This window comes from Pinus tabuliformis, chromosome 7 (genome assembly GCF_031772625.1).
Source record: "Pinus tabuliformis cultivar Carrire ecotype Pingquan chromosome 7, CPIR1, whole genome shotgun sequence".
NCBI classification, from domain to species: domain Eukaryota; kingdom Viridiplantae; phylum Streptophyta; class Pinopsida; order Pinales; family Pinaceae; genus Pinus; species Pinus tabuliformis.
The window spans coordinates 132527787-132599875 of NC_142293.1; the positions used below are offsets into that span (position 1 = coordinate 132527787).

The window sequence follows — 72089 nt, forward strand, 5'->3', positions numbered from 1 at the left end:
ACTGCACTTTCAATTGCTGCAACAAACTTTGTTAGAAATGAATAATATTTGTATGAAAATGAGATTATAACCCTAATATTTCACTTTGAACTACGTAAAAAGCCATTAAAAGGTGTTTTTACCTCTCATTTACCATTTCATTTGCATTTGGTTTGTTGGAGCTCTGGAGGTGCCTCTTCTTCCTTGATTTTCACCAGCTGATTCTGGGAGATTCTGCGGACGATTTTCGGCGCCGTCTGGACCAGGTAGGAGCTAAACCCTAGCTCTTTCTTTTCATGGTTTCATTTTCCTGTTTCAGGCCTGTTTTTCAGTGTTTCTGAGCCCCAGGGGTTTTGCAAAAACGCCCTAGCTTCAGCGCAGGTTCCCCTTTCGAAACCTGCGCTGAAGGTCAAGCTGCCTTAAGGCAGCCTGACCCTCAGCGCAGGTGGGAGACTCTCTGCCTGCGCTGGGCTCAAAACTGAGTTTTGCAGGTCATTTTTTGATGATTTTTTCGCCAGTTTTTCATCAAAATCAGGAACTTACTCTTTCTCTTGCTTGCTTTGCAGGGAACTTTGAACAAAATGTCCCTTACGTGGCGAGAACGAGAACATGAAGAGGAGGACATGATTTCCCTCCATGACCCTGTCACGGTGAACGCGTTGCGGAACTGTGGCCTGCTGAAGTTCTTCCGTATCTCTAGCATGAGAGCACAGATTTCTTTGCTGCAGTACATGCTTGATGCTTGGGATCCTGTTAACCAAGTGTTCCAGATTAGGGGAAAGGCCATCCCCTTGACCATAGAGGACATGTACTTCTTGACTGGACTGTCAAGACGAGGTGCCCCCATTTCCTTGTCAGGTACGGCCCGGGGGACTGATTCCACCAGAGATTATGTCCGCCAGTATTGCAGGGAAGGTTTTCAGCCGAGCAGAGACGGCAAGATTGTTATCCGTGAGATCACTGATCAGGCTCTCAGGTCCATTCTGTTCACTATTGGTAGGATGGCCGGCAGTGCAGCTCTACATGTTGCCAACAGGTCTTATATGCAGCACGCCTTGGAGTGTCTCCAACCGAAAGTATTCAACTGGTGTGATGCAGTACTTGTTCAGATGAAAAGTCAATTGACCAAGGTAAAGGACGGGAAGCTGAAGAACTTTGGGTTTGGTTCTATTCTGACTGCCTTCGCCTTGGAGAAAATCCCACTGATGCAGCCTCAGTACATCATACTCGACTTGCCTTCTCCGACCGAGCCACGCATGCAGAGGTGGGTCGACCACATGTCTAGGCATGCTGGTCAACCTCAGATTACTTTTACTGAGGCCTTCTTTAGGTGGTTCGAGCGCCAGGAGATGGCGTTTTCCAAGTATCCATATGTGGGTATGGATTTCCAAGGCGATCCGGATTTGGTGCTACCATGGTGAACAGTGGGGCGCCATTGGTAAACTCCTTGACTATATTACTGTTTACTGTTCTTATTCATAATGTTGATGTGCTTTATTCTATCAAGACTTTTAATTGTACTCTTGGGTGCATGCAGATATTGGTCCTGTTTGTCCAGCAGTTCGTCCGAGATCGCCAGTTGCTGCCCCAGCAGTGGAGCCTGCTAGGAGAGTTGTTATTCGCGATCTTGACGATACTGAGACCCTTACAGCTGTGCAGGAGCAGGTTGAGAGCCTTACTCGCGGTCTTCCGGATGTACAGATTGACGAGTTACCTTTACAGCTGCAGCGGCATACTATTGGCGTGCCTAGACGATGGACTCGTCTCTTGCGCATGATTGCACAGGCCGTGACGTACTATCATGAGCACCACTAGGCTAGGGTGCCCCCTAGAATCTTTTTGAGTTTTTAGGTCATATGACCAATTTTGTCTTGGTTACAGAACATTATGTATGAACTATATAAACAACTTATATGTATTTTGATTTTTGGGTTTTATTCTGGTTGATTTATGTGATCCATATGTACAATCTTTAATGATGTGTCCTTTTTATAAATGCTGCAAATGTCTATCTAACACATAGTTTGCTAATGAGTCAGTTAATGTGTTTAAGTTTCTTGAAATATGTTGATATTGAATTGAATCAAATCGTCTTTCCAAGATCTTAACCCTTAGGAACATGCGATAAATAGCTGGATTACGAACATAATATATACCATTGAGTTGTAGTATTACGAGCTGTGAGTCTAGCCTGACAATTAGTCGGCGTATGCCACGTGTAATGGCATCAGAGAGTAGTTCTATCAACGCGCTATACTCAGCGATGTTATTCGTTGATTGCCCAAGACATACACCTCTGAAACTTACTAACTCGCCGCTTGGATCGAAAATGGCCCAGGCTGCGGAAGATAGGTTCCGCGAACTACGACTCGCTCCGTCGGCATATCCAACACATGTCTCCAGAAGGTTCGACATCTGTAACAAATGAAAAAGGTGGATCACTCGACCAGAACAAATACTTTAGCGAAAACAAAATACAACAAAAGCATGCAGGTTACTATTTAAGCATAGTAACGCTTGAGGTACAACCCGTTGCGGGGCTGCGCCAGTGGAATTCCATCGTAATCCATTAACTCGTAGGCTCCTTTTGCTAACACCCTTTTAACAATATAGGGGCCCATCCATAAGGACTTGAATTTACCTGCTCCCAACTTATCGGATTCTTGGTCATAAAGCAAGACCAAATCACCTTCTGAGAAGACACGGGGTTTGACACTTTTGTCAAATTGAGCCTTGACTCGTTTCTTATGGGCTTCGTTAGCCAAAGCGGCATCACGACGGGTTTCATCCAATTGGATTAATTCCAAGAAACGAGCCTCTTCCTCTGAAGTTCTGGGGAGAAGATCGATTGCGAGTTTAAGCGACGAAATTTCGCACTGGATTGGTAAGACTGCTTCCAGGCCATACACTAGTTGAAAAGGTGTGAACCCGGTTGCGTTCTTTACTGACGTTCGGTAAGCCCACAAGGCTGAGTACAGGATTAGGTGCCACCTTCTTTTATGAACCCCGATCATCCTTTGCAACATACGCTTCAGGACCTTGTTGATTGCCTCAACTTGTCCGTTGGCTTGCGGATAATATGGGGTAGAGCTGTCGTGAGATAGCCCTAGTTTGGCAGCTAATTCGACCATCATGTGATTGCGAAAATGCGACCCATGATCTGTGACTATAGCCTGTGGTACGCCGAACCTGGCGACTACATGATTGAAAAAGAAAAGGGCAGCTGTTTCACCAGTGTTATCCAATGTAGGCATCGCCTCGGCCCATTTGGTAAAATAGTCAACAGCGACTATAATATACCCATGCCCCCCGGTCGAGGTGGGGTTACATTACATGAAATCGATGCCCCACTTGGCGAAGGGCCCAACAGCAACAATCGGCTGTAAAGGTGCGGGCGGTCGTCTGGTTTTGCTATCAAAAATTTGACAAGCATGGCAACTTCTGACTGCGGTTATGCAATCTTTGAACATGGTTGGCCAGAAGTATCCTGCTCGTAAGATTTTTTGTGCTGTTGCATATCCAGACTGATGCCCCCCACACGCGCCTGAATGACACTCATTCAGGGCTTTTTCGGCCTCCTCATGGGTAAGGCACCTCCTCAGAACTGTATCGATACCACGACGGTAAAGTGTATTACCGACGATCATGTAGTCTTTTGCTTGGTATCGTATACGTTTTTGTTCGGAGCGAGAGGTGTTAGGCCTGAATTTTTGGGTTTGGAGATAAACTATGATATCTCCATACCATTCATCGCTTACAGATATCAGAAACAAACTTTCGTCCACGATTGACTCTTCCGATGTTTCATCGTTGGACAACGATGGGAGATCGCACAATAATTCCGCGAAAACTAGAGCTTTCTTTGATTTGGATTTCACAAATTCCAGATCAAACTCTTGAAGGATCGCTATCCATTTTGAATATTTGCCCCCCAGCAACTGTCGCGACAGTATATAAGTCATGGGGTTGCAATCTGACAAGATGGTAGTTTTCCGAAAGAGGACATAATGTCGAAACCTTTGAATCGCTTGAACAGCTGCAAGCGCTAGTTTTTCCACATAAGAATATTTACTTTCTGTATCATTTAAGTTTTTACTTAAATAATAGATAGGATGTTCAATTCCATCGACTTCTTGAACTAAAACCATTGCAATGGTCGTATCCGCTGCAGCCAGATACAGGTTAAAATCTCTTTGATAGTCCGGGGCGTACATTAATGATGCTTTTACTAGACAATCTTTCAGAGCATCAAAGGAAGCTTGCGCCACCTGGTCCCAGACAAAAGGTACATCCTTTTTCAAAAGACGAGTATAACCCTTAGCAAGTTCTGCGTAATTTGGAATGAACCTCCTCAGAAAGTTTGCTTTCCCTTGGAGTTTCTGAATCTGAAGCAAATTTGAAGGTGGAGGCAAATTAATTATTGCCTGAACCTTGCAGGGGTCGAGACGAATCCCATCTTTAGAGACTACAAAGCCAAGTAAACGACCAGAACCGACGCAAAACACACATTTGTGTGGATTGAGTCTTATCTTGTAGTGTCGGCAACGTAGAAATATCGCTCTTAAATGCTGCGGATGATCAGTCCGCTTTCGCGAATGAGCCGGAAGATCGTCGAGATAAGGTTGAACAATGTTCTTGATGTCATGGAAGGCATAATTCATTGCCCTCTGAAACGTCGCCCCTGCGTTCTTCAAACCAAAGGGTAATTTTCGATAAGCGGATGTGCCCCACGGACAAATAAATGCAGTCTTTGACTGGTCCTGTGGGCGGATATTTATTTGATTATACCCTGAAAATCCATCCATAAATGAAAAGATTTCACATCCGGCGCATTCATCAATTATCTGGTCGATGAAGGGTGTAGGGTAGTTGTCCTTCGGACAAGCTTGGTTTACATCCCTATAATCGACACACACTCTAATCGTCCCTTGTTTTTTCATAACAGGGACAATATTCGATACCCAATCGGTTAGAGGAACCGGGTAGATGAATCCAGCATGGAGAAGTTTTTCAACTTCTGCCTTAATGGCAGCGGCTTTCTTCGGGTGCACTTGCCGAAGCCGTTGTCTTACTGGTTTGACATCAGGATACATTTTAATTTCATGTTCAACGATACTCGAGTCAATGCCTGGCATTTCATCATATGACCAAGCAAAGACATCTCTGAATTCGCGAAAAAGAGCGTTATATATTTCCAGTTCTGAAGGGGAACAACCTTTGCCGACATAAATATTCTCTACAACATCTGTTTTAGTCGAGATATTTATGGCTATAGTCTCTTCAATATTGGATAGGTTTCGCTCGGAATCCACCGTGTTTACAGTATTTGTTAGGAACTCAAATACTGAAGGGTGATAAAGGTCATTTTGAGTATCTTCTTCGTATTCCGGAAGAAGGGAACGATGGTGGTGATTATTCCATGGTGCCCCCTCAATCATCATTGATTGTAAGATTCCTTCGTCAGTCCCATGTACTTTCGACCAAGGATCTAATGGGGATCCATATTCTCTAGACCTATCTACCCAAACGCTTGACGAGCGTTGATTTGGGTTCGCCTCCCATGCTTGAAACATTGATTGCTACAATATTTCTAAAGGGCTTGGGGGCAAAACCATTGAATGATCCATGTCGACCTTCGTGGAAGATATCATGTTGCAGGTTGCTACAAACGGTACATTTCCTATATAAATAGGAGGTGGTAGCGCGAAAGTTCCCATCAATGTGGGGTCTTTCAATAATCCTACTCCGATATCTTGAATTGAATGGTTGCTCTCATGGATCATGGGAATGCTTCCTGTAACTTGTGAACCATTAGGGAGGAAATTCTGTTGGTCGACGATCGTAATCCCTCCTTCAAACGGGAATGCGATCTTCCTAAAATAAGTCGACACGACAGCTGCCATGGCATAAATCCATGGTCTACCCAGTAGGATGTTATAGTCAAGATTTCCATCAATGACTTCTACATCAATTTCTACTGTTTTTCCTCCTAGTTCAACTTTCAAGTTATTAAGGATACCGTACGGGGTATAAGTCCTTCCGTCGAAAGCTTTTAATGTCGTCGAAGATCGCGACAAGGTTGGAGATCCTAAAGTTTTCCAGCAACTCATCGACATAATACATGTCGATGCTCCCTCATCAATTATTGTTCTGTGAACAGTTTTGTTAAGGGCTTTCACTTGAATAAGGAAAGCTAGTTGAGCTGGTAACTGAGGATCATATCCCTTGTGATCAAAGGATACAAGATTGGAATCCTTGGGATCAACCCCACCAATTGCCGATAACAACGCCTGCCTTTGGGTTGGACAATTTTGTAGCACTTCAAGAGTCGACATAGCGGATGGCGATTGGGCCAAATCTTCCACTATATTATAATGCTGCGCCGCTCTGGCACGAGGATTAAATGTCGACTTGTGTACTACACCCTTTGGCGGTTTTATTGTTAATTCAGGGATGGTGGGTGTTACAACTTCTGTCGAAGTTGTTGTCGAACTACTTGGTTGATCTTTACCTTTTTCGTTCGACAGCTGAGGATTCCCATAATCTTTGTTCCTTGTCGAAATCAAAGCATCATTCTGCTGTTTTGAAACCGACAACATAAGGACTTGCGACGGGGAAGCATTTCCACTATCAACCAGATTTTGACCTGGGTTGGGAAATGGATCAGTTAACACAGCTGAGGTTTGGGAACTTTTAAAGAACCTCTTTAACTCAGCTTTGAATGGGAAATTCTTTGTGTAATGATCCTCATCATCACATATTTGACATGGATAATTTTGTTTCCCTTTCCCAGGAGGGTTTGAAGAATTTTTCCGAGGAGATGATTCACCTTGTTTCTTCTTCTTCCCTTTGTTTTGTTTCTTCTTGCTTCCTGGTTGATTGGTTTCTTTGCCTTTATCTTCTGATACGGCATTTACTTCCGAAGCAAGAATTTCTTCTTTTGCATTTTGATCCGAATTCTTACGGGCTTTCTTTGACGAAGCCTTTATCGATTTCGCGTTTGTCGTGCCAATCACGCCATCACCGGCATGAGAGTCACTATTTGATTTAGGAGGGGGAGGAATTGAAAACTCTGGTCTAGGGGCGTCAGGTATTTTGTCATAGAGTGTGCCGGACTGAGTATAAACTAAGTCCAAATATTGTGCACGAGCAATCACTTGCTCCTCTGTTACGACTCCTCCCTTGGCCACATCTTCCGTAATAGCCGGAAGTAACGACTTTATAAACCATTCAGCTAATAGCTGATCGGGAACATATGTTTTCACCATCCTACGACGACGACGCCACTCATGTATATGATCAGATATATGGGTAGCAGTTGTCTGTTTGAAGTTGGTTAATATTTCTGTTCCCGTTTCATACCTTATCGGTAATTGAAAATGGGTTAAGAAGGTCGTGGCTAGGGAACTAAAATTGTCGAAAGAGGCTCTTGGCAATTCAATATACCATTTAGCCGCTGGACCTGTCAATGTCCTCTGAAAAAGGCGAAGCCTTATCGAATCGTCGTTAAGGGTGTTCGACGAACACCACAGATGAAAAGTCATCACGTGATTCGATGGGTCTTCACCTGGATTTCCATTGAATTTAGGAATGTCAGATGGAAGTTTATGAGGAATCGCTGGCCACCAAGGGGCATAAGCAATCGGATCGTTGGTTAAACGGTGTAAATCGGGTAACTCTAAAGTTGCCACGAATGGTAACTGTTGATTCAGGTTAGGCGAAGCGTAACCAGGGTACGATGGAATCGCTTGAGCAGTGGGCCTTTGCATACCAGCATAATGTAATTGATGTTGGTATGACTGATACGGTTGGTGGACTTGACCACTGTAAAGTGGTTGGTTTTGACCGTTTTGGATATACGGTTGACCACTGTTCGCAAAGATCTGCTGCTCAGAACCTTGGTACACTTGCTGGAACTGCGGTTGTTGGTACTGCACAAGCCACGGTTGTGACGCCATGTTTTGTTGTGCTATGCTAACCGTTGGACCGAGGTGTGGGGTAATTGTACCCGTTTGGACCTGTGTCGCCCCACCAGTTGGCGATTGTGGTTGTGACCCATGGTCAAGCGACTGTTGCATTACAACCTGAGAAACTGAGGTTGACATGCAACAGGTATCGCTTGAACTTGCGACACTGTTACAATAGCCGGTGTGGTTGGGATGTTCGTCACAGGTACACACTGTTGCATAGAATATACAACCCTTGGTTGTTGAGGTAGCATAGGTACCCAACTGCTTGATGCAACTCCAGTATAACCTGAATACCGTTGAGAACTGCCATATGGATATCCTCCCGGAGGAGGTAATGAAAGGGCATACTGCCCCCCATATGGTAGCGATCCGGAACTCAGAGGGATTGTTAGTCCTTGAGGACTAGATGGCCCAAATTGACCTCCATGAGGATCAATCTGTCGAGTTTCAACATAAGAATTACCTGGTATTACTCCGGATGAACAAACTGGAACAGACCATACTGTCGAAATAGTCCCTTGGTGGACTCCTTCTAGCGGTTGTGAGCTAGTTGGGACAGCTGGTATGCCGGCAAACATTGTCGGAGTGACGGCAGGGGCTTCTGCTGTCGATGTGTCATTTGACACAGTCCTAGATGATGACGGTTGTTCAGACATCTTAAGTCTATCCAATAGATTGCCTAGCGATTCTACAGGGACTTCCACTTGTGGTGGATTAACTTCTGATGAAGGAAATAGAGTGACCCGACTCCAAAATGAGTTGGAGTACTTGCTTGCGGATCCTCTGCAATTTCCTCTATCGCAATCAAACCCGGTGGAAGAGGGAGACCGTCAGGTCCGTAAAATATTTCTGGTGCCGAAGAAGTGGTTGCTTCGACAGCGACAGTTGTTTGAGGAACAAAACTCTCTGGACCGGTTACAGATGGAACTGGTTCAGTTATACAAGTATTTGCCCCCAGACTAGGATCAGTATTACTGTCCTTCTGTGGCTGTTGAACTTCTTCTATAGAGGCAGGGTTTCTAGAAATGTTTGGAGTAACCGGAACCTCAGATGTAGTTGGAACACCTGTTCTAACTTTTAAAGGAGATTTTGAACCGGTTAAACGAGTTCGCTTTGTCCGTACTGTTTTCGATTCCGGAGACAAAGACGGTTGACTCGTAAGCCTCCGCGAACGATGGGGTTTCAATTGACTTTCTTCCACGATTGCGGATTACTCGATCAACTAAAATATTAAAAGGGGAAATTTGTGTTTCCGAATTGAATGAATTTTATTAGACGCTTTTAGACACAACTTGCTTTTTCACTTTTTAAGAGTCGAGAAAAAGCTAAAGATGACTCTAGTCTCCTTCGATGTATTAACGAGCCCGAAGTGACAAATGCTCGGTTGGACTTTTTCAGTTATAGAGTTTGAAAAAGGCCAAAAGAAACTGCTCTGGAGATCTAGGCAGAGGGTGTGCCAAACCTTTCGCAAAACCACAGAATACGTTTTACAGTACGGGTGGTCGATCTTCGTTTCCTATGGATCAGTAGGGCGGCCGACACGGTTTCCTATGGATAAAAGATATATTCCTATAGGGGTCTCCCAATATATACGCGACGGTACGTGGGAGCACAAGTCCGTATTAGTGCCACCGACTCTCAGGAGGAATCACCCACCTTCGTCGAGATCGACGGTCACTACGTTTAACGACGCCGGAACACGTCTCTAGCTTAGACCTCTATGTGTTTGCGTTATGTTTCAAAGCGTTGTTAGGTTCATTCAATATATTTTAAGTTGATCTTTTTAAATTTTGCCTTTCAAGGTTCACCACGAGATGTTTTGATACAAATTCCTAAATGCAGTCTAAGATGAGAAGCAAGCTTTTTCAATCTTTTCGACTTATGAAAATCTTAACTACTGAGGGAAAAGAGAGACAAAATCTTTTCACACAGATCAAAGAGCACTCACTAATGCACTTTTTCCCAAATCAACAAGTAAACTTATATGCAAAATGCAAAATGCAGGTATTTCTTTTCTCTTTCTTAATGTTTGTGCGATACAAAAAGAAAGCTGTTGTATAACTTTGAATTCAATTTCAAGTGAAAGCAAACAAGCTTGTCCAAAATCAAAAGACACCTTAAGATTTACTTGTTTCGACACTAGAAATATATAAATTCAAACCATATGACGAAAGCAAAAGCTCAATCAGCTATGAACAACAAACAAACTAACTCTTAAGATCAAAACGACACTTTATCACAGGTCTAGATCTAAGAGGCCACAGCAAGACTAGTTCACTTTCGTTATGGGAAACTGCAAATGATGTAAGAAATACACAAAGAACAAATACAGTTTCTTTATACAACCGAGGCGGAATAGTGGCAAGGAAAGTTGGTTTCAGATAGGTACATTGACTGGTAACAGGCAGCAAAAACAAGGGTGAAAACAGGGCAAGAAACAGCAGGAAACCCCAGTAGCACAAGGCAAGACTGGTTCAGCGCAGGTGGTACACAGGCAGTTTGACCTTCAGCGCAGGTAGCCCCTTCGGGAACTGCGCTGAAATGCAGACAGCCTTCACACAGCCTGCACTGAAGAACGAAACTTTCGTTTCTCTTGGTTTCCGGGTCACAGATTGCTCAAAAATTCACAGTTTTTGGCCAAATCAGAAGCTATCAGTCAAGGACACACTAAGGGATGAAAAGGAGGATGAAAATCTATCACTAAGAGCTTATTTAGAGTCCTTGTGGATCAGCTCTTCAAATCATAAACTTGCCCAGAAACTGAGCTAGAGTAGTTGCCCTCTACTTTGCATTTGAAAGATCCAAATGCAGTTCGATTCGGTACTCCCTGTGTTTATGAAATGAATAGCAAAAACACAAACAACCAACAAGATACGATCCCCAGTGGAGTCGCCAATTTGTTGTTGGGAAAAGTATCCAATACGGAATGACCCTATCCCACTCTAAGGGTGATAGTACCTCAGCAACAACCGAATGCAAAGCTATTCAAGATTACTTCTTTATGAGATGTAAGAGAGAGGAGAAAGAGATCCACTAACCGTTATCTTCCGCTAATGATTGATCCAATCTTCCCTCTTTGCTGCTTGCTCCCAGCTCCTTGCTCTTTCACTGGCCCAGCTACACAAAGATCCTGCAAAAGCACAAGAAAGGGAAACTACAAGAAGCATACATCCATAATTGATTCAAGGATTAGAATAAATCAAATATACAAGAATCAATACGCCATTGAGACACATGCATATAGAAGAACCTCAAATGCTTTATTAATGGAAGAAGTAAAGTTCTGAGAGTGTTACAACCATAAGAGGCCCAATCCAGCAACACCTCCCAGCAGAAAGAAATCTCCTCTTCACCTCCTTCAAAGCAATCACCCAATAGTTCTATACTCAAACCAACAGCACTTCCTTACATTCACAAGATTCCAGCCTCCTCAGACCTCATGAGAGAGCTCTATATATAGGAGTTTTGGAGAAAGGATGAGTCAGCTTGAGCTTGGCATGGAGCTGACTAGTGTCCTCTCCCACTTCAGTTATTCTTCAGTTCTTGAGTCCACTTGGAGTTTCTTGCTTCCACTTGGAGATCTAGATCCTCTTACTCATCACAAGGCGAATTCCCTGATCCAAGTGTCATTTTAGAAGCTTCCTAGGCATTTGACACCTTGAGGAATGACTGTGCCACTTGGCCAATCTCGCCCAGCACAGGTAGCCTTCATTACTGTTGACATTCAGCGCAGGTACAGAGTGGAGCAGTTGACATTCAGCGCAGATGCTCAGTGGGGCAGTTGACATGATCCAGAATTAGCCTGTTTTTGAGTGTTTTCAGGTGGAGAACTGATATTTAGTGTTGTGGTTTGCTGACCTTGTTCCTCTAGGGGTAGGAACAACATGTTTAGGGACTTTGGATCCCTTAGATTATTGACATTTCATGCTTCATGCTGTAAGGCACAAAAATGTCTATAACATTTGAGTACAATGGAGTTCTGAATTTACTAGCAGCCTTTTCCAAAGCATCTGCAATTCCATTCTATAAGCTCTCATTCTCATATGCCTAGTTTGATAAACGCATTTAACTTGGAATCTCAAAAAATGTGAACCTTCTATGCCATTTTATCTCGTAATAGATTTAAACCAATAACAAGAGCTTCATACTTTGTTATGTTATTTTTACAATCGAACAACAATTTAAAAGAAGGAAATTGACTTATACAATCTAGTGAAAAAATCCACACACCTTCTCCTGAACCCTTCTCACATGTGGATCCATCAAATTATAATTTCCGAACCAGCCCTAAAGAAATCTGAACCTATTCTTGTTGAATATCAATTTCGTTTGCTATTGATGTTTCTCCCTCAAAAAAGAAGTCATTGAAAAAAATTTGTGATCCTAGCTCTGTGTCTACCGCATATATTGGATGATTATCTGGTTCCATTATGTTTCTCATCATATAGGCCATTTTAAATTCTCCGTATATCCTTTTCATTTCACCAAAAAATGGTATAGAAGCATAAGTCATGTCCATCTGTAAAGTTCCTCCCAATCTTTGTGCCCAAGATCAGGATAACAACATTCCAAATCTAGTAGGAATGTCTGCTACTACTATATCCATCAAACACTTTTAGCTGGGATCTGACCTAAGGTGAAAACTAAATACCTAATCATCCCTAAGAATTTTACTTCTCTGGAATCAAAGGAGAACAAATCTTTATAGGGTCTAGTAATTTGAAGTCCTAGATACTCCATGACTGATTTGAGCATGAGATTATGTGAGGCTCCGGAGTCTAACATTTTGTTAAGAAGAATCATATCATACACATTTAGACTTACATAAAAATGGGGCACATCATCATGTGCACTTGTGACATGTGGGCCAAATACAAATTCGGGAGCATCATCATCTAGGTTCAAAGAATCTTTTGAAACCATGTTGACTTGATCAAACTCTGAATCTTTAATCATGGTAGAAATGATTTTCCTATATTTCCCATTTCTTAAAAGTTTAGCAAAAGGAATGGACACTTTCAACTTACTAATTTCAGGCTCCAAATTAAAAGTTGACTATAATTTTTCTTCATCTTTGGTCTACTTTCTTGCTTCTTTCGGATTGTCCTTCTTTGGCAGTTCTAGCCTCTTCAGTATATATTTTCTGGGTTTAGCTTATTGTTCAGTTGTTGTCTTTTGTGGTAGACCTTTCATAGAAACATTCCAATTTCTGAGGTTGTACTATCTTTGAAAACCTGATACCGCATTATTGTATCCCTGCTGATAGACAACTGAATCGCAGAGATGAGCACTGTCTTTTTCTCTTGAGCATCTAGTAGAAAGTTCATGTTCTTCTTTTGTGGCAAAAACTTGGGTCTCCTCGTCATCGAAGCACTCAATCTAATGGTCTTCTCATACAAATATCATATCATACATATTACACAAAAAAAATATCATACCATGAAGTTATATTGTCATACAAATACACATTCATTTTCAAACTTCATTGAATATGTTGGGCATATGTTTACTTATCCTTTAAGTTTCAATATACATTATAAATAGTATAATTTTTAATTTTAAAAGGTAAAATTATATATAAACATTTATTTTTTAAATAGTTAGTTGAGTATTTTAAACTTTTTCATAAAATTTAATTTGTGTATTACCATATTTTGTCACAATTGTCTCTCTTGTTAATATTTATATAATTAGCATAGATCTATTTTAACTCTGAATTTGCCAAACACCGAGAGGGATTAAATCCCTCAAGATACAAATATATTTTAAGTGCAAAACTTAAAGAAAGTTTTGCACCTCAATAGATTTGATTCCTCGCAACTCTTCATAGATATGAAGTTAAGATGAACCTATGTTGGTTTTGAACAACACACTAATAAAATTATTTAACTATAAGAATTTTTTTATTTTCACTTGTTTTCTATAATATATAGAATTATTTTTTTATTAATATTTTTTTTAAATGGTACATATATAATTGTCTTTGTTATTGATATTTTTTAAAATGCTACATGCCAACTTTATATTAAACATTGAAGGAATTACAAATCTCTATCATAAATTGAATTAGAAAGAAACTAGTAATTGAATAAGAACTCTCTCTCTATCCAATGATAAAATATTTGTTTTTCTATTAATATATTTTTGTTCTAAATGTTACATGTCAACTAAAGAATGAATTACACATAATGTAGTATCAATAATATTATTTTTACATGTTATGTAGCCAAGAAATTACACATCCCTCTCATACTAAAAAGTAAATTATTATTTTTTTATTTTTAATTATTTTAGCTCTCTATATAAAGTTTGATGTAAAATTAAGGTGGAAATTGAAGTATTACTATTGGATGACCCCATGACTTGTGGGGACCAAACCTCCCCACCTAAGCATTGGACAACCACATGACCTGTGGGGACCAAACCTCCCCACCTAACCATTGGACCACATCCCCGAGACTAAATTGAAGTATATTATTTATGGTAGACATTTGTTCTTTTGTTAATAGTATTTTTTAATTTGTTAATGTAATTATTATTTTTTTATTTTTAATGTAACAACACATACAACATTTCCCTCATACTAGACTGTAGAGCACCTCTTACCTCTCGATCTACCAAGCACCATCAAGAGGGATCAAATCTCTCAACATACAAATTCAAAACTTGAGGAAAGGTTTGCACCTGAATATATTAAATTCCTCTCATCTCTTCATAGATATGAATTTAAGATAGAACTATGTTGGTTTTGAGCAACACACTAACAAAATTTTTAACTGTAATGATAAACCCATATGATTATGAAAATGGTTACTTAATGTAGGGTTATGGGGTTACAGAGTTACAAAATGAAGGTAAAATGATGGAAATGAAGGTGAAATCACAGTGAAAGTGGATGCCCAATGTACCCCCCAACTGACGATTTTGCATTTCCACATGCAACTATTGCATTGATTGCCTTAATCATAAGTTGACATTCTTGAAATGTTTTGCTTCTATATGAGCTTTGTCTTTGTATTGACTCTCTTTTAACTTTGCATAATCATATCATTTGAAAATTTTATTCCTTTTGCAAAGTGTACTTTGAAATACATTTGATTGCAACATATATTTTTTATGGTTGGTTCTTGTGTGACAACCAAAATTTATGAGTATTAGTTCTTGTGTAACAATACTTTTCTTATTTTTGCTGGATCAAAATACTTGAAAACATGAATCTTTTCAAGTCTCATAGTGATTTCGAGCCATTTGATGTTCTCATCAATTGATCATTGCAAAACATATAAACTTTTTGAATAAAAAATGCAATAATAGTTGATTGGGAAAAATATGTTGGTTGGGATGAAATGAAATGTGACATGTGGCATGAAATATGAACATCCCTTCCCCTCAACTTAAGGTGTTTTTAGTTTCTGGCAAATGAAAAAGGGAATATGAATGTGATGAGGGATTTTCTAAAATCACAATTTTAGCATTTAAGGAATTACATGATTAAAGATTAGAAATTTGCATATCTTCACTTACTTGAAAAGTGAACAAGCTATGTGTCAGGTCAATTTACTAAGTAAACTAACGCAGGTGTTTTACTTGTCAATCCAGGTTTGTAGACTTGGAAGCACACCCAAAGTATATGGATTCCAGGTAAAGTCAATTTTGGAAGGCAAGGCTCAAAGGTTAAGGGAAATGCATATTAAAAATAAATTCTAAGTTTAAAGAAACTAAAAAGCCTTTGATTCAAGATGCAGTAAGCGAAGGAAGAGGCTCCTAACTTAGGAGGTCTTGGTTGTCATTCTCCACAATATTGTCCTCAAGAAGAGAAACTAAAGAGCAGTAGTTTGTGATGTATAGAAAGCAAGAGAAGAGGCTCCTAACTTAGGAGTTCCTAGTTTTCCTTCCTCACAGTTCTACTCCAACAACATTACCATTGCATCAAATCATAAACTGGAATTCAAGAAATGCAAAAGGATGATTTTTAGTTTTGATTCATAATTTGATAAAAATATAATTTAACTTAAATCCTTGGTTCTCCTTTCATACACAAATTAGATTTTAAACCAAAATCATCCAAAAATCATACAAAAATCATAACACATCTAAGTAACTAAAACAAGAAATAATGAATCAAAAATATGCTAATTTATACAAAATTTAACCAAAGTGTACTTAACTTGGTATGGGGGCCCTCCAACCTTTCCTTGTACACCCGAAGAACTCTTTAGTTACAGCTAACATAATAAAGCATCCACAGCATGAACAACAAATAGAACAGTAGAAATGATTCTTCAAATTATCTCAAAGGTCTCCAATAATCTTAGTACAAAATTACACACACTTGAATGGTCCATAAACTCTATTTAAATAATAAAATCATAAAAAAACTGCTATAATGGCTATAACAGCCTTATCAATCCTAATCCATCCATATAGGTCGAACTCATCAAGTCTGGTTCATAAAATCAGGAAACATCCCACAAAATAATAAATCTACTCCTTTCTACACCATTAGTCTTACTATAGCAAGCAACATAAGAGATGATAGTGGTCTTTGTCGTTGCACCTATACTTTCCCCTCATAGCCACTGAATGCTTGAAGGGAAAGTGGCGTGGCACCCTTGGAACTTCAAGGGAATTTCTTGAAGGGAAAGACCAATTTGGAACCCTTGGCATCATAAATAAATTGTTAGGTGTGACACCCTTGGAACTTCAAGGGAAATTCTTGAAGGGCACGACCAAACTTGGTGCCCTTAGAATCATTAAAAATAAATAAATTAATAAATATAATCAAGATATGAAAACCAGGTAAATTCACATCAAGGGTAAATGATGTTAGAAATTGAGGTAATTAAATCAAGAATAAAACTTGGGTTAAGAGGATCATAGGAAGAAATAAAATATTTTACCTTAAAAACTCTACCTTTCCCATGTTGGAAAATATTAGGTAGATAATGTACTTTAATTAGGTAAAAAGGGGAAATAAGGACATAAATGTAAGGATAAATATTAATCCTAAAATAGTTAAACCTAATTAAGAGAAGAGGATGGTGAATTAAAATAAGATTAATAAATTAAATCTTAGAGAAATTTAGAGAAGCTCCATGTGGCAACAACCAACATAAGAATATCCATCTAAGAGAAAACGTGAATTAAATTAGGGAGTAGATAGGGGATCAAATATTGACTTATCAATTGACTTTAGTAATAAACACAAATTAAGGAGTAAAATTGGGGATCAAGAGACAACTAGGAGAAGAAATAGGAATCTTGTTGAGGTGAGGAAAAGAACAACACTTGGGAGTTGGTTCCTAGACCAAAAGATAAGAACGTCATAGGAACAAAATGGATTTTTAAAAATAAGTTGAATGAAAATGGAGAAGTGATTAGAAACAAGGCCAGACTTGTGTGTAAAGGGTATGCTCAACAAGAAGGAATAGACTTTGAAGAAACTTTTGCTCCCGTTGCTAGACTTGAGGCCATCCGAATGTTCCTTGCTCTCTCAAGCTTTCAGAAGTTTAAAGTATTTCAAATGGACGTGAAATCAACCTTTCTGAATGGAGACTTAGAAGAAGAAGTGTACATTGAGCAACCAGATGGTTTCATTCTTGGGAATGATCCAAATCTTGTATGCAAACTAAAAAAGGCTCTCTATGGTCTTAAACAGGCTCCAAGGGCTTGGTACTATCGTTTGGACAAATATCTTCATCAACAAGGATTCTCAAAAGGATCAGCAGATAGCAATCTTTATATAAAAATTGAAAATGACAAATTGCTAATACTTGTTGTGTATGTAGATGATATTATCTTTGGCAGCAATGAAGAAGCTATGAGTCAAAGCTTTGCCTTGGTGATGCAGAAAGAATTCGAAATGTCTTTGCTTGGAGAACTGACATACTTTCTTGGATTGCAAATCCAACAAAATGAAGGTGGTATCTTCTTGTCACAAACCAAGTACCTCAAGCAAATTCTGAAGAAGTATGGCATGGAAGATTTGAAACCAGTATGTATCCCTATGGTTATAGGATGCAGTCTCAATGCAAATGATGAATCAGCAGCAGTGCATCAACCAACCTATAGATCCATGATTGGAAGTCTACTTTATTTGACAGGTACCCAACCAGACATCATGCATGTAGTGGGAATAGTTGGAAGATTTTAGGAAAATCCTAAGGAAACCCATCTTCAGGCAGTAAAGAGAATTTTCAAGTATCTTCAAGGAACTCAAAATTATGGCTTATGGTATCCAAGAGATACATATCTCACTCTTCATGCTTATACAGATGCAGATTGGGCTGGAAGCATGGATGACAAAAAAAGCACAAGTGGTGGTGCATTCTTTATGGGTTCTAGATTAGTATCTTGATTCAGCAAGAAACAAAGTTCGATTGCTCTATCTACAGCTGAAGAAAAATATGTGGCTGTTGCATCTTGTTGCACATAGCTCCTTTGGATGATGCAAACCTTACAGGACTTTCAAATCACTTGTACACCACCTATCTCCATCTTATGTGATAATACAAGTGCTATCAGCGTTTCAAAGAATCCTGTCATGCATTCAAATACCAAGCACATACCGATCAAGTATCACTTTCTCCGGGAACAAGTGTTGGAACAAAAAGTCAAATTGGAGTATGTTCCCTCTAAGGAACAAGTTGTTGATATACTCACCAAGCCACTGCCCAGGGACACTTTTGAATACCTCAGACAGAAGCTGGGAGTAGTTGATGCATCATCTTGCTGTTAAACTTGTCTGTTTTAGAGAAAAAGTGGTGTACACGAGTTGCCTGATGAGGATCCGCGTACATACGCAGGTTTGTGCAGAGACAGTCGCGTATATGGAGGTTTGATGGATATCTGTAGGGACAGGCTCTGGTTGAAGTTAGTCTGATTTGGGTCTGACAGAGACCATCTGGCACAGGTTCAGGGGGAGCAGATAAACTTCTAATGATGCATTGTTGGCATTATCATAGAAGCTTTTGGTTCTAGTTCACAGTCGTTGTTGATTTCAGGTGGAACAATTGCAGAGGGAGAACAGAAGGAAATCATGGTTGTTGACCTGAATGGTTATTGATAGATGCTTTTGCTATCAATTATTGGTGACTTTCATAAGTCTTGCTCTAGATATTTCATCTCTATGTTATGTATCTCTTTTATGGTGTCAAGGTCATGTAACAGCCTATTTTGGTTTCCCCACTATGCCTGGGATAAAGATGTAATGTATTTGGTTGTCATATGTAAATTTCTGATGTATCCCCACTTGGTTGGATGGTTGATCCCCGCTTGGTTGGGTGATGGATGTATGTATTGAGTCTTTTGGTCATAGGAAGGTCTTTTATGATGTAGAAGTCATCGTTCTTCTTGAAGAACATCTTTTTGCACATCTTGCCTATAGTCAAGGGGAGCATGGTCAGCACAGCAGGGCAGAGATTTCAGCATATACTCAGGGGGAGCACAACCCTTTGCCCTTGATGACAAAGGGGGAGAATGACTTTGAGGATCTTGGGGTTGCCATCAAGTCCAAAGGGGGAGATTGTTGGCATTATGGCACAGGTTTGGAGCTATGGCACAGGTGTTGTCCTTGATGGCAACTCTATCTGGTGACAGATATCAGCTCAGGCTTTCAGAATGAAGGAAAAGACATATACGTAGGTTCATATAGACGAAGACGCGTATACACGCGGGTTAGTCATTACAAAGGCGCGTATGCGTATACACGCACTTTCACGCAAGGAAAAGCGCGTATATGTTGGAGAACTTACCTTTGGTCTGTGGTAGTTAGTCCTTGGTATTTTAACCTATGGTTTTGGACCATGGTATCTCGTCAGAAGTGCTGATCCCAAGTATTGGGTCCATGGTATTGTGTTATTATGGTTTTGGACCGTGGTATTGTGAAAGGTCTAAGACTATAAAAGAGGAAGGAGATCATTTGGAAAAGGATCATCTGAATTATTATTGAATATATGATAAAGTGCTAGATCTGGAATACTGGTAATTGGGTCATGGTGCAGATCTGGATCTGAATGAAGGAGGAACCTTAGCGCAAAAAGAAGGATAAGTACTATTGATGGGTCATAATCTTAAGGCTTGAATGATAGTATCTTTGTATGATTTTGATCTGTTCTGTGAGGCGCACACTTGATCTATAAATCTGATAATCTGGGGTAATTAGTATTTGACTGTTTGAAAGAGTAAATTATCCTTTATAGATCTGTACGTAGGTTCAGTGAAGCGAAGGCGCGTATACACGCAGGTTCAGTAAAGGAAAACTGCGTATACGCAGGTTTCTCCACTCACAAGAGCGTATGAACGCATGTTTCAGGTTGTTTAAGTAGTGTATATATATTTTATTGTGATCTAGCTGCCTCTGTTTGTTGCTGCAGTGTTCTGAGTTCAGAATTTGGTATATGGTTACTGTTACTGTGTTCTGGGTACAACTGTCAGAGAAGTGTTTATTGTGAATCAGTTTTGTTCAGTGGAAAGGAGATTGGTTGAAGCAGAAATCTTGATGATTGATTGATGTACATGGATCCAGTCTGAAACTTTATGAAACGTGGTCCCTGGAAGAAAGAGAAGGTTGTAGCCTTATGTAGGCCAGAACATACATACTAGTATCTTGGCTAGTGCAAGAGCTAAGGGGGTTGTAGCTCCCTTCCAGGATCAGCTGGAGAACGAGAGGGTTGTAGCTCTCTACAGGTTGCAGCCTGCGTACTGGTAAAGGACTGCACCAGTACATTGTAAAAGAAGTTTCTAATTAAAGGAAGATAGAGACGAATTGCAGCAGGTGGTTTTCACCCACATTGGGTTTCCACCTTATATCTTGTGTTCTTGTGTGGGATTGTCTTTCTGCTCTGTTTTATTGTTTCTGGTTACTGGTTATTTGATTTTGAAACACAGATTAACAATCAACATCAGAAAGATAAAGTAAATTAAAAGTTTGCATTGTATACGCGGGTTTCCTTCTGCATAGTTGCGTATATACACAGGTTTAATTAACTGAAGTAGCGTATATTATCTGGTTTTGAAAAGGAATATTTGACTTGATAATACTGATTCACCCCCCCTCTCAGTATTATTTCCAACAACTATAGGTGAGGTCGTGGTAAAAGAAGGTGTATTTACAGTGAGTGAAGATTGTGCAGAAATTTCAGAGGCAGCAACAGTGAGGGCAGCTAATTCAACAGATTGTTGAAGGTATGCATCATCTATATGGCTTATCAATGTAGAGGTCAAAGCTTCTAACTTGTCAAAAGTCTCCAAGAAAAATTTATCTAAATCAGGATGGATAATGACCCTTTTTTATTCAATGAGTTGAATAAACTCAGGGTCTAACACTGTTTCATGGATTGCATTCTCTTATTTAGTTCTAAACAACAAGATGTCAAATGACACATCAAAAGGTATTTCCTCTAAAGTTGAAAACTCCTCAAGGAGTGAATTTTCTTTAACTAATTGGCTACTACTTGCCTGAGTTTCTACCTTTTTAGGTTTTCTTAAAATCTTGTCTCGGTCATCAACTATGGTAGCAAGGTTTGGATCTAGATTTTCCCTAGTACAGTGAGTCTTCTTGGGAGCCAAAATTTTAACTTTTTTAACTGTTTTTTATGTACATTTCAAGAACAACTTCAAAAAATGATCTTAAGGGGCTTAAGATGAAATTTAAGGTTTCCTTAAAGTTTTATTAGACTTAGAATCGAGTCCCCTGTATGGTCGCCAATGATGTTATCACTCCAAAATATCTTTAGAAGTTGTTAAAGAAAGAAATGATAGAGGTAACCACAAACCAACTTTGGAGATCAGGATCTAGCCTTCCTAATCTCAGAGAGGGCTCTCTCTTTATGATTTAACCTTGTTTTAGTTAATTGATTTTAGGCTAGTTATGATTGTACTGGGGTTTTGATTTGAATTTGGGTGGTGGGATCACTTACTTAGATGAAAAAGGGTTGTCTTTTACCATTGGGCTATGGGGTCAAATGTCAGACAAACAGGACTGGATTACGTTCTAAAAACTGTGTCTACAGGGCAAGATAGGTGAGTTATTATAGATCTCAAAGGCTGGATGGTGAAGTGGTTTCTAATCGGATCCAGGGAGCAATTAAGGGTTCCTTAGGCTAGATTATGAAGAGAATGAAAGAGGTCAACCGGGATGGGAGAGCAATTAAGGGTTCTCAAATCTGGATATCAGAGGAAAACATATAAATGACTAAATGTGCAAAATAGAGTGTACTTACACAAGTTCTGAGTTATATTTCCAATTAATTCATTCAAATTTGGAAATAGATTTAAGTTTATGAAACACATAAGAAAGTAACAAAATCAGACAAAGAAGATACTTCACTGCAAATAGCTCATCTCATGAATCCTGTAATGCAATGTTTTTATTACTTGCTCTACTCTGTTGACTTGAAAATTGGTACAATCACCCTTAGGTTCAAGATCAAAATAACTCTACAAATGTATAGTAATCCACCCTCAATACTTCGAATTATGAAGTATTTATACAAAAAGGAATTTACAAAATATCTCAAACTGTATTGAGAACTAATCCAGGAAAAATAAATATCTTCATGCAAGAAGATAGAGACAACTATTGAACTGTTATTTGTTGTCCTTGTTATTTAGGTTCTGCTATCTTTTAAACTTTGATCTTTTGCCCTTTAAGCTGCTTGGTTGTTTGGTCTTCACGCTAGATGTTATATTTACTTATGACCTTTCATCTAATACACTTTCATCTACATTTCTTTATCTGCTTCCTCTGTTTAGTCTTTTAACTGTATGCTTTGTCACCTACTTTCATTTTTACCTTTTACTGTAAATCTTACTCACTCTTTCATGCTTCTGTGTTTTTAGTAAAAATGATTTTTACTAAAAGACACATGTAGAATACAAAATGTTTCTTGGAGAGTAGTTTGTAAGAATATTTTGTTGTGCTGGTGAAAATGATTTCATCTCTGTTTTAACATTTACTGTGTAAATTGTTTCCTTCTGCTCTATGATAATTGTCTTTTCCTTCTGAATAAAGCCTTTTGAATACATTTCCTTGCGAATCTTGGAGTAAATAGGTTTTGGAACTAGTATCAAAACTTGTATGTCCAATCTCTTGGCCTTGTTAATTACCTGCAAAATACAACAATTGTTAATAAGAACATAGGTTGGAAGGAGGTGATAATGGCTTCAGGGAATAGGGAAGTCTATGGAAAGAGTCCGGACTGTGTTCAAGAAGCAATCAGTGGTCAAATTTGGTTGCAGAGGCTTAGGGTGGCGCAAGAAGGTTTAGGCAGCTTTCACAGAGTGAATGAACGAAAAGAGTGAAAATGAGCATCTTCGGCCTTTTAACGGGTAACAGTTATATTTGGCACGGAATTTTATAAATGAATAGTGAGTGGTTTTGGCTTTTGGCAGGGAGGCAGTTTCAGGGGCCATCACACCGCTTTTGGCAGTCGGGCGGTATTTCTTTGAGAGCACGCAAGTTCACCTGGAACTACCACATAGCCAAAAAGGGCCTTTGAAAAATTGTCAATCTCGCATGCTCTCGTACATGTAAAGATCAGGAAAGGAATCAGCGCAATATTGATAAGCATCATCAGATCTGGGGGTGAAAGATCTAATGGCTATCGCGCAGTGAAGCTACACGGAGGGAAATAGGGCGGAGATTTGTGAGGCCCGGGGATTAATTACAACTTATTTGTAATTAATTAATGAATATGGTGCGGGTTAAAAATATAATGAGTGGGTTTAATACAGTGGGACCGGGGTTGTCTATAGTAGAGATTTGTTAACCGCACCAAGGGTGGTTGGTTAAAATATATAAAGCGAGATTATTGTATGAATAATGTAAGGGTTGAGTCTAAAAGGGTATCGGGTATGGTTTTTTGAATGGGGCCCGATACATTATTCAAACTTAGGATAAGAGGGTTTAGTGGGTTTTAAGCGAAAAATGTGAATTGGCGGAGTTAATTAAATAATGCGGGGGGGAGGAGACAAAACTTAGGATAAAGGGTCTTTATGGGTTTTTTATGGGTATTTAGGGAAATTAATAAGGGGAAAGTGACTTTTTCAAACGGGAATGGGTTTCACACTAGGGAAAAGGGGTTTTGGGTTGGGAAATGACCTTTGGAGGGTAATTTTCTAGGGAAATGTGTGAAACCAAAGGGCAAGGGTGAAAATGAAGGGAAAAGGGTATTTCATAAGAAATGATGGGATAATGGGGAAATTAGTAAGTATGTAGTGGGGGGTGAAATGAAATGAGGGGAAATTAATCAAATAAGCTTGTAAACATCATTTTACTCTCATAACTACTCCTGTATACTGAAACATAGGATTAAGCATGATAAATGTGCTTATTCTTTTAACAACCTTGTACTTCTACAACCTTTCTTCTACCTACCCTTTACTTACCCTAACATTTTTTCTTCACTTTATTGGGTGCATTTAAGCTAGTAGACCCTTTCTTTCCTTTTTATTTTGTCAAACAAACTATCTAATTGTAACCTTATATTTTCCAATGGCTCAGATTAAGCTTATGAGCACATTTTATTTCTCTACCTAACTACTGAACTGTCAAGATTAAACAGTTTGGCTATATCTTTATTCTCTAACTATAAACATGAAATTTAAAGAATGATTTAGTCAACATTAAACAGTTTGACTATCATGGGTTGTGGCATTTATGACAAGCTGTACACAACCATTATTTTGTACAGTAAAGTAAAAAGTAGTGGCACTTGGACTTGCACACTTTCATGATCTGTTTTTGTTTGGGGTTCATATTTTTTCATTTTTTAATCTTTTCTTATTCTTTTTTTCCTTTGATATTTCTTTTAGGACATACCCTCTTTACATTTTTTAATTTTTAATATGGAAAACATTTTGTAGAAAGCAAATTATGTACAACATTACAAGACTAACCATAGCCAATTCAAAATTATGAATTCTATTATTATAGGATCCTAACAGGAGGTCCCGTCATATCAGCAATCAGAGGAGTCTAGGGTATGGCGCAACAACGAAGGAAATTCACGGATCAGCGAATTTCGATTGAGTTAAATAAGCCAGGATTTTGCATCCTTTGTTAAATTGTCGAGAGAGACAAAGAGAAATTTAAAAAGGAATTTGATCTAAAACAAGGGTAGGTGAGGCCCCTTTCTCTCTCCTCCAAGGAGGACACATGGAAGCATCCGATTGGTTCCGATGTGGACACGCGGTAGGATCTGATCGATTTTGATAATTCCAAGTGGTTGTTGATGTAATCATGACGTGGTGGTATGGAGGGACACATGGCAGCCAGTTTTGGTGTTTTGAGGTGGCCTAATGGGCCATTTTTAGATGACACGTGTCACCACTCAGAAGATGCCACGTGGTGGCAATGATGTCACATCAGCAATCGGTGATCGAAGGTTTGCGATGGTTGGCACATTTGCTACAATGGGGAATCAACTATTTGAGGGCTAGCAGGTGTTCATGAAGTCTTAAGAAACCAAAGGCTAGGGCTTAGCAGAGGAGCCTATAGGTAATCGACAATCAATTCTTTATGATTGTTGGCATAAGCAGCATGAAGTAGAAATCCCCAATAAAAGGGATTTTTTGGTATTAAGTTTTTGTGTTTGAAACAAACATGAAACCAAAGGTCCATGGTAGAGCACTGAAAGACTTAGCGCCTTAAGGCCAAGCCTCATTTACCAACATCGATCCTTTGGTGAGAAGTGTGCAGTAAGGGCTAAGAGGAAGGAGCTTGAAAATCGGAGATCAATGATCACAGGTTTGTGATTGCTAGCACATTGGCCACAAATGAAAAATGTTGATATAGGGGGCTCTGATATGGTTGGCGCCTGGTCACCAAACCAAGTCCTATGGTGGAGATATAGTAGGGGTCTAATGCAAAAGGGTATAGACTTGACCAGACGTCAGTAATCGTCTATTTCATAGTGTTACACCACTACATGACACCGTGATGAAAAGATATGATATGATGGTTCAGGAAGCCATTAAAGATGTATGAATCGACAATTGTGGTCTTGAATGCATAACAATAAGGTTGATGGTTGAAGGATTCATGTGCACGCATTGTAAATATAAATGAAGAACAGAGACTCCATGAGGATGTACAACTAAATCTCTGCAATCCATAAATATGCATGGGGAACCTCTATGAAAAATGTAAGGGGGAATGAGAGTTAATACACATCATGGAGAGTTAGTTATATAATAGAGAAGTGATCGTCGCCCATCCTTATGAGTTTAATGAAACGACTGAACTATAGTTTGCATAAATTAGCAAAAGAATGGGGTGTCATGCCAGGGGTACATGCGTGGGTATAATTGATGATGACAATGAGTACATCAAGCCAAGAGAAGCACAGGAACAAAACAATGAATGTCCATTGAGGTAATGGTGAGCATGAGCATACTTGCAAGAGTGTAGAGCAGTGAGGTATGTATTAGCGAAAATTGTTGTAAGGTGTAGTGCTATGGTGAAATAGTGGAGAGCCCTGAGCAGAGAAAGTAGAGAACATAGCAAGTGTTATAGTGAGCAGCAAGAGGAAGACTACCACAAGTGTTCAAAAAGAAGAGTGCAGAAGTTGAATCTACAGACAACCATTAAGTTGGTATTTTACTTGTAATTTGAATGCCTCTGTTTTTAGTATGAAAATTATATGAAATAGTAAAATAGTCACAGTGGAATGTTGGTGCTTGCTAAACAAAAGAGGTTGGTTCCTCTAGGCAAGTTGGTACTTGCTAAACAAAAGAGGTTGGTGCATCTTGGAAATTTGGTGCTTGCTAAACAAAAGGGAGTTGGTGCCTCTAGTGAGTGGGTGCTCACAAACAAATAGATGTAATTAAGTTGGTGCTTAAATTACATCATAAAACAAACAACAAATTGGTGGTTTTTTCCCTCTAGGTTTCCACGTGAAAACACTGTGTCAAATGTATGTTGGTCATGAGATTGTTGTTTGAGTATGTGTTTTGAAAGTTTATAATATTTAATGCTTTATGGATGAATGCTTTCACATATGAAAGAACATAAGAAGGAACTATAAGCACAATAAGAAAAGAAAAGAAAGAGTTTCTTAAATTACTGATTCACCCCCCTTCTCAACAATTCCTTAATTCCAACAAAGGATACAATTTATCAATAGAGAATTAAGATGATTGAAATTATGTACAATCAACATTAGAAATAATTTCAAGAAAACATTTAATAAAAGGTAAGTTTGAGAAATTTATGCCAAGAACATTAATAGCAAGGAAAAATGTTACCTTGAGGCGAGTATTGGGAATATTGATGTAGAAATGTGTTCATTTAATGCAATTTATCATGTGCAAATAAAAAATCATAGATTGGATGCTAGTGCGTGAAAATATAATCATATTAATGCAATTATAATTAAAGGAGTGTTCTTGCCTATTTAAAGGAATCTCACATTCACTTTGACATTTGATCCACCATATATGCTCTACTATAGTCATCAACCTCTAATCACACTAATACATTAATTGTAAAATGTTTTCATCGCATTAGTTTTTTGTCATACGCACAACTACAAGGTATATGCTATTTTCATTCAATTCATATATCATAAAACCCCAAATTGATCCATATCAAAGGTATTTTAAACTACTTTTTAGGCTTAGATCAATTTAATAATTTTTTAATACATTCCACTAACGTTAAGACCGGATCAAGATGTTAGGTTTATGTGTATTATGGACCAGGTCAAACTAAGACTAATTCAGCACATTAAAATCCTCCCACTGTGCCTTTGACAAGATCGGTCTACTAACTATTCAAATTACATTCCACTCATGAAAATCAAATAAAACATAATTGATACAGGCCAAGGCAAGACTTCGATCAATAACAACACATTTTTCAAATAAATCGTTTAAACTGAGGTATTTGATTTCCCACCCTATAGGCAATTCCATAGGCACAAGCTAGGATGGCTGCAACAATTTCATGTGCAAGATGTGGCAAGCCTACAACAATTTGACAACTCCATTAGGTGATTGTGGCACGCCTATGACAAACTCTATAATCCTGGGAAACCTTTAACTTCTCTTCCCAAATTTTCTTCCATTTACATCACCACTTCCTCAGGCACCTCTGCAACATTTGTAACACCTCAGATGTAGCTACATAACTCAAATCGTCATCCACAAGCTCATCAATGCAAAATTTGTTGGTTGACTCCACATGGTTGACATGATGAGCCTCAGCATTGCAACAAGAATGTTGCAACTCCCAAGGCTACCAACTTTAATTATCAACCCGGGGTTCATACAAACTTAAGAGGTATCGGCACTATATGTGCAGCATACAATGTGTCCTTCCTTTGCTGTCATGAGAGAAAATAAATGATGCCTATTTGCAGGAATGAAAGACTGAATTTAAAAATGCTTGTAAAGTAACATGAAATCCTATATCTACTTATTAACACACTTTGCTTGCAAAAGAACCCTATTTTAACCCTATTTGTCACATGTAATGTTTTAACTAATCTAGGCATGAAATTTGATCTAGAGAGTACTAACTGTTGTGTGCATGTATAAATATAAAAGAGCTCATTTTTTAAATCTTTTTGCTTTATAAATGAAAATGCTAATATTTACTTGATCCTTGGCAGGGGAGACAGGTGTGGAGGAAGAGGGGTATAATGATTTTGATGGCTTGGAGGTTAAGTAGGGGCCTAATCCCAACATCAATGATGATTTTTCTCAATTCAGGCTCAAAATAGGCCGCTACAAGATTTCGTACAAGATGTACTAGTTCTCCTACAGGATCCCCTAGTTCTCCTACAAGATCCCCTATTTTACTACAGGATATTACATATTTACTATACGAAATTATAATTCATCGAATGACCAAGAAAATAAAATCCAAATTAGATGGGAAAACTTTTCTTATTGACTAGGATGTCTTAGGCCCCCATTCCAAGTGGAATCACTCAAAAATACCTCTGTTAACCCATGTTAAAAAGTAGTAGAAAATTACTAGTCAAAAATCTAAAAATTCGAGAACTAGTGAGCTAGTAAATCTATAAATTTCCTAACCTAATCAAGTACAAATTCATTGGGGTAATTTTTGTTATGAACTAGAATGTTTTTGTGATCTAATGTAAGTGGAACCATCTCGATTGAATCTCGTTAGCATTCTCTAAAAAGTATCAGATATTTACTGCTAGTTGTCACAAAGGAGTTCCAAAAATCTAGATTTGGGAATAAGAAGACTAATCCAAGTAGCTCAATGATTACTATGACCTTCCAAATATTTTCCAACAAAGAAATGATGCTTGTGATCCTGCAAAATAACTTACATCAACCATTTAACCCAATCCTACAACAAGAAATCATTAATACTAAATGCAGAAGTAGAAAGAAACAAAAACAAGAGATGCATGTGAATAAGAAGTGAAAATAAGGAAAAAAAATGATACAAGAGGGCTTTGAGGCTCCTGGGATGGCCAAGCCCAAGGAAACTCAGAGACCTATGGAGGAGAACAATATTTAGAAGCTAAACATGACACCAATATTCATTATTTTCATCAATACAATTACATCCTTGCAAGAAAATACAATGGAGCCATAGAAATACAAGTTCTCTCCACAAGAACACGAATGAAAAAATCTATCTAAAGGAAAATTCGACTTGGTACTTATACAAAATGATTAGGAATCATTCCCCATGAATGGAGGAAGCTTTCCCCACCAAAATCCCTTCATTAGTGGATCTGGTTCCCAATACTAGGAATCTGCATTAAGTGGAAGGGAACACATTCCTAGATTTTCTCAATCATTGGAGTTCCAAAATCTATACCATAATTCCATAATATGTTGTTGATTTATTATTTAATAGTGATCCTCATGTAGTAGGGAGAAAGCCCCTAAGTCATCTCCTCCTCCAAATCTTCATAATCTTCCTAATATTCTCATAATATTCTACAAAAATAAATAATATTAGGCACAAATATGCAGCTATTCATAAACCTTCCTAATGAATATATTAAAGTTAAAAATGCATTATCTAATGCAAAAAGATAGGTTTAATGCATTGAAGGATGGTCATAGGCCTTAATTTTGTTAGAAAAATATTATATATGACAGAGAAATGCAAGACATATAATATGCAGAAAAAAAACAAACACATAAAACCAGAGAGACACAGATATACGTGGTTCACCTAGTTTGGGCTATGTCCACCCTAAACAGCCAGTCCTTCCTTTCTATTATCTAGCAAAATGAAGAGACACAACCTACAATAGATCCATTGTCATATCCTCTATTTTCTCTCACAGTCTCACCTCTCCGTTTCTCACTCTGAGAATGCACATATATTCCACAGCCTCAATACAATACCCTCATACAAAGAGAGGGGTTGCCTTCTAGGGAAAAAAACCATAAACTAAACATAAATTCTATTGTCAGATCATCCGCCTAATGAATGGCCCAGATTGACTAGAAATTACTATTCTTTTACAAGGCAATTTTACATATGTTTTTAGCTTTGGGGGCACTGCCCCCAAAACCCCTGCCGGGGGACCGTTGGCCCCTGGACCCCCCAGCTAGTGGGGATGGCCCCCCCCGAACCCCCGCGGGGGTACAAGTCCCCCCTGCACCCCCCCGTGTGGAGGGGTGTACAATCTTCCTCGGGTATACATCCGGCTGAAACAAAGACCTCTGAATTAGGATGATAATCATGCTCCACACCCAAAAAATTTATGTTTAATTTAGAGGCATGGGCCTTAATTTATGTCTAATTTAGAGGCCCATCAGACGTCAATGTCAACACCATGTTGCGAGCAATCTCCCCCTTTATCATTGATAGATACCTATAGCCACATCACCAAACCGATCTTCATTCATATTTAGCTAGCTACTCTCACTTTTCCCCTTTGACATCAATGGGAAAGGGTGACCAAGCCTCACTTAAAACACCCTACAGGCACTAACGAAACTCTATTGATACCAACTATTTTACTGATGAAACATGATAAACAACATTCTTACAAAATAGGCATTAGAATCAAGAAAATATATTGCTAATTCTAGTAACTCCTACAACAATAACAATAAGGCCAATTATTCCAACACCATGATCTTCCTCTCGTCAAATATGCTTCTCCTGAACATGTATTGGGGTTGCAGTCATCTTCTTCAATTTGTTGTAGAACAACCTTCTACTGCTCTTCAACAAGTCTCCTTTCCACTTGAAAGAGACTAAACCACTAGACCAAGGACTCAAAACAACCCATGTCCAAATAATGAACATATAGTACAAGGCTTCATTATCAAAGTACAAGACTATATCAATGACACCCAAAATCCTATGCATGGTTGAAATATGACTCACTGTTATACATGCCAAAACTCAACAATCTCCTACTTATGGATGAACCAAAGATTTTATTCTATGCATAACTGGTACAAGGGAATTTTCAACCAATTTTTCCAAATCATAAACAAATAAACGCATATGGTTCATCTACAACTTTCTACTGATGTATACAATATGATATACAACAAAAGAGTCAGCAAAAACAAAATGAAAATGCATAAAACCCTTGAGACCCTAATGTATGCATACCTCCCCCTAATCTCATTATACATTCTTGTTGATATAATATCCTTATTGATCCCATAGGCCTAATCATGTTAGTAGACTCTTGATCACGCCTTTTTGTTATTGCTACTCAAGTGGATTAACTCATGATGCTACCGTATTACTACCATGTGCTCTACATGAGACCATGCAAACCTCATACTCTTATTTTGCAAACATTTCTAAATATCTACCAGGTAACAAAGGATTGTTGTGGGGACTAGTAGCTCCCACATGAAATCTAAAGAGGAAGAGATGTTCTTAAATTCGATTATTTTGCTTACTCTCCCCTTCAACATGTACACACCTTTTGGGGTTCTAATTCCTTTGACAATCACTCTCTTTAACCCTTCTTTCTGAATGCAACAAATGTTGGAGTTGAAGATCACCGCTTGGCCTCCATCTACCATACCACTCATGCTCAAAATTTTATGCTTCAGTCCTTCTACCAACAACACATCAACTACTATTGTCTTACTATCACTACAATTCACCTTTCCATTTCCCAACACCTTCACAGGTGTATTGTCTCCGAGAATGACATGGCCATCTTCGGTATTCCTTGAGGAAATAAAACTACTCTTGTCCCCTAACATATGATGGGCAATACCAGTATATTAGTACCATTGAACATCATCATCAAACGTAAAAAAGGAAGTACCACATTTTACTTGTTGCTCCTCATTCTTTTTCAACACTATGGTAGGCTCCTTCTTAGTATGTACATTCTCATTTTACTTCCTACTAGGACTTCTTTGGATTAATTGTCCTTTTTGTCTATTTTTTCTTGAAAAATAGAACAACTTGCAATCTCTTCGCCATGTGACCAATATTATCACAAATAAATCACCTTACATGTCTGAGATATGAGGTAGGATGGTCAAATATTTTCCTTGAATTAATCATGCTTCTACTCCATGCACAAGATCTGCAATCAACCACCTTGTAGCCAAATAGGTTACATGAGAAAAATTAACCATTAAATGCATTAGTATACCTAATGGATGGTAATATGTTTTGATGTCCTTACTACCCATACTTTTTCATACTCTCTTGATCAGATATGAAATTTTGGCTTCTATAACTGACTGCAACATGTCCATAGTTATGGAAAATATAACACCCGATTTCATCCATCAAGGGAGAAAAGTGGTTTTGTCTCCTCCTCTAAAATATACCAAACTCATCTCTTGGAGTGAGAAGTCTTCTAGACATAGTTTCTCCTTTAAGTACTATTCTTGACTACTGGATCATTTGCTTCTTTCTTCCTTTGCTACTCATGCATCTACCATATCCTTTTATAGGATGTTTGAGTTTTGCATCATTATTTGCATGTGCTTGTGAGATTAACTCTCCCATATGAAATCCAAGACTAGATCTCTTCAATGGAGATATTTGGCTCTTAAGCATGATGTCCAAGAGTCTCATACTCTTCTCCTACTTGAGCGGATTCTATTTCTCTTCAAGCTACTTCCTTAATGGACAACCTCAAAATCAAGTTTTTTAATACAATATTTTTTTATTTTTTTTTGTTGGCTTCTCATCACATCTTCAATCCTTTTAAACTCCTACAATTAGATCTTCAAACTCACTATTTATTCTCTAAGCTCATTCTCATTTTCATACAAAGTCTACATCAAATTTACTTGATCTTTGTTCACAGTAGTTAGTTTCCCTACTTCAATGGATATTTTATTAATCACAATCATAACTTACTCAAGTTCAACTTTAAGAACCATTATATCATCATCCTAACTTATCAGATATGAATGGTTATTCTCAGAACTGTCTAATGCATAATTTAGAAATAACTCATCGACACTTTTACCTTCAGATCCATGTTGCTGCAATACATCTATTTCTCTTTCATCTTCATCTTCTAATTTCTTCACTTGAATATTAGCTATGGAACTCACACTAGGGGGATGGACCTCATTAGGTTGTGACTCTTCCCTTTGAGAGGCCTTCTTCTTCATTTTCTTTTTGTTATTGTTCTCTTGCTCTCTATTGTTGCTAATGTTGTTGCCTCCATACAACACCTAGAATCTATCCCATATTTATTTAGTGGATGTCATATCCACTATCTTCTCTAGATCTATATTAGGGAGATGATCATATATCAAACATTTCAGTTGGGCATTCTGCTGCATCACTTTTGTTGGGATAGGTTCTTTTCCACAACCTTCACACACTATCTTCTAAATGTCAGATCCATAATATAATAATTTAGATTTAACCTTTTCATGCAATACTTGATAATTTGTAGCACTGAGTATTGACACTCCTTGATGATCCATCGAAGTTACTTTTTTTTTTGTAAAATTTCACCAAATCTACCTTCTAGCGATTGATTTGCACCCAAAGACACCCACTCTGATACCAATTGTTGGGAAATTGACAATACTAAGAGGGGGGAGGGGGTAAAATAGTATTTTGCTTGATGGATAACAAATTTTCCCTTTTCTTTACAAACCATTAACTAATTCAATCATAGTTGACTAGCATCATATATTTAATCATCAAATATTGCATGCATACATCATAAACACAATATAAAGATGAAATCAACACATGAACACATACACATAAGCACTAGATGTTAGGTGGAAACACTTTTGAGAGAAAAAACATTGTCTTCTTATCATTGTCTTCTTCTTATTAATAAATCTTCTTTACATCATGCACTAGCCACCATGAGTGTGTAAGCCCTAACTTGCGATGCACGCAGGCCATCACTCACTCTAAGCCAATACGTAATGGAAGCCACCACTTCCAACTATACACAAATCCCAACATTCTGCAAGCCCCAACCTCTAGTAGTTTCCTAGGAAACCACCACTCTTAATTTCTCAAGCTGCAACATGAAGGAGCCACCATTCCCTGAATCAACAAGCCACCACTTGCCCATTGAAGACCCTAACCTTCAAATCTTTATTGACAACATTTCATCCATTTTCAAACCAGGCCCGTGAACTTTGCACTCAAACATTTATATTCCTCGTTTTACAATTTTGAGACTTGATCCATATAATTGTCTCTACACAATATAAATACAAAACATTGCTAAACCCTAGCACTCAAACTCCATCTTATCCTCTACTCATCATTCTTAATCAATAACTTAAGAAAAACTTTGTCTCTCATACAACCATACATTATTAACAGGTATACATGACATCAAACTCATAAGTAAACCTCTGTCTCTTTTCATACATCAATAACAACATATATCTCATCTTTTGAGTTTTCATGACTCATTATTTCTACCATTGCTTTTAGTTTTTCTGGTATGCATGTTTGTTTTTTGTTATTCTGTTATGCATGTTTGGTTTAAAAAGTTTTAGTAAAAATATAATAATTTTCAAATTAAATATATATATATATATAAATATAAATAATATTCAAGAATATAATTAAAAATGTTTTATAATTTTCAAATCAAAATAAATAAATATACGTTAAATTTATTACAATTATTATAATTATAAATGCTTTTTATAAATCCAAGATGTATTTTAGAAATTTTTTAGAGTTTTATTTTGCTATATGAAAATAGTTATGATAGGTTTTCTTATTATAATTAAAAAAATAATATGATATGTTTTTTATTATATTAAAAAAATATATATATTTTATGTTATTATAATTGTGATTATTCTAATTAAATATTAAAATTAAATTATAAAATTAATTAAAAATAGTTGTTAAAAAATTATTGGTTTAAAGAAGTAAATATATTCTATTGTAAATACATTAATAAGATATAAATCTTTATGGAAACTAAAACTTTGAGTGGAAAATATTAAAGTAACATCTTAATTTTTATGGATTTTTTTTTAATATTATAGGGATTTATGATCTTTATTTTATAGTTTTTTTATGGATTTTTTTTTTTAAGTTTTATAAAAAAATTATTTTCTTTAAAAAACACATTCAAAGATAAATTCTTAAGCTTTTCATTTTCTATATCATGATTTTGTCTCGAATTTTCTTAATTCTTAGCCAGAATATAATTTTTTAAGAATTGAGTCAAAAGAAAAAAGAAAAATATAAATTTTTATTCTGGAATTCTTTTAGGTCCTACATGAAATTTATTTGTCCAAAAATTAACACAAAACAAAAAAATAAAAATAAAAATAATTATCATTTTCTATAGAATTCTCTGGGGTCGTACGGGAATTTATTCTATTCGTCTCTTTATCAAAGTTACTGTCATAGTCTCTCTCCACCTGGTATTACATTATCTTTATCGAGCTTCGCGTTCAATAATCATCTCAACTTTAACTTTAATTTCACTTGGAATTTAGAGATATATCCCTAACCTCAACAAATGAAACAATCGTCTCAAACACTTGACTTAGGCGTCAAGCAAAGCTACTTTATCCGTGATTCCGGGAAACTTTGATCGTTTTACCAGTAGTCCCACCTGTGTGCAACTCTGTTATAACTTTACTCTTCATCCCCGGGAAACTTGAATGTTAAATCTGTCCAACTTTGTTATAAATAGTTGGAGGGAATTAGCTCATATTATTGATGGGAGGGGAGGAATAATAATAGTTATTGTTATCAAGACGTTGGGAGAAATTGTGTGTTATATATTGTCTTTTGAAATGGCTCCTTGGCAACGATAAACTCAGTTGCCTGCTTCGCATGCCTTTGTGGCATTGCCTTTGCACAGTTTGAGTTCAGTGAAGGTATTTCCGGATCTGTTAGTTTTCCTGATGTAGCATTTGCTTGCATAGGAAATCTCGCAGTATTCTTTACTAGTCTATTAAGAGGGAGGCTCGACCTCGAGAATGGTGCCAGAGATGTTCTGGCCACCAATAGAGGTCCCCAGCTCGTGAAGACAAATGAGTCTGAACACCATGGATGGACAACATGTAATGGTGATGGTGAAGTTGAAGGTAATGCTGATGGTAATGGTGGAAGGAAATATAAAGATGCCGCCGTTCTAATGTTGTCAGACAACACGTCCGATCCTTCAATCAAACATTTCATGAGGTATATCCAATATTCACATGGTGTCCACTCCATCCTACTCAAATGCCTTCCTCTCGGAGAGGCGACCGATGACTGGGCTAAGATCAAGTGCCATCAGCATTCCTGCGGGTGCATTTTGTTGTGGACAGAGGAGGAAGAGATAAGAATGATGGTCGCACGTAGGATACCCGGAACACTGAAACAGCTGTCTGATTCCGTCTGCCTACTGCCATCTGAGGGGTGCCTGACAAGAGGTTGCCATGGGGGCAGTTCCTATATCCAACTCCATAGGAAAGTAATTGCGCCTGACATGCGCTGGAGATAGCCATATAACACCGCGGGTCTTTTTTTTTCTTCTCTAATCATTACCGTGCGCCTTTTATATGGCTATCTCCGGCGCATGTCACGGCTCAATTACTTTCCTATGGAGTTGGATATATGTGACCAGGGCCTGTTGCATGTGAAGGAATCCGGTAGTGAAGAATCCCCTGCTACGACATTCCGTGAAATACAAGTGGAGGATAGTGATGCTGAGGCTGAGGCTGCGCGGAGATTGAAAGTGGGGGAGCCCAAGGCGGAATCCTGTGCTGAAATACATGTTGATATCAAGGACACTGTGCAGCAGAGGTTGACAGAGGAGGGATCCAGGGCGAAATCCCTTAATGTCGTCTGTCAAATACTTGAGCCTCCCGGTGGTTGGTTTCGTCTCCTTGATGGCGATAAGTTGAGAATGCGTGGGTATGGAGAAATACATCGATCGGAGCGGAGAATCAGGGGCGCGGGTAACAACAGCCCTAATAGAAGAAAGCTACACCGGTTTCTCGTTATTAGTGCAAAGATCTATAGAAATAATGGGAGTTGTCTATAATGCAACTTTTTGAGATTCCGGTGACGGAATCCGGCGGAAGAAATTGAGATGAAATCATGATTTGTTGCAGTTAAAATGGTTTTTTAACTGCATATTCGGATTCAGCACCCTGAAAAACCCCTGGGACGGTTTCATTGTGCAGAAATTCGTTATCAAACTTGGATTCCAATAAATTACTGCCGGATTTTCACCGGAAAAAATCACCGGAAAGGCTTTCAAAAAGTCGCTTTAAAGACTACTCCGAAATAATAGTGAATGTTTTACTGACAGGGTGGTTAAGAGTGGATGGTTTGTCTAGCTCTCTCATCGCTAGACGGGTCGTCCGCGACTATCTTGTTGATAGTAAAGGAACGGGTTTTGCTGCCGATGCGTTTCTGACTGAGGGTAGAATCAAGTGTAATCAGAGCAGTGTTTGCCAAGTTCTTTGGTTTAGAGGTAAGATTCTAGGCGTGAGAACGTTAGCGTATGTGGTAGGGTGTGTTAACTTGATCTGCTCCATCGGTTGGGTTGTATTGATTGCAAATGAAGGAAGTGTTGGCAAAGGGTATGTGATACACTCGACGCCACCCTCTAAATATAGAGTGATTGTAGTATTAGTGGGCATTGGGATTGCTTTGCTCATGGACTCCTGGGGATTGCTTTTTCTGTTTTCATCAAAAGAAGGTCTATCTAGCATGGGAATAAGAGAATTAAGCGAAAATAAAATTAAGAAAAAGATTCGTATGGTTTGTGGCATGATGGTTCTGCAGATACTATACATTGTAGCAGGTTGCGTAGTAGTAGTAAAAGGTTTGGGCATGCAGAAGAGCTCAGGTTGCGTAGTAGTAAAAGGTTTGGGCATGCAGAAGAGCTCCGGGAAAGGGAGATGGGTATATAGTGCTCTCCATATTCTGATTTGGGTCAAGTGGGGAATTGGTAGTTATCTTCTGGGTGACCGCGATGATAGAGTGAGGTTGGATTCAACGGGCAAAGAAAGAGTGCACTATTATCCACTAAAGCATGATTCAACGGACAAAGAAAGACGTTTCATAAACAGCTTCTTTGTAGATTTGGTGTTTAGCCACGGGGTTATGGTGTACTCTACTGCATTCCTGCTCAATGCTATATTAGCTGGAGTGAGAGGCAAATGGGAATCATAGTGTTGCTTTTGTATGGAAGTATTGTATTGAATCATAGTGTTGCTTTTCAATCATAGTGTTGCTTTTGTATGGAATCTTTTTAAGAAGCTTGCAGTCATACTTTGAAGTCATTTTGACGATTGTTTTCGTTTGAATTGATGTTTTAAATTTAAAATCATTTTATCCTCTTTTTATCCAAAATCACATAGCTCCTTTTCTATGTTTTCCTTGCATGGCCTTTGGCTTTTTAACTTGAATAACAAATTAAATACTTTTTCATCTAATTAAAATATGTTTTTTTTAATATTTATGAAAGTAACCAATTTTTTAATAAATAAAATTATAGTTTAAAAATGTTTAGGACAAAAAAACATATATATAATAATGATTAACTTAATAAAAATAAATTTTTAATTAAGGAAAAAACTTTATAGTGGATGAAAATAACATGTCACACTCCCTTGCTATACAAGTAAAGTAAATTGGTTTATCTACCATGCATAAACTATACATGCGATCCATATTAATATTTCTTGAATACACACTTTTGTAATATCTACATGTGTCTCGGTTTATCGAGCAGCACAGTTTCAAGTTTTGCTTTTATACATAAATATGGTTACACACATACTTACACACTCTATATAATGGTTATGCTGATTATATATTTGCCTCCTTTCAATGCTATCACCCATTTCAAAGGTTCGTTAATAGTTGAACGTTGACAAAGTTTGATGTAATGGCATAATACAACTCTGCGGTTGCAAATGCGGGATCTATACAACGCATGGAGTGGTTGTCAATCTTAAATGCTGGATTTATGGCAATTGCTGTCGAACTTCAGTTTATAATCCCAAGATATCCGAAACTGTGCGTTGAACCCGCTGGCAACATCACCATCGTCCATTTGGATGGATGAACGGTCAGCTGGCAACCCGCCATGTGACTACGCGTGCCCGGGGCTCCAAGCGCCATACGGCCGGATACCTTGGGCTTGCCATTTCGCGCCTGATCTTTCCCGAACTCCAACGAGCCATCGAACGGTGGTAAGAGGCTGCTCCGGATCGAGGGTTAAGATTGCGCCACGATGTGGTAAGGCGGATGAGATATCTGTAAGAGGTGTGTTTCCCTTTTTCGACTGATTCTATTTTTCATTTTAGTGTGACTGTGCCGCTCACAGCACTGTGGCGATTACATTGTTCTGAAATCCTTCTTACTCCAGCAACTTCGCGCCTCGGCTTCAGGTAAATATAAAGTTTCACATTGAGGTGTTTTATAAAGTTTCTATTGTCGAAAATGAAGAACACGGTTATGTGAGTAACATGAAACTTTATAGATGTCAACCTCCATATACGTAAATATATTGTCTACTTAACCAATAGAAGCAATAAATTAAGGGCACTACTATGGAGAAATATAAACCACAAAAACTAAAATAGGGGAAATAAAAATATTGAACTTATACAAGCTTTTTTCTAGAATCAACTTAATTACCAAATAAATTTCTTTCCTAGCCTTATACTGAAATCCAAACCACTTGAGAATTCCATTGTTTCTTGTTTCTTTTTTTTCATGCTTAAGCATAGCATTCATATGCTTCAAATATGTTTTTGTACTGAATTCAATTGGACTTAAATATAATCAGAGTCTTGCAATTCTAAGTTTAACCATCAATGTTTTATTGTGATTCGATGGATACATTGACTCTAGTACATTAAATATAGTAAATATATACATGCATATTTCCTCAACCTCTCCAATCTTTTCTATCATAACTCCTCCCCAACATTGTTCAAATGCGGTAGTTTCATTAATAAACCACCCATTAACTATGGAGAGTGCTAATGTACAAAGGCTATCAATTTTGGACTTGATTTTTCTTACTAACTATGTCATATTTGGAGTCCATTATGTTGGGTTTTTATTTACTCATTTGCTAGAAGACTATTGTATCATTTCCTTAACCTAGATAAAAATTTCTAGTATAATTGAAGGAGCCAAGAAATCTTTGTAATTGAGTTTTATTAAGGATAACATCGAGCAAAGGTTTTAAATCCCAAAAACTCTACGTCTGTGCTAGTTATATGCATCATACTTTAAGATAATGCTAACCAATATTTATAGAATCTCTCATAAAATTGTTCCAAATGGTTTGTATGTCCTTTTAAACCCTTGGAATATATATATATATATATATATATATATATATATATATATATATCTGAGGGATTCCCCGAAAGATAATCCATTTATTTTTGGAGAATCATTTATACCAAAAGGAATTACCTTCCCCTGATATTAACCATGTGCAACTAGAAAACTAGTTTTGGGTTGATCATGTTCTGCTGAAAACTTGAATTTAATTCAAATTTAGACGATGTTGTGAATTCGTTAATTTTTTAAGGAATATTTTCTTTGTTGGGAAGTATATACCTTATAGGTAGGAGTGATTTGATCAACTTCTTCTATTTAACCATTAATTTTGGTTTGCCTCTTTTCCATTCTAAGTGTTTATTGATATAATTTAATTTGTAAATTATCTGGATATTCAAATAAACAGTTCGTCACAACATATTTGATAAAATTATATTTAAAATCTGAAATTCTAAACTATTACAGTTGGAATTCCCATTAGATTTATAGATCTGTGGATTATTGTTAATAGTGTATGCATGTGAATTAAAACTATGTAGTTGTTAATAGTGTATGCATGTGAATTAAAACTATGTAGAAAATAGAGAACAATGAAACAAAACCTCACACACACATTTGACACAAGATATGACCTAGAAAACCCTTTATGGAGGAAAACCCAGAAGATAAGGTTGCTCTGCTCACTCTTTTTGAATAGGAATATTGTTGCTAGTACAAAGAAGCATGGTTTATGGCCTACGGGCTACTACAATGCACAAATCCTCTATGTGTGCTCTATGTCTTATCCCTCTTGGCTATTTTTTCTCATATATGGAACAAATGCACTCAAAAGAGTGAAATCCCTTTTCCTCCTAGTGATCTAGTTATAACAAAGCCCAATAGCCTACTACTGGTTAGGTTTGACTACCTCAACTCTTAACCATAGTTACAATATAGACTCTTCTAGAGTCTTCTATGTCATAATCACGTGGTTAGCCCTTTTTTCATGAATAATGGGGGCTAACATGAAATTCTCACAAATTATGGTGGTGAAAACAAGAAGGTCAACTTCTAAGTGGCATAAAGTTTGCATACAAACTCTGATTGATGTGATTCTTGCACCATTGGAAACGTATTTGTGTGTAGAATATGATGAAAATGTGTTGCACTAAAGTGGAAAATTTTTACCCCAAAAAATGTCATGTGATGTCTCAAAATTCTCCTAGATGGTTTCAGACCACAATTTGCTAAAGTGGGTCCCATTGGTAAAAGTTTTCCTCAGAGCTTATCCTTCACTTTTTCCACTCTTAAAGCATCGAAATGGATGAAAAACAATATAATGATCCAATCGAGATCACACCTCTCCATTTTGGGAGGCTTTTGATCCCCAAAATCTTCTACTGAATGAGGTGAGGAGAATTTTCCTCCACCTTCTCCTTGGTGTACCATTTATCTTTGCCTAGAAGTTATCCTTTCAACCCAATCTTGCAAATTTCATATTACCCCTATCTTGTAGTCTTGGACGTCTCCTGCAAAACTATGTCTTCTATCATCACCACATCAACACTACCTCAACATCTAGTGCCAAATCCTCCACAGAAGTTAGGACCTATTCCTCTCCCTGATCTAAGATGGAAGGCTCATAAAGTTTCAATTATCTACATTCACAATTGAGTAAATGTGCATATATGGTGGTAAACTAAGTCGATAGGAATTATCACCCACCTTTTCCAGTGTGCCAAAGGGACCATACCTTATATTGATGGTTTTAGATGCCACCAACAGTAGGGGTTTTCCCGATATGAAGTCCCAATTAGACCTCACGATGTGTGGAGTAGGAGCCCCATCCAGATCATAGGCTTGGATGCCATAACTTAAAGATTTACCTTGGATGCAATAAACAACATAAGATATTATACACAACTTTGAGATAAGCAAGTAAATTGACACTATGAAGCATCCAATTGCAATGTATATAAGGTCCTTCCATGAACATAGTAGAAAGAGTAAGCCTTTAAGAGAAAATTAATAGTATTATTCTAGTAAAGGCACATAGGATAATAAAAAGAATCATTAGTTAACCTGCCAAATAGTTCACATAGTAACAACGAACTTGAAACCAAGTAACAATACACATTCAACAAGATTTTGTGTTTAGCCATGGGGTTATGGTGTACTCTACTGTCTTCCTGCTCAATGTTATATTAGCAAGAATGAGAGGCAAATGGGAACCCATACTATCACAATGAATGTAGTTTTTTTGTATGGAATAATTATATTTAAATGAATCATATTTCTTTTTAATATCCTTGTCATATTTCGTAAATTCATTCACCTTGTTCAATGTTAAAATCATTTTATTAATTTCTCCTATAAAATTAAATAACATGTTAATTTAACTTTTTTCCCCTAGATGTTTTTTTGTTTTAAAATAATATATATATATATATATATATATATATATATATATATATATTTCTGAAAATTACTCTAATAAATAAAATTATGATTTATAATGTCAAATATAAAAACAACTATAATGGAATAACACATAAACTATGATTAAAATTTACCAAAAAAATTCAATATGATTATTTTTATAATTTTATATAAAAGAATATATATATATATATATATATAATTAAATAATTTAGATAATATTTTTCTTATAATTTACATAATATTTTTCATATTAAATAAACAAATTACATTAATATATTAAAATATAATATATATTAATAGAGTAAAATAATATACCAATAAAGGTTTTAAAAACATTAATCATGAAAAAATATTATATAATTTTTAATTTTATGAGTGATTTATAAAAGAATTCTTTTAAAAATAATCATAAATTAAATTTACAATTATGAATTATACTTTTCATTATTCCGGTTGAAAATTAATATTATACTAATTAAAACTCTATCATTGACTGAGCGCCCTTTTCCATAACATGTCATTGTCATTCTATCGTGTTTATTGTTCAAATCTTTCTTCAAGTTATTGTTGGTCAAATGGATAAAAGCTGCCAAAGAGCTTAGGTAAAGCATGTGTTTGTGAATAAATATTTGTGTTTTTTAAACATGTTATTTATTTTAATTTAATGAATCATATATAAAAGTTATTTGTAATTTATGAGTGTATAGTTATTTGTAAGATATATATATATATATATATATATATATATATATATATATATATATATATATATATATATATATATATATATATATATAATATCTAAGAAATACGGAAAATGTGACATGGAAATTAATTACAGATGACTAAAGTTTAGAGATAAAATTTACAAAATTGACATTTCAGAGCTAAAGAATGACAACACAAAAAGGAATTTTATATCTAATTGAGAGGGGGAGGTGAGGTGGTTTATTCAATATTTTTTAATGGCATTTATATTGAAGTGATTTATAATGATTTTTTGGAAGATGAAATAATTTTTTATATAATTTTGTATATGGTAGGCCTCCATATGCATAGATTTATGTATTGTACTTGATTAATAGAAATAAAGACATTGAACCAACACAAGATATTGAATCTATAAAGATATTAAACCTATATGAATAGAGGAAATGATTCTTCAATAACCATGTATGAGATTTCCCTATGTATTTCCACATCCATATCGCATTCTAATTGATTAAAAACAATAGCTCATTCACTCATCATTTCCATAGGATGTTAATATAAATCTCATAATAAAGAATGGAATTTCATTGATCATCATAAATCGAAGTTAGAGAATCAAAGAATCTTATCTTTTTCATAAAATGAGCTCCAAGAAAAATAACTGTGGTTAAACCTTTTTCATTCGAACTCAAGGAAAATCCTTTGTGGATGTTATTGTCATGCTAGGGTATGAGACCATTAGGGAGAAGAAGGTATGTCAATGCTTTTAAATCACATTCGTCATTACCAAACACTTCCAAAAGCAACCAAGAAAGTTAGTATTGGGTTCCTTATCCAATTTCTTAGCTAGCATAACACTTGGCACTCAGTCTACTACCCCCATACAATATAAGAAGACATACCTTCTCCATTCTTTAGTCCTTGAGAGATGCTCTTCCTCTTTGTGCTATTTACTATGTACATTGTGAGCCCAAGTTCATTATCCACTTCTAGATTGCATCTCAAACCTTGTGTATCTTCTTGAATAATAGTTTTATGTTTTCTTAGACAACCAAACAAGTCAATAATATAAATAGATTTAGAAGGATATCTATCTACTCCTTATTAATGCTCAATATCACACATCCATCCATCTTTTATTCTCTCCATAGATCGTTTGAAGGATGCGATAACTTTCTCCTCATCAATACTCTTTTTTTCTCTTAGTAAATCTCTTTTTTCTTAAGCGACTCTCCACCATTCAAATTTTCATTAATGGATATGGGTGAATGGAAGAGAGGGAGGAGCCTTCACTCAGTTATTGAACCTATAAAGATATTCAACTTATTTTAATAGAGGAAATGATTCTTCAATAACATTCTTCCACCAAAAATATATCATGTATGAGTTTTCCCTTTGTATTTCCACATCCATATCGCATTCTAATTGATTAAAAATAATAGCTCATTCACTCATAATTTCCATAATATGTTAATATTAATCTCATAATAAAGAATGGAATTTCATTGATCATCATAAACCGAAGTTAGAAAATCAAAGAATCCTATCTTTTTCATAAAATGAGCTACAAGGAAAATAATTGTGGTTGAACCTTTTTCATTTGAACTCTAGTAAAATTCTTTGTGGGTGTTATTTTCATGCTAGGGTATGAGACCACTAGGGAGAAGAAGGGTGGTAATGTTATTGCTTAAGATGCTCCTCATATAAGGTTCTAACTTCCCTCATAGCCAAGTTGCTATGGATCCCAATCTTTTGAATACGGTGGTGATTAGAGTTGATGCAGAGATAATTCTTAGAGTGTATTTTATTTCTAAAGAATTGATGGCCAATAGTCTCACTATGCTTCCTACTGACCAAAAAATTAAGGAAATCCTCCCACTCTCCTCTAACTTGACTGTGAAATTTAATGTCATTAGTTAGATATTTAAGGTTCTTCAACAAATTTATGAGCTCTTCTCTTCCATGGGATCATTTCACATTAGTGTCATCCACTTATCTCTTTCAATTTGAAGTGTTATGATAGTATCTTAGGATTGAGATACACTAAAAAAAAAAAAAACTATCTCAAACCACATATATCAATGAACTCATTTAGAAATTTTAATAAATGGATTTTAAATAAACTAATACACCTATGGACCCTAGGATTAAGTTTAGAAAGAATGAAGTGGGCTAGTTTATTATTATGACCTTGTACAAATCAATAATGGGGAATTGAATTTCTAGACCATTACTCAACTTGCTGTCAATCATGACACTGGCACAATATCAAAATATATGAAATATTGAAAAGGAATTTAATGTAAGGTCGCTTATAGAATATTATAATACATTAATAAAATATGTGATTATGTGTGTTATCACTCAGGGAAAACCCTGGATGTAGGGAAAAACCCTAAGGTAACCTCAGAACCTCTTTTAGGTTGAAGCTGACCCTTCAACCCAGAGAGGGATATCTTTGTACAACTCAACTACCCTATGGTCATTGTAGTAGAATTTGTTTGTGCAATTGAGTTCAGGTGGCTAGATTTAGGTCTAGGAATAAATTGGTTGGGTGATATTCAAAACCATTGGGCATGGATTCTAGCTATTAAACAAATGAGATCACAGCTCCAATGGGAAGGTTGTACAAATCATGAAAGTCACAATTCCTTTGATTGTTTCAGAGTTTTGGAAGAAATATGATTGAAGGAAAACATAGTTTATAGATCAATAGAATAACAAATATTAATGACTGATCATTTAAGAGAGGGGCATAAATGAAATCCCATCTCATAATCTAACATTCTCAGACATTGAAGAAGACAATTATATAACAGAGAAATACTGACAGGGAGAAGTAACACATGAATTTCCTACTAACTTCTCATTAAACACTATGAATACATTCAATATTTGCTCAAATATATTTGGACTACAAGTGTTTTTCCAATAAAATCCAAACTCGTTTCAATATTCATAAACTGTTTATATAGTGCTTACATAATAGTTTTCAAAATAATAGTCATCACATAATTACATAAACTGAGATATTTGTAATATATCTTAAGTTCATGTATGCAAAGATAAACTTAAAAATATTTTGTCTTTCCTAGAATAACTATAGGAAAATATGTTTGTATTTAGGCAAAAATAAATATCTAGTCAACTGCCTCCCTTGAAAGTAGAACAAGTCCCTAAATTGTAGTTTAACATTTCTGCTAGCATAACAGGTCCCTCTGCAACAATCCACCAAAATTTCTCCTTTGTTTTTCTCGTTCTTCTTCAATTATACTAGAAAATCTTTAGCCTTCAAATCTGGAAATTGGTTCATTAATGTTGATCCTCTGCCTTGTAATCTGGAGTGGCTGAAGTTGTTTTCGTAAAAACTTGTTGACTATCCATTCAAACTACCAACCCCTCTTTTCCTGTGATTCAACAGCTTCCAACTCATATGCTTTCAATTCTCTATATGGTCTTATCGAAGAAGTTTTTTCCTTATTGTTTCATCAATACTCCTCAACCGCTTGCGCTTTTCTCCTTTGTCCTTTATTTTGTTATATATTTAGGCCAGTGAATATCTACTTAATGCCCTATTGGAGCCCCTTTATAACGTAACTTAACATGAAGTTCTGATTTTTTCCTGGCTCCTTTTTCTTTAGCCTTTCCTGCATTTCTTCACCATAGGACTGAGGATGTGACCTACCGCTTAGCCTTGAGGTGCTAGGGCATTTTGTTCACTGCCGAGGGCTATTTTTCCTTTGCTAAGTGCTTAGAACCCGAGTTTCTTTAAATTCCTCTCGACCATGTGCCAGCCTAATATCAGAGCCCCTCTCATTGGAAGTTTCCAATTGGAGGATTTTCTTTGGAGTTGCGATATTCCTAAACCTCTGATATATGACCTCTGATATGATGTCATCATTCCACGTGGCATCTCAAGAGTGGTGATACATGTCACCCTGATTTTCCCCCTTAGGCCCCTCAAAATGCCAAAACTGCCTGCCACGTGTCCTTTCATGCCACCATGTCATGCTGATGTCAAATGTGACTATAGCTTTATCAGAACCAATCATATGTTTCCATGTGTCCCACTAGAGGAGAGAGAAAAGGGCCCATCCTCCTTTAGTTTTGTGATGAAATTCTTTGTTAACCTGTATCGGTGTTCCCCAGCGGTTGTAACACTATCAACATTCCCCGACGGTTTTAACACTGTCGGCACATTTTCATATCACACTTTTTAAAGGTTGTCACATTCTCTGATCCCCCGATTTACTGATTCGCCAATTCATCGATATGCTCTAGACCTCCAATCAGTCGATTGTCGATTGGACGTTATGTGATCGTTGGTATGCGATTATTGATATGCTTAATTCTACAAAATGTAGGACCTTCTGACATGTGATTGTCGATGTGCCCTGGAGCTCTAATATGCCTTCCTTTCAAAGGCTTCAAACCCTTAAACTTCAACAAGGCATATCTTTTGATCCAGGAGTCCATTTTTGGACTTCCACATATCGTTGGAAAGCTTGTTCAAGTATCTTTCCAGTGAAGAGGGTCCTATGTAGACTTTGAGTTCTTTGGTTGCTTGGAAAATAACTACAAAATTCTTTGCTTATTTACTCAGATTTCCAAAAAATGTTGACAACCTTGCTATCAAGAAATTTTACCTGTTTAATATAATTTCAAATACTGGCACTACAACTATCGACATTTTCCAAAAAATATTTTAAAAAATCGAAATGTTTATTGTGATAACAGTTGGCTCCATGGGGATGTTGTCGATCAATGATGGTAGAAAGAACCCCCCATAGACCATTTGCCTCATCCATTACAAAATTTGTCTAAAACCAAAACTGACTGAGAAATAGAACTTCATCTTTTTAAGAGATGATTTTATAGATTTTGAACTTGAAAGTAGTAAATACAACTGTTTCTAAAAAAATTCTTATTTTTCTGATGAATATCAGTAGAACCTTAGGGCCTTTGCTTCAGGCTTCAAGTTCTTTAGAAAATTCATCCACACCTGCAAGATACTTTTCAAAATATATGGATATTTACAATGAAACTTTAAAATCACCACGTGTTTAAGAAATATAATGCTTCAGGAAACACCCATTGACTATACCTCCTGGTAAAGATTCTCCATGTGGACCTTCTAAGATGAAATTGTTTTTTCCACGGAAAGTTGCAATTTTTTTATGGCCCTTTCCAAATGTTCTCAAACTTCTCGTGTTTACCTTTATCCTCAATGTGGAAATCCCATTTTAGAACTAGGCCTTGGCAGTTGAAGTCATCCTCTTTGGTAAAATTCTTGGCTTCACAGCTACATCATTAGAATCAAAGTATCTTTCTAAAGGTCCTAAGCCTCTAGAAATTAAATTATTATTAAGTTGAATAATTTCTTTTCCTGATACATCATTCAAATAGAGTATTGTTTCATAATTTTCATCTATAATTTCATTTTCATGCCTTTCTATTAGAGTGCTGAGAAATTCATTTGTTCCCTCCAGAAATCTCCTGATTTGTTGATCGTCTTCAAAAACCTTCCAATTCTTTGTATTATCTGGAATTGAAGGTCGGTGTCTAACATTTATCTCATATTTTTCATTTGAGTACAATGGAGCTTTGAATTTACTAGCAACCTTTTCCAAAGCATCTGCAATTCCATATTTCTCTCTTGGCATCAACGAGATTTCATGTTCAGCAAAGAAGTTAGAAAAAAAATCCCAAATTTCATTTCTATAAGCTCTCATTCTCAGATGCCTAGTTTGATAAACATATTTAACTTGGAATCTCAAAAAATGTGAACCTTCTATGCCATTTTCTCTCATAATAGATTTAAACCAATATCGAGAGCTTCATACTTTGTTATGTTATTTGTACAATCGAACAACAATTTAAAAGAAGGAAATTGACTTATACAATCTAGTGAAAAAATCCACACACCTTCTCCTGAACCCTTCTCACATGTGGATCCATCAAATTATAATTTCCAAACCACCCCTAAATAAATCTGAACCTGTTCTTGTTGAATATCAATTTCATTTGCTATTGATATTTCTCCCTCAAAACAAAAGTCATTGAAAAAAAATTGTGATCCTAGCTCTGTGTCTACTGCATATATTGGATGATTATCTAGTTCCATTCTGTTGCTCATCATATAGGCCATTTGAAATTCTTGGTATATCCTTTTCATTTCACCAAAAAATGGTATAGAAGCATAAGTTATGTCCATTTGTAAAGTTCCTCCCAATCTTTGTGCCCAAGATCAGGATAACAACATTCTAAATCTAGTAGGAATGTCTGCTACTACTATATCAATCAAACACTTTTAGCTGGGATATGACCTAAGGTGAAAACTAAATACCTAATCATCCTTAAGCATTTTACTTCTCTGAAATCAAAGGAGAACAAATCTTTATAGGGTCTAGTAATTTGAAGTCCTAGATAGTCCATGATTGATTTGAGCATGAGATTATGTGAGGCTCCGGAGTCTAACATTTTGTTATGAAGAATCATATCATACACATTTAGACGTACATAAAAAGGGGGCACATCATCATGTGCACTTGTGACATGTGGGCCAAATACAAATTCGGGAGCATCATCATCTAGGTTCAAAGAATCTTTTGAAACCATGTTGACTTGATCAAACTCTGAATCTTTAATCATAGTAGAAATGATTTTCCTATATTTCTCATTTCTTAAAAGTTCAGCAAAAGGAATGGACACTTTCAACTTACTAATTTCAGGCTCCAAATTAAAAGTTGACTATAATTTTTCTTCATCTTTGATCTCCTTTCTTGCTTCTTTTGGATTGTCCTTCTTTGGCAGTTCTGGCCTCTTTAGTATCTATTTTCTGGGTTCAGCTTATTGTTCAGTTTTTGTCTTTTGTAGCGGACCTTTCATAGGAACATTCCAGTTTCTGAGGTTGTACTATCTTTGAAAACTTGATACCACATTATTGTATCCCTGCTGATAGACAACAGAGTCGCAGAGATGATCACTGTCTTTTTCTCTCGAGCATCTAGTAGAAAGGTCATGGTCTTCTTTTGTGGCAAAAACTTGGGTCTCCTCGTCATCGAAGCACTCAATCTAATGGTCTTCTCATACAAATATCATATCATATATATTACACAAAAAAAATATCATATCGTGAAGTTATATTGTCATACAAATACACACTCATTTTCAAACTTCATTGAATATGTTGCCAGGCGTATGTTTACTCATCCTTTAAGTTTCAATATAAATTATAAATAGTATAATTTTTAATTTTAAAAGGTAAAATTATATATAAACATTTGGGTAAAAGCATGTTAATGTGTATCACTTTTTCCCTTTTTGTGGCAAAGAAGTTTTATAAAAATAAATGGAGTTGGAAAGTTTACTCTTAAATTTACAAAATCATCAAAAATTAGGTGGTGTGGTAAAAGAAGACAAAACATGTCAATTTAAATTCAATTTCATGTCATATTTTTTCTAAAATTTAATATATACTTTTTATCTAATTTATTCATTTTCTTTAAAAGATATCATTAATATTTTACATAAATTTTTAAGTAGTGACAAAACCGCGACCCCCCATTTCTATATTGATTTATGCTTTTCAATTCCAATTTCTTTAAGAGATGTGTTGTAAACATTCTAAAGATTGCTAAACAAATTTAAAAATAAAAAGTAAGCATATTTTTTAATTATTATTAAAATACTTGTAAAAATGATCATCTTTTCGTATATATAAAACCGCGACCCAAGAAACTACCCTTTCGAGTTTATAAAATCAATTTTTTTTTAATAGAAATTTGAAAATAACATATAACAAAATGTTAAAATTATTTTTTGAAAATTTTTAAAATATATTTTAAATTTTTTATAATAAAATTTTTAATTATGATTATAATAACATATTTTATATTATTCAAAATATAATAAATAAAATTATTTGTTTAGAAATTCTAATTCTATTTTTATATATATTTTTAAAGAGTTTTATCATTTCATTTAACTTTACATAAAGTTATTTATATTTTGTGAGTGATTAACCATAGTTTTTACCAATATTTACTATCAGTTGACTTATTTGCAAATTTAGTATTTACTTTTTATAACATTATTTATATTTTCTAAACCCATTAAATAGGTTCACTATAGCTTTTACTAAAATTTATTGTGAGTTAGCTTTATTACAAATTTAGCATTTATTTTTTATAATTAACAAGTATGAAACTCAACTCATTTAATTGATATTTTTATATTATTTTTTTTTATCTTTTTTCATTTGAGTACTGTTTTGCTTTTGCCATATAATGAGACACATTAGCATGCTTTTACAATTTATTTTTTTAATAGGTAGTTGAGTATTTTAAACTTTTTCATAAAATTTAATTTGTGTGTTACCATATTTTGTCACAATTTCTCTCTTGTTAATATTTATATAATTAGCATAGATCTATTTTAACTCTGAATTTGCCAAACACCAAGAGGGATTAAATCCCTCAAGATACAAATATATTTTAAGTGCAAAAATTAAAGAAAGTTTTGCACCTCAATAGATTTGATTCCTCGCAACTCTTCATAGATATGAAGTTAAGATGAACCTATGTTGGTTTTGAACAACACACTAATAAAATTATTTAACTATAAGAATTTTTTTATTTTCACTTGTTTTGTATAATATATAGAATTATTTTTTATTAATATTTTTTTTTTAAATGGTACATATATAATTGTCTTTGTTATTGATATTTTTTAAAATGCTACATGCCAACTTTATATTAAACATTGAAAGAATTACAAATCTCTATCATAAATTGAATTAGAAAGAAACTAGTAATTGAATAAGAACTCTCTCTCTATCCAATGATAAAATATTTGTTTTGCTATTAATATATTTTTGTTCTAAATGTTACATGTCAACTAAAGAATGAATTACACATAATGTAGTATCAATAATATTATTTTTACATGTTATGTAGCCAAGAAATTACACATGCCTCTCATACTAAAAAGTAAATTATTATTTTTTATTTTCAATTATTTTAGCTCTCTATATAAAGTTTGATGTAAAATTAAGGTGGAACTTGAAGTATTACTATTGGATGACCCCATGACTTGTGGGGACCATACCTCCCCACCTAAGCATTGGACAACCACATGACCTGTGGGGACCAAACCTCCCCACCTAACCATTGGACCACATCCTCGAGACTAAATTGAAGTATATTATTTATGGTAGGCATTTGTTCTTTTGTTAATAGTATTTTTTAATTTGTTAATGTAATTATTATTTTTTTATTTTTAATGTAACAACACATACAACATTTCCCTCATACTAGACTGTAGAGCACCTCTTACCTCTCGATCTACCAAGCACCATCAAGAGGGATCAAATCTCTCAACATACAAACTCAAAACTTGAGGAAAGGTTTGCACCTGAATATATTAAATTCCTCTCATCTCCTCATAGATATGAATTTAAGATAGAACTATGTTGGTTTTGAACAACACACTAAAAAAAAATTAACTGTAATGATAAACCCATATGATTATGACAATGGTTACTTAATGTAGGGTTATGGGGTTACATAGTTACGAAATGAGGGTAAAATGATGGAAATGAAGGTGAAAGCACGGTGAAAGTGGATGACATTCTGGAGGCCCAATGTACCCCCCAATTGAAGATTTTGCATTTCCACATGCAACTATTGCATTGATTGCCTTAATCATAAGTTGACATTCTTGAAATGTTTTGCTTCTATATGAGCTTTGTATTTGTATTGATTCTCTTTTAACTTTGCATAATCATATCATTTGAAAATTTTATTCTTTTTGCAAAGTGTACTTTGAAATACATTTGATTGCAGCATATATTTTTTATGGTTGGTTCTTGTGTGAAAACCAAAATTTATGAGTATTAGTTCTTGTGTAACAATACTTTTCTTATTTTTGCTGCATCAAAATACTTGAAAACATGAATCTTTTCAAGTCTCATAGTGATTGCTAGCCATTTGATGTGCTCATCAATTGATCATTGCAAAACATATAAACGTTTTGAATAAAAAATGCAATAATAGTTGATTGGGAAAAATATGTTGGTTGGGATGAAATGAAATGTGACATGTGGCATGAAATATGAACATCCCTCCCCCCCAACTTAAGGTGTTTTTAGTTTCTGGCAAATGAAAAAGGGAATATGAATGTGATGAGGGATTTTCCAAAATCATAATTTTAGCATTTAAGGAATTACATGATTAAAGATTAGAAATTTGCATATCTTCACTTATTTGAAAAGTGAACAAGCTATGTGTCAAGTCAATTTACTAAGTAAAATAACACAGGTTTTTTACTTGTCAATCCGGGTTTGTAGACTTGGAAGCATGCCCAAAGTATATGGATTTCAGGTAAAGTCAATTTTGGAAGGCAAGGCTCAAAGGTTAAGGGAAATGCATATTAAAAATAAGTTCTAAGTTTAAAGAAACTAAAAAGCCTTTGATTCAAGATGTAGTAAGCGAAGGAAGAGGCTCCTAACTTAGGAGGTCTTGGTTGTCATTCTCCACAATATTGTCCTCAAGAAGAGAAACTAAAGAGCAGTAGTTTGTGATGTATAGAAAGCAAGAGAAGAGGCTCCTAACTTAGGAGTTCCTAGTTTTCATTCCTCACAGTTCTACTCCAACAACATTACCATTGCATCAAATCATAAACTGGAATTCAAGAAATGCAAAAGGATGATTTTTAGTTTTGATTCATAATTTGATAGAAAGATAATTTAAATTAAATCCTTGGTTCTCCTTTCATACACAAATTAGATTTTAAACCAAAATCATCCAAAAATCATACAAAAATCATAACACATCTAAGTAACTGAATCATAAAACTGAAACAAGAAATACTAAATCAAAACTATGCTAATTTACACAAAATTTAACCAAAGTGTACTTAGCTTGGTATGGGGGCCCTCCAACCTTTCCTTGTACACCCGAAGAACTCTTTAGTTACAGCTGACATAATAAAGCATCCACAGTATGAACAACAAATAGAGCAGTAGAAATGATTCTTCAAATTATCTCAAAGGTCTCCAATAATCTTAGTACAAAATTACACACACTTGAATGGTCCATAAACTCTAATTAAATAATAAAATCATAAAAAAACTGCTATAATGGCTATAATAGCCTTATCAATCCTAATCCATCCATACAGGTCAAACTCATCAAGTCTGGTTCACAAAATCAGGAAACATCCCAAATCAACTCCTTTTTACACCATTAGTCTCACTATAGCAAGCAACATAAGAGATGATAGTGGTCTTTGTCATTGCACCTATACTTTCCCCTCATAGCCACTGAATGCTTGAAGGGAAAGTGGTGTGGCACCCTTGGAACTTCAAGGGAATTTATTGAAGGGAAAGACCAAATTGGAACCCTTGGCATCATAAATAAATTGTTAGGTGTGACACCCTTGGAACTTCAAGGGAAGTTCTTGAAGGGCACAACCAAACTTGGCACCCTTAGAATCATTAAAAAAAAATAAATTAATAAATATAATCAAGATATGAAAACCAGGTAAATTCACATCAAGGGTAAATGATGTTAGAAATTGAGGTAATTAAATCAAGAATAAAACTTGGGTTAAGAGGATCATAGGAAGAAGTAAAATATTTACCTTAAAAACTCTACCTTTCCCATGTTGGAAAATATTAGGTAGATAATGTACTTTAATTAGGTAAAAAGGGGAAAGAAGGACATAAATGTAAGGATAAATATTAATCCTAAAATAGTTAAACTTAATTAAGAGAAGAGGATGGTGAATTAAAATAAGATTAATAAATTAAATCTTAGAGAAATTTAGAGAACCTCCACGTGGCAACAACCAACATAAGAATATCCATCTAAGAGAAAACGTGAATTAAATTAGGGAGTAGATAGGGGATCAAATCTTGACTTATCAATTGTCTTTAGTAATGAACACAAGTTAAGGAGTAAAATTGGGGATCAAGAGACAACTAGGAGAAGAAATAGGAATCTTGTTGAGGTGAGGAAAAATATTAGTTTTAAATTAAAATTTAAGTAAATAATTTTGGAGACCCTTGATGAGAGAGTGACACATAGGTGGGTGAATAATCAAACTATTAAATTATCAAAAATAATTAATTATGCATGAAATGCCAAGTGTCACCTATGAGGACTCCTATAAAAGAAGGGGCAGGCCATGGGAGAAAGGACTTTTTCTTTACCCTACTATTGGATAGATGAGACTATGTCATAGTAGTGACTACGAGCTATAGTGAATTTGGTGAGGTAGAGGAATTTAGAGACAGGACTCTTGAGCCAAAGAGTGCTCTCCTCTACCGGCTATTACATTCCTCCATTTTACAACCCCATTTCAACTCGGGGGTCCGCGGGGAAGGAGAGTACCCAAGGAGTAGGATGGGAGGTCAAACGGTGGCTCATTGCATTCAGATTAAGTACATCGACATTCACACTTGGAGATGACCGACAACGAAGGAGGGAAAATAGCGACAAGTCATGTTTGAATCTCGTATCCTGGTGAGCGTTGATCGGGCATGTTTTTGCTTAGTTTGACTGAACCAATAGGTGTTTCTTCATCCATGGTTCCCAAGATTTCAAAATATGAACTCATATCTTGCCCAGGTGTCGTGCACATATGACTTCCATGAAGCTATTATGGGAATTTTTAATGCAGTCCAAATTTACTCTTAAAACCTGACTTTTACAAAAAAATCCAAAAATTGAAGAACTTAATTTAGTTACCTAAATATGCAAAATAGGACTAAAATGAGGCATATATAGGTGAAACATGATGGAATATGATGGTAAATAAATGGATTTAGGATATGTTAGGATATTCTGACGCATAGGAAATAGTTAAGTATAACTTGGTCTAGTGTAGAGTTAGGTAAAGTGTGTTTCTTTACTATGTATTTTTGTAACTTACAATCTGACGATCATGATATGTAACGATCTGATGGTTCATTCTCTCCTCGGTATTATCGACACTTGATCTATGGCTTAACACCTGATTGGTCCATGATCTCTATTTAAGGAGCATGGATGGTCATTTGTAGGGTAACCATTCATGAGAGAAGATTATGTAAATTTTGATTCTTTTATTAATAAATTACCTGAAGTGGCCGCATTGGCTCAAGCCGTGGACTATTTCCCTCTTTGAGGGTTTTAACCACGTCAACAATACTGGTGTATTGATCTGTGATCTGTTTGTGAGCGGTGTCATTTGGTGTTTTGTCTGAGGAACTTACCCTATAAATTCCTACATGGTATTAGAGCTATTTGAGGGTTGCATCCCTTGGTGATCCAAATCTGAAGCCGGTAGAACTACATCTGACCGCTGTTTCGTAGTTCTACTGTTTTTTATTGCTTTTGGGTCAAGAGGACAACTCTATTGTGTTAGGAGCATCTGTTCCAGTGAGGAACCCCTTTCATTTCACACGAAATGTTTCTAGTAGGCCTAGCTATGTCATTTTTAAGATCTGGAGGCAAAAAGGAGCTTTCTCAAGTATGAATGCACCCCAAAGCTTCAGTGACTAAAAAAAAAAAATCCTTAATCTTTTCCAAAAATTACTAACCTTTTAAACTAGCTCACTTGGTCCAAAGTTACTTTATGAGAATAGAGGTCTTGAGTTCAAGTCTTTCTCTTTCTTGAGCTAATTAGATTAAGTTTGGAAAGGGGTTAGATTTTTTTTAAATATAACATTATCATTCATTTCCGCACATTCCCGCACTTCGTTGGCATCTTCAACAACTTTTCTTCAAAAATCCATAACATCTTCATCCAGAAGCCGTTTTTAGAGCCGTTTTTTTTTAATCAACCTAACTTTTCGAGATCTTTCCATTGGAACACTTAGTTTCAACATCTATATCTTCAGTTTTTGTTAAAATGTAAATTCCATGCCAAGTTATTCTTGACAGCACCAACTAATTCCAATGGTGGTCTTACATTATGGATTTACTTAGAAGTAAAGGTCTTTACAGAATAGCCTCAGGCCAAGAAACCAAATCGAAAGATGAAGATAAGGCAGCCAAATGGGAAAATAAGTAAGATCAAGCACGTGTGTTGATAGGGATGTCTATTCCCCTAACCTTAGATTCCATATCATAGAACTTGATACTCCTAATGAAGCAATGAAACAAATCACTAAAGTTTTTGGAATTAAAAATGAACTTAGAGCCCATCAACTCGAAAATGAGTTGCTTACATTGGACCCCAAAATTTTTTCTTCCATTGAAGGTTTTTTGTCCAAGTTCAAGACCCTTAGACTTCTCTTGGAAGGTGTTAAGGTTAAGAAAGAAGATGGTAACCTTATCTATTCCATTCTTACTAAGTTGGGACCAGCCTACTCTGTGTTTGTTTCCACCTTCCATTCTATAAGAGAAGCCTTCATTTCTCAAGGACAAGACTACAAGTCCCCTTCCTTTGATTCCTTTTGTCATTCTTTAATAAGAGAACAAGAAAAACTCTTACACCTTGGTCTTATTAATCTTGGAAACTCTTCTAAGAAAGCCTTAGCCTCCCAACAACAACCAAATTCAAAGAATCCTAAGAAGTCGTATCCTAAAAAGAATGTTCCTAAACCAAACAAGGGTCCTAAGCAATTTCAGCCTCAAAATGAAAAATCATTTCAACAAAATGATAAGGAAAATAAAAACAAGGGGAAGAAGACTGATAGACATTGCCAGTTTTGTAATCGATATGGCCACTTAGAATCCAAATGCTTTAAGAAGATGGAAGCCTTGGAAGCAGCAATGAAGAAGCATAACATCCATTTGGAGCACTCTTCAACTTCAACTTCATCTTCAGGAATAGCACTTTCTGCATGTGGTTGTCAAACATCTCGGTCTGGATATGCACTAACTGTATGTTCTTCTTCTAATTCTCATGAGTGGCTCATTGATTCTGGAGCTTCTTATCACATGGCCAAAAACAAAGCCATGTTTTCTTCTTTAAATGATTGTAACACCAAAAATATAAACGTTGGTGATGATAGATCTCCTAGTGTTATAGGGACTGGAACTGTTCATATAGACAATGGTCAATTTAATGATGTATTATGTGTTCCAACCTTATCCTGCAACCTTCTATCTGTATATCGGATAACTCATTCAAGTGAAGGTAAAATCATTGAATTTTCACCTCACGATGTTGTAATTAAGGACCTAAGAGATCCTAGATAGATTTTAGCTACTGGCATTGCTGATGATTCTACAAGGTTGTATAAGTTTAACAACTTTGGGTCATCAAATCTTCCCTCGGTATTTGTTGCTCATAATGATGAAGTGAGCAAACTTTGGCATGAGCGATTTGGTCACTTAAACTATCGCTCCCTTCAAAATCTATGTAAAGAAAATATGGTGACAGGTCTTCCAATGATATCTTGTAGAGATGGTGTTTTTTCTGGATGTGTACTCAGAAAACATCATCGGGATAGTTTTGAAAAACGTGCCTCTTGGCATGCCTCAGCCCCTTTACAGCTTGTGCATAGTGATTTATGTGGTCCACTTCCAGTTGTTTCATTCTCTGGCTACAAGTATTTCTTAGATTTCATTGATGATTTCTCCAGACACAGTTGGGCATACTTCTTAAAACTCAAGAGTGAAGTATTTAACATGATGTTCTTGGCCTTTAAGGCCTTTGTTGAAAAACAATCTGGACATCAAATTCTTAAGCTAAGATCTGATAATGGCAGAGAATATGTTAACAACAAATTCATCAAATTTTGCACTAAGAATGGAATTCAAATGCAACATATTGTTCCATATACTCCACGACAAAATGGTGTAGTTGAAAGGAAGAATCACACCTTAAAGGAAATGGCTAATTGTATGCTTCAATCTAAAGGACTTAGTCTTAATTTTTGGGCAGAAGTAATTAACTGTGCAAATTACATAATAAATCACATTCCTACAAAGGCTTTAAAGAATATCACTCCAGAAGAAGCATGGAGCTCAATTAAACCAGATGTAAGTCACTTTCGTGTTTTTGGAAGTGAAGCATGGGCCCATATTCCAGATGAGAAACATAAAGCTTTAGAACTTGAGGGTGAAAAATGTATTTTTGTTAGATATTCTGAAGATGTCAAAGGATACAAACTTATTCCACTTAAGTCCAAAAATGTTATCATTAGAAGGGATGTAAAGTTTTCTGAAAATATATCGGCCTACGAGCCTAGTTCGGCAGATGTGCCACCTCTCTCTGTCCCTTCTACCTCTGAAAATATTTCTTCCTCAGATGATGACAGTGAGGATGAAAATCCTCCCCCACCTTCTCAGGATCCTCCTTCAACTCCTTAGCTTCCAAAATGGGTCTGTGCTACTTGGGATGCAGCAGGTTCTCTTACTGGTGATCTTACAGATCAAAGACGTACATGTTCTCAGTTCGATAGAGCCTCTTATTTACTGGCTCAAGCTTCAACGAATTATGATCCTGACACCTTTGCAGAAGCTTCGGGCCATCTAGATTGGGATGCAACTATGAATGAAGAATATTTTTCACTATTGGCAAATGATACATGGGATCTTGTTCCTCTACCAAAGGGACGAAAAATTGTTAGATGCAAATGGGTTTACAGAACCAAGTATGGACCAGATGGAAAAGTTGATAAACATAAAGCTCATCTTGTTGCTAAGGGTTTTTAACAAGTAGAAGGCATGGACTATACTGAAAGCTTCTCCCCTGTTGCCAAAATGAACTCTATCCGCCTTGTTCTTTGCCTTAATGCCTCTTTCAAATGGGAATTCCATTAGATGGATGTTAAATCTACCATCTTGCATGGGGGCTTGCATGAAGAAATCTATATGGAACAACCTATTGGCTTTATAAAAACAGACTTCAGCCTTATATGTCGGCTTAAGAAATCCCTTTATGGTCTCAAGAAAGCCCCTCGAGCTTGGTATGCCAAAATGGATAACTTTCTTTTAGAAACTATCTTTTCTAGGTGTCATTCTGACAATACTATCTACACCAAGAAAGTGGGCAAGTCCCTTATCATTCTTGTTCTTTATGTTGATTATCTTATCCTTACTGGTAGTAATCCAAACCTTATAAACCATGTGAAGTCCAACCTTAAAAAGAATTTTGAAATGACAGACTTAGGACACTTGCATTATTTTCTTGGTCTTCAAGTCTTGCAATCCAAGGAAGGTATTTCCCTTTCCCAGTCCAAGTATGCCTATGATCTTCTACGCCATTTTCACATGGAAGACTATAAGCCAACCCCTTCTCCCTTTCAGTCTAGAGCCAAACTTTCAGTCACTTGTACTTCACCTGAAGTTGATGCTACCTTATACCATCAACTTGTAGGAAACATTTTGTATCTAACCCATACTCGTCCTGACCTTTCCTTTGCTATTGGCCTTATTGCTCAGTTTATGCAAAACCTAATTGAAAGTCATTGGAAAGCAGCTAAAAGAATACTTCATTATGTTCGAGGTACAGTTCAATTTGTGATTCATTACAGTGCCAAAGCATCTTCTCTATTGGTTGGTTTCACTGAGTCCGAATGGGCTGGTGACCCTGATGATCGGAAGTCTACTGCAGGTTATGTGTTCACTCTTGGTTCAAGACCTATTACATGGGATTGTAAGAAACAAAGTGCCATTTCTCTTTCTTTAGCAGAAACAGAGTATCGTGGTGTCGTAGAAGCTAGTAAGGAAGCCCTGTGGCTTCGTCAGGTCCTATCAAAGTTTGGCTTTCAACAACAGCATCCAACTACACTTTGGTGTTATAATCAAAGTGCCATTCAACTATGCAAAGATCCAGTCCAACATCAGCACAACAAACACATTGAACTGCACAAGCACTTCATCAGAAAGCTCATTCATGACCATGTTCTTGAAGTGAAATATTGTTCAATAGATGATCAAGTTGCAGACATCTTTACAAAGGCTCTCACAGAGGCAAAGTTTACTAAACTTCGATTTATGGTTGGAGTTCAAGAATTTTTCACTAAGGGGGGATAGGCTCTAATGCCTCCTTCCTTCTCCTATTGTGTCATATTTGTACATCCTTCAATCCTATCCCAAGTTGTTCTTAAGGGGGATGTTAGGATATTCCGACACAAAGGAAATAGTTAAGTATAACTTGGTCTAGTGTAGAGTTAGGTAAAGTGTGTTTCTTTACTATGTACTTTTGTAACTTACAATCTAACGGTCACGATATGTAGTGATCCGATGGTTCATTCTCTCCTCGGTATTATCAACACTTGATCCGTGGCTTAACACCTGAATGGTCCATGATCTCTATTTAAAGAGAATGGAGGGTCATTTGTAGGATCACCGTTCATGAGAGAAGCTTATGTAAATTTTCATTCTTTTATTAATAAATTTCCTGAAGTGGTCGCATTTGCTCAGGCCATGGACTATTTCCCTCTTTGAGGGTTTTAACCACGTCAACAATATTGGTGTATTGATCTATGATCTGTTTGTGAGCGGCGTCCTTTGGTGTTTTGTCTGAGGAACTTACCCTGCAAATTCCTACAGGATAGGCAAAGATGACAAAAATTGAGGGCCAACATCTCCCCCTTGCTGATGTTCAAGCATGTCCTCATGCTTTCCTCCTCCATTTGGATCTTCTGAGTGATGATGCCCTGTTGTTCCTGATCTTGTAGCTTCTTCCTGTGCAGCCTGAAGGAGAATGTAAATACCCTCATATTTCTCTTCTTTATAAATGGCATTCTTCACTTTTTTTTTTCTCATATTTGTACTACCATAACTTTTTCTCCTTTAGCCATCTATAGGCTTGCTTGAAGATGATGATATTTTGAGTCTTAAGTTGTTTAATCTTCTAGCTCAATTTCTTGTTCTCCTTGATTATGTTGTTGTTATTTTATTTATACATTTTTTTCTCCTTTTTCAAATGTATCTCCATGATTTTGATGTTTTCCAGCTCACTTGTCAACTCCATTATTTTCTTAAGATATACTTCACTATGCAGTTCTTTAGATTCTTCCCTGGTCTCTTTGGCATATGAGTGAGATCATGTGGCTCCCACCCATGCATCCTTGAAATAGGAGTCTTTCTATATGGGCTCTTCTTGGACTTCCTCCTCTAATCTCTTTGTAATCTCATCAATCTTATTTGATGTTTGTGGAGGCTCAGTTCCAATAATTTCAATTTTTGGATCTTTTCCTTTGTTGCTTGGCTCCTCTTGTGATTTTCTTCTAGGCCTTCTAAGAATGGACAGAAAGTATTTCTCTTTTACAATCATATTATCATCTTGCTTTTTCTTCAATCTTGTCTTAGGATACAAAGGAGAATGCATGATACTTCTTGTTACATGCAACTGCTCAAACTTCTCCTCATTCCTTGTTGTTTGTTCTTCAAAATGTTGTTTAGCCAAAAAATCCTTCCAAAGAAACCCCTTATTCTTACCTGATACTCAAAAAGTATCTTGATTAGCGCCTGATGATAGATATTGGCTTTCTTGGCTTCTGTTTTGTTCTTGACATTCTTTATCATTTTGGTTAGGCTTTTTGAAAATAAGTAGGGTAAGTTGATTTTACAATCTCCCTTCATATGTTGAATCAATTTGATATGATAAAGGTATACCAAATTGTATAGATTATCACAAGTGAAGTACTTCTAGATAATCAAAACCAACTATGACCATGGATCTCTGAGCCAATCTCTTGGAATCCCTCGTGTCCTGTCAAAGGACCCCTTCCTTTGTTTCTCCAGGAAAAAGGTCCATCCCTTCTCCTTAAAATGCATACCCTTGTGATACTCTTCTCCTATCAAAGGAAGGTCCAATATTTGAGAAAGAAATGTTGGGTTCAATGGGATAGAAATTTCACCAACTCTGGTTTGTCCATGTTCAAAATGCTCTATGAACTCCTGTGTGATTTAATCAATGTGACCTTTGAACTTTTTAAGAAACTCGAGTAGCCCTGCCTAGTATAGCTTCTCTACTGCATCCTTACTCCAGTTTTCTATCTTGAAGTCTTTAGGTTCAGTTTTGATTTCCATTTGCATTTGATTTGTGTACCAATTAATATGGCCTTGTCTAGTAAATAACCTCATCATGAATATAACAAGAAAAATATATATATTTGACCTTCTCATTCATGCAATATTTGGATAAAAATCATGGTGAATGTACTTACCAAACCTCTGTAGCTTTGAAAAAAAACAATGATATTACTTATTTTGCTTTTAGGTCTTCAATTTCTCTATCTCCTATTGCAAATGGTATTCAAAAAAAAAATCCTCTGTTTGTAAAACTGGGTAAAAAAACTCTCACTGTGTGAAAAACCATGTAAAAACATCTCCACTACAAAAATCTCTCACTGTTTGCAAAATTGTGTTTAAAAATCCTCTTTGTTTGCAAAATTGCCCATAAAAATCGATGAAAAACCTTCTCTGTTTGCAAAATTTCATACAAAACTGCTCATTGTGTATACAAAAGGATGCTCACTGTGTTTTTTTATGTGCAAAATTTGGCAAACTGTGTTTAAAAATGTATGAGGAAATCGTTTTCGAAACGAGATCTGAGTTGTAAATGACTGTCGAAACCTTGTAAAGGTTATCTTGTTAAGGTTTGTTTTCTCCTATGTAAACATACAGCCCTAGTGAAACTCTCTATCTCCAACAATTCGAAAAATCATTGTTCTATAGGTGGCAGAGCCTTTTTAGGGTGACAGAGCATTGTTAATCTAGGACTGAAGTCCTGTTTCTCTCGTAGTATGACACATTTAAACAACAACTTAAATTGAACCCTTTTCGAGAGAATAACACAATCTTAGAAATCTTTAACTATTGAGAAGACCCGAGATCTACTCTTACCTAATCACTAAACAATTTATGGGATTTGATGGAGAATATGTCTGCTCAGCGCAGAGGAAATCTCGGTTTTGCGCTCTCCTATATCTCCTCCTTTTAAACACAATGCTCCTCCTTATTTCTCCATGCAATTCCTCGTGCTATCTCTATTGCATAGGTTTCTCCTCTTTTCACGTAGTTCTCTTTCAATCTCTACATATTTGTTAGTCAAACAGGGTTTGTTTTGTCGTGTTTTCTTTAGGCTATGGATAAACAATGAATACACAGTGTCCTTTGATTCTGAGCTAGGTTATGATGAAAATTAGCTATGATGATGAAGAAAAACGCGCAGACAGTGTTCAACTGTGCGTGCAACCCTTTGAAACATATTTGGACCATATTTTGCTATGTTTTTTTTAATTTGACTAGCTAATTGTTCATCATGTCCCTTGTACCTTTGGCTGCCACTTGTTTTACTTGATGCATCGTGGTTTTATGTGCATGATATAACTCTATTCCCTTTGTACATATCTTACCATTTGTTTAAACTTTGTACATAACTTGCATCGTGATTTTACACTCTTATCACCGCTTTGCATCACAAGTGTTGATCATTGTCTCGATACTTGTTTTGTTTCTTGTTAATGTTACATCATAGCTTGTAACTTCTTGTAGTTTAGAGCTTTCAATACTCATCACTATTAGGACTAGTCAATGGCTTTTGCATTGCATGCTTCCTTGATTATGCATTATGCTTGTTCATTGCATTTTTAGATCCATTATACTTGCATTGCATGTTGCATATCCATTATTATTCCTATATCATTGCATACTTGCCATTTTTTTGTGTCATCGTTTAGATATACTTATGTATTGATTTGTTTTGAAATGACCATAATCTTGGGTCATTTCAAATAAAATTATTTTTGAGATAAGATGTTAAGTATATTTGTAATGATACTAAATCTCTTTGTTCTTGTTTTGTAGGCATATGAGACTAATCCTTTTTGTTTTGTTGGAAATTTTCCATGAGGCAAAAAAAAATTGGCCAAAAAGGAGATATGGCCAAAAAGTTTTGGTCAAAAATGAAAATGAATGTGGTTAAGTGAATGATGAATTGATGAATGTAAGGTTATAATAAGGTTAATGAATGTAATAGGTGAATGAATAATGTAAGAGGTAAATGTATATAATGTAGGGTGATGTAGGATATAGGATAATGTAGGATGATATATGCATGGATAGGGGTACTGCATATTCAAGTTTAAATTGGTTTATCAATCTTAGAAAAAAAATCAAAATCAAAGGCATTAAGAATACTTAAAACTTACAACACTTTTCTTTCGCTTGATATCTCATTGTCAATGCTTTTCTTCTGTTGATGATGACCTTAGTTCTTTTGTCAACACTTGACCTTTTGCTAATGATGATGATACTTTGAGCTCAAAATGAATTCTATTGAATGATTTTGCTAGATTGTAGATGCTTGTAGTTGCTTCTCAGGTCCCTTTGATGTTGATTTTAAGATGAATAATTAGGTCCCTTCTACAATAACATATGGCACCCCGGAAAAAAAAACATATGGCATTGATCTTGTTCACGTCCCTTACTAATAAATATTGATTATGATGTCTCAGGTCCCTTCTGCAATACAGTTGCTTGACATTAAACTAGTTGCATAGTTTGTTGGTTTATTATGAATCTTCCCCCTTGCTGATCTTGAGACTTCTCCTCAAGTCTTTGAATTTTGGAGGATGATTCTGCAAAATTAAATTAAAAAACATAAGAGAGAATTCTTATTGGTCAAACAAGTTGGTTTTCCAATATGAATTTGAGTTTGTATTGTGCTAGTATCCTGGATTTTCACAACCAAACTCATTTGTTATTTTTTAACTTTTTTAATTTTATTTTTTATTCTGGAAGTAGGGAAGACATATCACTATGTTGTTTTAGTACTTCTATAATGTTTTCTGCTGAGACTCTCTTTAGAAAGTCTTCTTTATTGACAGGCTTATTATAAACTTTGAGTCTATGACCATTAACTAGAAATGAAATGGTGGCTTCATCAATTGTCTTGATCTTGACTACTCCATTGTCAAATATTTCTTCTATCTGATATGGCCCAAGCCAATGAGTAGTAAACTTAGCTTTGAAATCTTTGTACTTGGATTTGAAAAGAAGTGCCTAGTCTCCCTTATGAAAATTTTTGTTTTTGATAAATCTGTCATGCCATTTGATTCTCTATTGTTGTACTAGTGATGTATGCTCAAATGCTTGTTGTTTAATCTCGTCTAGTTCATTCAGCTACATAATTCTTTGCTGTTGGGCTTCTAACAGGTACAATCACAATTCTGCTACAAGTTTAAATTTATGAATTTGAAATTCGATTGGTAACCAAACTTCTTTACCATATACCAGTTGATATGGGTTGAATCTAGTAGTATTTCTCCATGTAATTCTATATGCCCATAATGCATCTTTTAATTTGTCTAACCAATCTTTTCTATTCATTTGCATTTTCTTTGTCATGATGTTTTCTATAACCTTATTAGTAGATTCCACTTGTCCACTTGCTTGAGGATGATATGGAGTAGACTTTCTATGCTTGATTTTGTATTTTTCCATAAGATCTCGGACAAGTTTAGAAGTGAACTGTGATCCCTGGTTTGTAACAATCTATCTTGGAACTCCAAATATTACAAATATTTCTTCAAAGAGGAATGAAACCATTGTTTCTTTTGTTTCTCGTGCCACTGCTTTTGTTTCTACCCATATTGTAACATAGTATGTACACCACTAAGATGTACTTCTTTAGGTCCCACAAAGTCAAAATCCCTTTGTTCAAATGGTTCTATAACTACTTGTGGTTTCAATGGCATCTCATCTGATACTACAACTCTTCCAGTTCTTTGATAGCTATCACATATTTTGACATAGGCCTTTGAGTCCTTGAAAATTGTTGGCCAGTAGTAGCCAAGCTTGTGCACCTTGTATGTTGTTCATTTATCTGCAAAATGGCCACCACATGGTTCGTCATGACATGATTTTAGAATATCAAAAATTTCATCTTCTCTTACACATTTTCTTATCAAAAGATCAGGACGAGTGTAGATGAGGTCACCATCGACCCAACTATATCTAGCACCCTCTCTGATTATTTTTCTTTTCTGCTTGCTAGTGAAATGAGATGGTAATATTTCAGATGATAAATAATTAGCTTCATATGCAAACCATGGGGTTTTACCTATTATAGAAAATAGATGTTCATCAGGAAATTTGTATGAAACAAGAATAATATCACTAGGAGAATGAAGTCTTGATAGGAAATCTTCCACTTGATAATATTTTCCTAGTCAATTTAGAACAGTGAGATTGAATTCTTGCATTAGTAACAGCCATCTCGTAATTCTACCATTGATAATCATTTTGTTCATTAAATATTTAATGGTTGAATGATATGTATGAATAAACACTTGATATCCTGTTATATAATGCCTAAATTTATTGACTGCATGCACAACAACTAGCATTTCTTTTTCAGTTACTGTATAGTTTAATTCTGTCGGAGTTAGATTTTTTCTAATGAAATAAATGGCATAGTTAAACTGATTTTCTTTTTTTCTTAGAAATTCTCCTATAGCTATATCTGATGCATCAGTAGATATGTGGAATGGAAATGACCAATTTGGTCCTCTGAGAATGGGTGCTATAGACAATTTTTCTTTCAATTTTTCAAATGCATTTTGACAATATGTAGTCCATTGAAACTCAATGTCTTTTGCAAGTAATTTGAACAAGGGTAAAGCTATTTTGCTGAAGTTTTCAATGAATCTTCTGTAATAGCCTGCATATCCCAAGAAAATTCTTACTTCTTTTTGTGTTGTTGGTGGCATTAAATTTACAATGACTTGTATCTTTGTTGGGTCTACCTTTATTCCAGAAGAAGAAATGTGGTGTCCCAACACTATCCCTTCAGTTAACATCATAAAACATTTCTCATTGTTGAGGGATAAGTTTGTCTCTATGCATCTCTTTAGAACTTTTTCAAGGTTGTTTAAACAATCATCAAATGTACCTCCATAGACAATAAAATCATCCATGTAGACTTCAACACATTCATGTATAAGATCTGCAAAGATAGCTAGGACTTCTCTTTGAAATGTAGCAGGTGCATTACATAATCCAAAAGGTAAAACATTGTACGCATATGTACCCCATGGAAAATTAAATGTATTTTTATCCTAATCCTCCAATGCTATCTTGATTTGATTGTATCCACTAAATCCATCAAGAAAAGAGAAGAATTTATTTCCTGCTAGTGAACCTAGTACTTGAACAATGAATGGTAGTGGAAAATGATCCTTGAGTGGTGCATTATTCAGTTCCCTATAGTCTACACAAATTCTCCATTTTCCATTTTTCTTAGGAACCACAACTAAGGGAGAAACCCATTGACTATCAGAGATGGGGTAGATAAATCTTACCTATAATAGTTTCTGCAATTCCTTTTTCACTATCTCCTTCATCATTAGATTCATTATTCTTTGTGGCTATCTTACTAGTTTGATTGTTTCATCCATGTAAATGTGATGGATACATGTTTTTGGATGGATTCCCTGCATATCTGTATAATCCCAGGCAAAAGCTTTTGAATATTTCTGTAACAATGCAATTACCTATTGTTCTTGTGATGATTGTAGATTATTACCAATATTTAGATTCTTTCCAGGATTGATTTCAATGGTTTTTCTTTGAGAATTGCTAATTGAGATGACAGGAAAAATGCTTTCAAATTAATCCTACAATGGTTGAATAGTAATTTTTTTCTAAAAACTTTGATTTAAAAGATGATTTGCAACTTCATATTGCATTATTCGTCGCTGCTCAAAAATATCGGGTTCTGAGATAAAAAGGTCTATTAAATCCTCATTTTCTTCTTCTTCTCTAAAATTAAAGGCTCGATTAATGCTTAAAACAGGTTGAGTTTCTTCTTGTTGGTCATCAGGCCATGATAGTAAATAAGGAGATTGAGCATGAGGATAGAGTGTAATATGTTTCCTTTCATCTCCATGTGTTATGATCATGCTTCCTGATCTGCTTCCAATGAAGGCATTTGTTGTGGCTAACCATAGTCTACCAAGAATTAAAGGATGGCCTCCTGGATTTTTTTTTGGTTGTAAGATCATAAAGTCTATAGGGTACTCCCATGAATCCAAAGAAACAATGATGTCCTCAAGTATTCATTCTAGTACAACTTTAGATCTATCTGTTAGTTCTAAAATTGTAGTAGTAGGTCAGATATTTGGCAATTTTAAATACTTCATAGTTTTTGTTGTCATGACATTTATAGCAGCTCCTAGATCAATTAAAGTTTTAGGAACTAAAAGATTATTGATTGAAATCATAACCATAGGTATCCCAGGATCAATATACTTCTCAATTGTTGTTTTTGCAGACATGAGACTATCTAATTTTCCAATGACTTGGATTGTCAGTAGATCTCTTTTCTTTCTGCCAGGTTTCTTAATAAATAATTCCTTTATTGTTTTTGTATAGATTCGAATATCTTTGATAGTTTGCAACAAAGGAATTTTGACATCAAAATTCTTTAATTCATCTAATATATTAAATTTAGGAAGAGAAAGTGAAGTTTTCTGCTCTGCTAACCTTTCTAGGAAAGGTGGTGTTTGATTCATAATAGTTTTACTTTTCTGAATTTGATTCTTTGGATTAGATTTTTTAGATTGTTGTTGTTGGGTGTGGAGCCTGAATATCTTCTTTATTTAGAGGTATCGCCACATTAGACCCCAATTCGTAATGTGGTGGCAAAACCGCACGTAAAATGTACACTACAAGGGGGGTACAGGGGGGCAGCTACAGTCTTTGGGAGCCCCCCCCTGGTGGGGGACCAGGGGCAGCGCCCCCGAAACTAAAAATGGATGTAAAATTGACTTGTAAAATGTTGTAATTTCGTAGTCAATCTGGGCCGTTCATTAGGTGGAGATCTGACGGTAGAAGTTATGTTTAATTTAGGTTTTTTTTTCTAGAAGGAAACCCCTCGCTATATATGAGGAAATTGTATTGCGTCTATGTAGATCTGTATTATGGGCGAGAAAGAGAGACGATATTGTGTGAGAGAGAAAATGGAATTACAGTAGATCTGCTGTAGGTTGTATCTCTTCATTTTGCTGGACAATATCAAAGTAAGGACTAGTTGTTTCTCCGTGGATGTAGCCCAAATTGGGTGAACCACATATATATGTGTCTCTCTTGTTTTATGCATTTTTTGTGTTTATGTTTTTGCAATATATTTTATGTGTTCCTTTGCTCTATAATATATAATTTACTAACAACTGGTATCAGAGCCGAAGGTATATTTGGCTGATAAACTTGCAAGAGAGAAGGGTTCCTGGTTCGAGTGGGAGCAATAGCAGAAGATGGTAGGTTTAGGGTCAAAAAATTTAACGGCAAAAACTACCAGTTGTGGAAGATGAAAATGGAAGATTATCTGTATCAGAAAGATTTGTACTTACCATTGAGCAGAAAGACAAAGAAGCCGACGAGTATGACAGACATAGAATGGGTGGTAGATTTAGGGGCCTCTTTCTATGCGACACCTAATAGGAAACATTTCATGATTATGTTTAAGGAGATTTTGGACAAGTTCGATTGGGTGATGATAAACCCTGTAAAATAATTGGAATGGGTATAGTTTCCATAAAACAATAGAATGGAAATCAATGGCTATTGAAGGAGGTAAGGCATGTTTCAGATTTGAAGAAAAATCTTATTTCAACAGGGCAGTTGGGAGGTGAAGGCTATGTGACTGCTTTTAAAAATAAAACCTGGAAGGTCACTAAAGGAGCCCTGGTAATAGAAAAAGGAGAAAAGGTTGGTACATTCTATTTATGCAATGGTATTCCTAATTCTGTTAATTTTTTAACCTCTACAGGAGAAGATACAACATTGTAGCATCATAGGCTCGGGCACATGAGTGAGAAGGGGATGCAGATTCTTCACTCCAGAAATTTTTTACCGGGTTTGAAGCACGTTGATTTAAAATTCTGTGAGAATTGTATTTATGGAAAATAGAAGAGACTCAGATTCCTCGAAGTTGGGAAAGAAAATAAGAGCGAAAAATTAGAGCTTGTGCATACAGATGTATGGGGACTTGCTTAGGTATCATCTCATCGTGGATATCGTTATTATGTTACTTTTATTGATGATGCAACCAGAAAAACCTAGGTTTATTGTATTCGAAACAAGTCTGATGTATTCGATACTTTCAAGAAATGGAAGGCTTTTTTTGAAAACAAGATAGGAAAAAGGTTGAAGTGTCTCATTTCAGACAATGGAAGTGAATATTGCAGCAAAGAGATTGATAGGTACTGTTCATAGATTGGAATCCGCAGAGAGAAGACAGTTCTAAGAACGCCACAAGAAAATGGTGTGTCAGAAAGGATGAACAGGACAATCATGGAGTGTGCAAGGTGCATGAGATTGCATGTAGGATTGCCTTTACAATTTTGG

At 35.9% G+C, this 72089-nt stretch overlaps 1 protein-coding gene across 1 annotated transcript; it reads left to right on the forward strand.

Moving 5' to 3' along the window:
- Nucleotides 1-36084: 36084 nt before the first annotated feature.
- LOC149246112 (uncharacterized) lies at nucleotides 36085-38512 on the forward strand. Its single transcript, XM_089455642.1, has 2 exons — nucleotides 36085-38173; nucleotides 38216-38512. The coding sequence occupies exon 1, from the start codon at nucleotides 36917-36919 to the stop codon at nucleotides 37382-37384; it is 468 nt and encodes a 155-aa protein (XP_089311768.1). The 5' UTR covers nucleotides 36085-36916; the 3' UTR covers nucleotides 37385-38173; nucleotides 38216-38512.
- The last annotated feature ends 33577 nt before the right edge of the window (nucleotides 38513-72089 follow it).

Excerpts from the sequence above, each read along its gene's own strand:
- LOC149246112 (XM_089455642.1), top strand. The coding sequence starts at position 36,917 with ATGTCACGGCTCAATTACTTTCCTATGGAGTTGGATATATGTGACCAG.